The sequence below is a fragment of the Cryptomeria japonica genome, chromosome 10 (assembly GCF_030272615.1).
Source record: "Cryptomeria japonica chromosome 10, Sugi_1.0, whole genome shotgun sequence".
NCBI classification, from domain to species: domain Eukaryota; kingdom Viridiplantae; phylum Streptophyta; class Pinopsida; order Cupressales; family Cupressaceae; genus Cryptomeria; species Cryptomeria japonica.
The window spans coordinates 376,944,233-377,016,321 of record NC_081414.1 but is presented as its reverse complement, the minus strand read 5'-3'; the positions used below and the strand labels follow the sequence as shown (position 1 = coordinate 377,016,321).

General features: G+C 37.4%; 2 protein-coding genes across 5 annotated transcripts; both read right to left on the bottom strand.

Annotated features, from left to right (window-relative positions):
* Positions 1 to 34,617: 34,617 nt before the first annotated feature.
* On the bottom strand, positions 34,618 to 38,458 carry LOC131075845 (light-independent protochlorophyllide reductase iron-sulfur ATP-binding protein-like). Its single transcript, XM_059212503.1, has 2 exons — positions 38,334 to 38,458; positions 34,618 to 35,509 (listed from the first exon to the last, which is right to left on the bottom strand). Exons 1-2 carry the CDS (start codon positions 38,456 to 38,458, stop codon positions 34,618 to 34,620), a joined length of 1,017 nt encoding a protein of 338 aa, XP_059068486.1.
* Positions 38,459 to 40,056: 1,598 nt separating this feature from the next.
* LOC131075864 (uncharacterized) lies at positions 40,057 to 46,787 on the bottom strand. 4 transcript variants are annotated; one of them, XM_059212011.1, is made up of 7 exons: positions 46,509 to 46,787; positions 44,726 to 45,950; positions 42,767 to 43,292; positions 41,420 to 42,674; positions 41,213 to 41,329; positions 40,732 to 40,835; positions 40,057 to 40,512 (listed from the first exon to the last, which is right to left on the bottom strand). In XM_059212011.1, exons 2-4 carry the CDS (start codon positions 45,684 to 45,686, stop codon positions 41,441 to 41,443), a joined length of 2,721 nt encoding a protein of 906 aa, XP_059067994.1. In that variant the 5' UTR covers positions 45,687 to 45,950; positions 46,509 to 46,787; the 3' UTR covers positions 40,057 to 40,512; positions 40,732 to 40,835; positions 41,213 to 41,329; positions 41,420 to 41,440. The 4 variants fall into 4 exon arrangements, with proteins under 4 accessions (XP_059067994.1, XP_059067995.1, XP_059067993.1 ...); XM_059212012.1 differs by having other exon boundaries at positions 40,057 to 40,835; positions 44,726 to 44,872; positions 45,017 to 45,950; positions 46,509 to 46,786; XM_059212010.1 differs by having other exon boundaries at positions 40,057 to 40,835.
* Positions 46,788 to 72,089: the final 25,302 nt, after the last annotated feature.

Below are 72,089 nucleotides of genomic sequence, written 5' to 3'. Positions count from 1 at the left end.
GGTCTCTACAAATTTATTGTTGAAAGTAAGGAGGAAATGATAGAGGAATTGCCTTTAGTCTTGTTTGTCAAACTTCAGGATTCTTGGTTTGTGGATGTTGCATACTATTTGACCTATGGAGACTGTCCAATACATATTTTTTCAAAAGAAAAGCAGAACTTGAGGTTAAAGGCTGCCAAATACGTCATTTTTAATGACGTATTATATAAAAGGGGTTTGGATGGAACTTTCTTACACTGTGTAGATAAATCATTTCAGGAGTCACTGTTGAAGACCTTTCATGATGAAGCCTATCATGGCCATTTCTCATCTACAGTAACTACTTACAAAATTTTGATAAATTGCTATTATTGGCCAGGAATGTTCAAAGATTCGTATGCATGGATGGCCAAGTGTGAGAAATGTAAATTGTTCACAGGTAAGCCGCAGCTCACAGCATTACCACTCTGACCCGTGATTGTGGATGAACCATTCAAACAGTGGAGTTTGGATTTCATAGGTCCTTTGATGCCTACTTCAAGTGCAGGGCATACACATATACTGACAGCCACAGACTATTTTACCAAATGGGTTGAAGCCATCCCGATACAGAAAACGTCTTCGAAGGTTGTTTGCAACTTTCTCAAAGAGAATATCTTGGTTCAATTTGGAGTTCCACTAAAAATTGTGGCTGATAATGCCACTAATTTATCTTCTACTGAGATTTCATTATTATTCTATGATCATGGGATATCCCTCGCTCATTCTTTTGATTATTATCCTCAGGGGAATGGTCAAGCGGAATCCAGCAATAAAAATATTATGAAGAAATTGGTGAGTGAAAATTTCAAAGATTGGCATAAAAAATTGTATGAAGCTCTTTGGGCTGATCGTACATCACCAAAAAGAGCTATTGGGATGTCACCGTTTGAATTGGTCTATGGTGTAGGAGCTCAGGTAGCACTTCCTCTGGAACTTACAGCTACCAAGTTATAGACTGTCATTGAGGATGCCTATTTTCAAGGTTCTCTAGAAAAATGGATTATGCATTTGATGAGGATTGATGAGGAAAGAGACAAGTTAGTAGATCGGATAACAGAGCATCAAATGAGGGTAAAGAAGATATTTGACAAGCAATCCAAGCCACGGGAATTCATGCTAGGTGACCAGGTCTTGCTCTGGGATAGAAGAAGGGAACTAAAAGGAGCACATACAAAGTTCGAATCGCTATGGAAGGGACCATTCGTGATTCAGGAGGTAAGAGGTCCTAACTCTTTCAAAATTGCATATCAAGATGGTTCTTCTCTTCCCATGACCTATAATGGCCAGGATTTAAAATTATATCAATTGTAAATGAGAGTCCCTCGTGGTTTTGTACATAAATTTTGGCTTTTTATTTTGTAGTGTCTTTTCTGTTGTTGAGTCAGTTTTGATCTTTAAATAAAGTATATTTGTGAAACAATAGATCTTGGAGTTCATGTCTAGTTCCCTTACAGTCCTAGTCCCCAGTCAGAGCTGATGTTAGCGCCCCCCACAATTTTTCATTTAGAATGTTCAAGCTTGCGAGTTGCCTTATGGTGTCTTTACTTCTTTCGGGTCTTTTGTACCACTTCGTTTTGAACCTAAACCGTTGAACTTTAAAAATAGTTCAATAGGTTCAAGGTTCAAGACGCGTTTTAGTAAAATGTCTTTAGCGGCCTTTATATCCACTAAAGCAAGCGTGTTATCATTATGTGTTTTGAACTTTGAACCCCTGAACATTTTTGGTTCAAGGTTCAAAATATCTTTTTGTGAGTCGCGGCTATGTAATGTTTCTTAACGAGCGGGTATCAATATGTTCTTAGTCTATTTTGAACTTGAACCTTGAGCCGATTATCTCTTTGGTTCAATAGTTCAATGGTTCAAGGTTCTAAGTTCTTGCTTGTTAGTCAGGGTTATTGCTCGTTCTCGGTATTGTTTTGAGCCACTAGTTCATTGTTATTCTTCTCGGATGAACTTGAACCATTGAACTCTTTGTAAGATGGTTCAAGGTTCATAAGGTTCACTTCAAGCTGATTCTAAGACTTTGTTAACAATGAAAGCGGCGCGGCAAGAAGGAATATTCCCAAAATCTAATGGTTTCAAAATTCTAAATTTAGAAAGTAATCATCAGAATATTAACTATTTGTGCAGAAGTGATGGGCAATTCAGAAGGTGTCAGATTTTTAGTCATTTCACTGTTACTTCATGTGCTTAAGTGAATCATTATGAAGCGTGTGTGGTTTTCTCAGTTTTTTCCCATCTATTTAAAAGGATATATGAATTCATCTCCATATTTGTAAGGGTTGGAACTACTATAATTGAGAAAATTGGAGGCACTGAAGGTAAATTCATCTCTACTTTCCTAAGAAGGTTTCTAAATTCACGGTGGTAATGGGTAAGTTCAGATGATTCCCCTATGCTGTATTTCTATTCTAAGGATTTATCAATGTACGAAGAAAATCTTTAGCTTGTTGGAGTAGAATTCTACCCTATTTTAGAATTACTTGATTAAAAGTATAGATAGGCAGTATGAGGCCGGTATTATGGAATCTTGGTTGAACATCATGTTTAGTGAGCATATTACCAAAACTAGATGATACTTCCTTGGATCACGCCAATCTAGGGGATTTCTTAGAAAGAACCAAGAACCCTCAAGCTGGTTCAATAATGGAGAAAATAGTGAGAAGTGGTCTTGTTGAAGCCATTGCATTTCCACTTGTTGCACCATGTCCAGATTTGGTGATAGCTTGCATGAATAGGTATGATGAAGAGAATAGATGCATAAGAACTAGTAATGGTGAGCTGCTAGTTGGTATCAATAGGGAAATAGTAATGGCGGTGGTGCGAATCCCACACAAGGAATCATATAAGGATTGGTCTATTGGGACCTCATACGCCTTCTTCTCAAAGAAAAAAATTATGTATAGAAGTGTAATTGCAAGAAACTGGCTCCTAAGAGTTCAAAAAGGAGGGTCACGGCTACCAAAGCCCCTGACTAGAGAGCACTTCATCACAAAAGTGTGAGACATTGTTATACTACTGAATAGGCTAAAAGGGAACTCACACTCCTTTTACTAGGAAGATTGGATGTATTTTTACATTCAGGTGTTGTTATCCGGTGACAAATACCTTCATTGGGCCCAAGTAATGGCAGAGAGACTCCATGAAGGTTTGAGTAACTTTGTGGGTATGTCTTGTTTTTATATGTCCTCTTATCTTTTCTACATACTAGCTTGTACCAGAGATTTCCCTGGATTTCTCAATGAACCATGAGTTGATGGCATGAAGGTTTATGATTACTACCTTTTTTTACAGCAGCAAAAACATGTAGAACATATTGTCAATTGAAATGGTGTCTTCGCAGGGAGACTTGGTTTGAACTACAAGGCGATGTGAACAAGAGAATGTTAGTTGAAGCAATGGAGTTAATAAGTATATACGGAAGCTTCTTCATTCAAATTCCTAGCTTCACCTATCTTCAAGTAGGTGGTTTTGAAAGTGAACCATTCAAGCTACCAAGGTATGCCTTCGATAGCTATGTACTTATAGAGGTGAGCAGACAACTAGCTCATATTGATAAAAGGTTGGGGGCAAAGAGCGAATCTGGAGTTGCCTTTCCTAATTAACTTGGATACTACAGCTGTAAGTCTATATATGATGCTTTAAATTTGGAATTAGAATTTAAGAGGATGAACATGTAGCCCTATGTTTCTATATGTAGGTTTGATAGTAGAGGTTATGCCGTGGAAAATCTAAATGTGGACGACCACTTCCATCATGAATCCTAGTTAGAAGATTACTCAGAGAACTGCAGTGATGAATATGAGGTAAGAAGGAGACTGTAGTCAAGATTTACTCTGCAGTAGATAATCATGATGAAGCTTCCTATCAATGTATCCAGAGTTCAGGAGGAAATAGGGGAAGATATTCTGGATCTTGAATTCAACAAGGAAGTTCAAGGAAAGCCAGTCCCTAAGACTGACTGGAATAAAAAGGAAGATGATAATATTTGAAGCTAAAACTTTTAATGTTGTAAGGAGAACTAAGAAGTGATTGAGAGACCAAAAATTTAAGAAAGGATCGCTCATATCCTCCAATGAACTAAGAGTTGATTCACATACTGTGACTGAACTTCCTATTTCTTCCACTAATGAAATTGTTGATGTTGTAGGTGGTTCAAAGCTAATTGTTGAAAAAATCCAACCCAGAAGATCAAAAAGGTCACCATTAGGTTCTACAGCAGCCCGAGTAACTCGGTCAGGGAGCAAGAAAAAGAGTAAAAAGCCAACATTGAGCCAGATTGTTGTGGACCAAGATCCTAATGAAGAGGTAGAAGTATAATGGATCAATGGGATTTAGGTGAGCCTGCAGTGCAGGAAATAGACATAGGTAAAGAAGCAGAGAGTGAATTGGACCCCATGAATGCTCTGGTTATTGTCAATTCACCAGATACTCAAACAACTTGTCCACCCAAAGAAAGTGCAAACACACTGCAATGGTTGGAAGTTATTGGGAAGAAATGAAGTGTGGTTCCAATTACGATCCATATACAAGATATGGTCAACAAGTGTCTTGGAAAGGTAACAAAGTTGAAAAGACTCAAAACGTAGATAATGCTTGAGGTAGATGAAGCAACAGGTCATTAGACGGCCCAGATAGCCAAGCCTATTATAGATAGAGATGCAAACAAAGATACCGAGGATGACTTCACAATGGAAAAGATTGATCTAGGGGTTGCTTCACTAGCCGTTGATGTTAAACATTTGGAGTCTTCCATGAAGAGAATGATTTCTAGATCATGGAAGGATGAGAAAGATAAAAGGGAGCTAAAGTAAATCATCACTCAAATGGCTAAGTACATCAATTCCATTCATCATCCAAATCCTCAACTCTTGTCACAAGTGGCAGTATCGTTTGATCCCAAATCTCTAGCAAATCAAAAGATGTTGGATCAAGTTCAAAGAAATAGAATGGTCGTGGAAATGTTGAATAAATGGTTGGATCTTATAATACAACAAGGTTCAGACTATATTGTCAGTCTAGTGAAAGTATATGAGGATGTTGTGATTGTGAGGAAGGAATTGGAATTAGAGGTCATTGCTTGGGAGAAAGAAAGGACCAAATGGGTGGCAGTTCTTGCACAAATGAATGATATACAAAAATTTGGTGTGATGAAGTTCCTGGGTGAAAAACCTGTAGAAAGCCTGGATGACAATGTATTATATGTAGCAAGGAAAAACACAGAGTGGTGTAACTCAATTATCAAAAAGGGCCACAAAGAATCCACTAAAATGCTAAAAGGATTGACAGATTTAATTGATACAATGAAAAAGGATCTTAAATGCATTGGCATCCAGCTTATGAAAGATGATGCCCAGATAATCAAAGTCTCCATAGAGATGACCAAAATCTTCCAAGAAAGGATATGGCTCATTCGGAAGACAAAATCCTTGACTACGGATGATTTCTCAAAAGTAGCCAGGATTTAATCAATGCTCATGGTCTTCTCTGATCATCACAAAGTGCACAAGGAAAGGGTGACACAAGTAAATATGGACAAAGAGGTTTTGAAGCAACGAATTCAGCATACTGGACTCCCCTAATTTCAATTCATCCTCAACTTCTCAGTGACACATTTAGAGTGGTGTGGCGTGCGCAATTCTGCGGCAAAGAAGGATAGACCAGTGGCTTCCTCTACCACGGTGGAGTCATGATCAATTAGGGGATGAGCTGTCAGCCTTTCTATGGCTATTATTTTAGTTTCTCTTGTTTTTAGTAAATGGTTTCAACCTCTGGTTAAAGTGAATTTATAATGATTATGTAACAAACTATGAGCCTAGAGGCTATTTAAGCTAAGAAGTAACTTTATGTTGAGGCCTGAAAAACTGTGATTTGTCAAGGAACAAACAATAACTGTTTTCTATGAATTTCTTAAAACTATAATGAGTGGTTTAGCAATGAAATGTTATGGTGTGCAGTCTTTAAATCTATGTGTTTAAGGATTGGCAATCTTTCTTGAGAAATCAGCTAATGTGCATGATATCATTTTGTTATCAGTTATTCCTATGTTTTCTAAATTCATTTTACCATTATTTACAAGTAAATTTATTTAGGATTGAGTTGTGTTGATCCCCCTTGTCTTATGAGACATGAGAGAGAATCGATCAGAGTTTATATTGCTATGCATTTGCTTTTGCTCTGTGAACATGTGTGAAAATCGAAGTCTGTGAGCTCTTATTTGATCTTTAGAATATTCTTTCTGTTTTATTTTAAAAGCATTCCTTTGTGTTGATAGATGAATGCTAAATCCTTTCCACACTTTCTGGTTAAAAGTGTCTTCATTTCAAAGTTTTCTGCATAAAATTCATTGCAAATCATACAAGGAGATGCCCTCTAATGCAGAGGATGGATTTTTAATTGGTTCATCAAATTGCTGGTTTATTTGTTTCCTTTCATAAAGGGGTGTACAAGAGTTATATTATTATTCAAAGAAAGCAAACATTATAATCTGAAGAAAGGGATAAATATGTTAACAAACAACATCTTAATCCAAAGAAATGTGTCTTTGGAGTAACCTCCGAGAAGCTCTTAGGATACATTGTCTCAAGCAAAGGCATTAAAGTAGATCTGGTGAAAGTCAAAGCAATCATGGACATGCCACTTCCCAAGAACATCAGTCAGTTAAGGACACTACAAGGGCAGCTACAATCAATTCAAAGATTCATTGTGCAACTCGCTGATGAGTGTCATCCCTTTCACGCATCTGTTACACAATAATTGTTAGGATTCCCACAGATACTGAGAGGGGGGGTGAATCAGTATCTGACTGGTATATTAAATTTCTTAACTTAGACCATGCAGAACATATTAATATTGTGTACTAGGAAGCAGAAAGTAATGCAAAAAACAGAGATAAAAACAACCACATGAAAAACGCACCATAACACAAGGATTTAATGAGGAAACCCGGTGTGGGAAAAACCTCGATGGGATTTGTGACCCACAATATTCACTTACTGGCCAATAAGAGAATATCACTGCTACAAGAGGGGCCTGCACATGCAGGAAGGCCAACTACCTAGAGCTCACTGCTCAAATACAAAATAGGAAGTCTCACTGACTTACAAAAATGGATTGTATAAATCCAGTGTCTTGTACTGCTTCAAAATAGCATCTATAATGCCAGATCAAGTACTAGTTTCTGCTCTGCTTCTTACATTAACCCTTAACCTATAATTCGCATAATAGGTCTGCCTTATTTCACCTAATTACATTCCCCTTACTTACTGACAAATATTCTACAATGATCTCTCTTATATAAGAGTCATTTTACAACTTGCAAAGTCGGCTTACAATGATTTTAAAAATAATAAACAAAATATATTACAACAAAAATCATGTCGGCTTTGTGTCAGTATGCTACCTTTCACTGCCGGTGTCGGTGACCTGTGTGCCAGTGTAGAGTCGGATCTTGCTAGTGCCGGTGGAATGCCTTGCTGGTGTCATAAGATTGTAAGGTTGCCATAAATGACAAAACCTTCAATCACCTACAATGTCTCATTAGAGTGTGCATATGCCAACAATCTCCCCCTTTGGCATTGATGGCAACACTCATGAGAAAATTTCAAAAGTGTATCCAAAACTTGTAAAATATATGAGCTCCCCCTAAGTACATAAGTCTTTTGCAGATTATTTTCTCATACTACTACTCCCCCTTTGGTATCAATGACAAAGGTTGTCAAAGTGTCAATAGAGTTGTAGTTTTTCTATCTCAACCTTGTAACTGGGTGGTCACAATTTGAAAGAGATCTGCCAAAACCAAATTTATGCTTTCCATAAACTTCTTACTATCTTTTATTGTTGCCTCTATTATTTGAATTGTATCGGTGAGGTGTTGCATATGCTCTGCAGGTGTTTTCTGTCCTTGTACTAATGCCTCAGATATTTCCTTTCTCAAGGATGCTAGATAGTCCAGTCTTGGACTTAGTCTTAGTCTCAGATTTTTAGCCTTGTTTATTATTCTCTCCTTTTCTCTCTCTAGCTTCAGTAGTTCTGCCTCAAAAATAGTTACCTTTTGCTCAAAAACCGATAATGTATCAGGTGAATTAACAAAATTGTCAGCAAGTTTATTAATTTCTTCTTGTGCCTTGCTCATTTTCTTATCTATGTCAACTATTAGAAAGTTTGTCTTGCAAGTATCTATGTTTGTGTCTCTGTCTTCCCATCTGTAGGTTTACCTTCAGTGTTATCAGTGTTGTCAGCACCGGTGGCTCATTAGCCATGTCAGTTTTACCAGTTGTGTCCTTGTCTATCACAATGTTAACCTTTTGAGTATCAACATCCACTGTGTATAGTACCTTGGGATTAGGATTAGTATCCTCTTGTGATACATCCATACTTTCATCTGTCGGTTGGTTTGTTGTTGTTACCGATGGAGTAATCAAAGGCAGTGGGGATAAGTTATCTTTTATTTTGATACTAGGAGGTCCACCAACCTTTCCTTTACCCTTATCTTTGTCTTTCTGATAGACTTTGATAGGCTTGGGGTTCCTGTATTCTTCCTGCTTTTCTTTCTCCACAAGGAATATATCCCATCCCTTTTTTGTTTCTTCTGTTACCTCATTTACTCTTCCTACCATTAGTGCAATATGTCGGTGTGCAATAGAGAATACGGATCGGTTGGCCTTTGCAATCGGATCATTGATTTCTTTTGGAGAGTTGACTGGGTAGATAGCAAGTAATTTTTCAATTTTGATTTTCTTGTCAAGTTCTACAAAAAATTGTCTTCTTGCTTCCAGTCTCTTGAATAATTCATCTAGTAGTTCATCTACAACTTGCATCAAAAATTTCTTATAGATATCCTGGTGTAAAATGACATTGTTTTCAACTTGTTCTTTCTCATCTGTTGATAGTGTATCATATAATTTTTCTATGTTCTTGAGATTTCCTTCTTTTGTGATTTCATCCAATAGTTTGTCAATTGGAGAAATATTTTGTTGAGTCCTTTTCTTCTTAGGTGTTATCTTTTTCTTTGGGGTTCTCTTCTTCTTTACCGGAGACCTCACTGCCTGTTGTTTTTGTCTAGTTCTTCTAGGCGAGGGTGTGGATCCCGGTGAAGGTTGTCTTTTCCTTACAACTCTTTTAAATTCGGCTGGCTTGTCACTCTTTGAAGAATTTGCTACCAGTGACAAGTGAGTTTCTGGTTGTTGTTCCTGTAACTCATCTTTAGTGATACTGGTTTGTTTCAGTACATCTTCTTTTATAGCCTTAGCCTGCCTTGAACCTCTTCTCACAATTGTTTCTACTTTCTTTACTCTCTTCTTAGATTGAATTTGGCTTTCAATGGTCTCAGCACTACCAAATACTTCTTCCTTAGTTTCATTTGGTGCTTCCAGAAGAGCTTTTGCATATGTTTCAATGATGTGGGCATCAGTCTCATAGCCCATTTCAGTAACCCAAATTGTTCTTGGGATAACTGCTTCCATCTAGATCTCATCCTTTTTAATCACAAAACATATATCATCCTTGTATTTGTTAACAATTTCTTGTGATAGTCTGATTCTTTTGTTCATTCTAGCCTTTAGTGCTTGAAAATACTCATTGATTTTCTTTTCCTTGTTTTCACCCATGTTAAATAGGTCTAATAATTGTTTTCCTACCAGTATGTCAAATCCAAGATTCTTGTTGCCTATACCGGGCACCTATTTGGTTATATGTAGCATTAAGCATACAAGTAAATTACCAAATCTAAAAGTTCCTTTCTTATCCTTCTTGATCTTCCCTAAATTGTCAATCAATTCATCCTTTAGCCATTCACATACATCAATTTTCACATTTTCTTTTACCATATCATGTGCACTTTTTATGCATAAACTGGAAACTGAGTTAAGTTTGTTTGCATGTGTTGCTTTGTATCCTAAAATCATGCTAACAAATCTCACATTTATATCAGTCACATTATTAACCCTTAGAGACCTTCTGTCGGATGTTGCACCAGTTAGGTTCATTACCAGGTCATTTGAGACCTTCTTTGTTTTGTCTGGTCGGCTACTGGTGGAGGGTAACCCTGTTACAACTTTCACCACTTCCTTGTTAATTTTATGGATTGAATCTAACCAAAAGAATGCACCATGTACTATGCTCAATACTATCCTAATAACTTCCTTGGGGAAATCCAGAATGTTGAGAATTTCTATGAATCCTAGGGTTTCAATAATTTGGTGTTCAAGTTTTATTCTACCGGAATCATCACAGATAACAGATTTGTACATGTCCTTGATTTCTTCATCTCCCAATTCTTCTATATGGCAATGGATATAGATTATAGGGTCTTCTGCATAAACAAATCCTTTGGGAATTTGGAAAAAAGCACCTACATTGTCATCCTTTCTAGCTATCTCGAGAACTAGCTGAAATACGGGCCTAGGTTGTTTGATTACCTCGACTACAATAGGGTTTGCTATGAATTCAGGTACAGAGGAGGATGCCATGATTATAAATACCTTTTTTTGCCTTACAAAGGATTGATTGTTGAAATGTCTTGCCTCTTTGCTTGAAATGCCTTAGCTCTGGAGATTTTCGCGCTCTTTGAATGTTTGAATGCTCGGTGAAGCCAAAAACATTAATTTATAATGTCAATTTTGCCAATTACCACATTTAATGCTTGTCGGTTAAGTAGTCACTTAACTTTGTCTATCGGTATAGAAGTTATTTCAACTTCTCACCATCAACCAAGGGAATAATAGCATATGTCTCATTTATTGCCAAACCCTCAAGGAGATTTCTTCAATTTGATGAAGAGACTCTTGCCGGTGGAGTGCTACTTTGTTCTACCAGTGGATTGTTGCTTGGTTCTACCGGTGGAGTAGTATTCCTATCCACATTCAGTTCCGATTTCCTGATCCATTGTTTTGAAAATTCTTCCTTAACTTCTTCAACCTTTTCTTTTCCTTTCAAATTAGGATCTTTGTTGTTTGTCGGTGATCCTTTACTTCTACAAAATTTAGCAATATGCCCAATTTTGTTACATGTATAGCAAGTCACATTGTTCTTCTGAATAGCTTTCCCATAATCTATGTCGGTTTGTGTTCTGCATTGATTAGATAGGTGTCCAAATCTTCCACAAACATAACATCTCACATTCATTCTGCAATTCTCAGAGTTATGACCAACTTTGTTGCATTTTGAACATTGACTGGTGGGGGTGTTGAATTTTTGATAATTTCTAGATCTATATTGATTTTCTCTATGACCATACTTGTTACAGTTAAAGCATTTTCCATTAAATTTATAAGTAGTAGGTTGTCTTACCAGTTTTCTATGATCCTGTGTGTTTGCAGTACCAGAGCTTTCACCAACTTCAAAGCCAATTCCACAAGCATCACCTTTAGGTTTTTGATTCTTCAACAAGTTACCAAGTTTTTCTGAGCTTTTCTTGAATTTATCTTTATGTTGATTTGCAGTATCTAGTTCTCTTTCTAAGACTTATTTCTGCCTCATTGGTTCATTGGAGTCATTTTGAGTGTGCATTAGATCTGTCTTCAATAAATCATTTTCATAACTGAGTCTTGTGTTTTCATTTGCAGCATCACGTAGTCTTCTAGTCAAATCTTCTTCATTCTTGTTTCTATCTTCAATTTCTTTACAGAATCTCATAGTCATATCTTGCATCTCATTCTTTGTTGTCATGTTCTCTTGTTTCAGCTTGTTTATCATATCATTAAGAGTTTCTTTTTCATCATTCTCATTTTGCATCTTTTCACAAAGTTCTCTTCTCTTGTTTCTTGAAATAGTAAGATTTTCTTGAAGTGCTTGAATAATATCCAGAGCAGCCTTTAGATCATCTTCAAGTTTGATATTTTTCAATTTTTCTGTATCATAGTTTGAGAGAGCTCCTTCAAGTTGCTTCATCAAATTTTCCATCTCTACCGGTGTCAAGATCTTCCTCAAGTTGTTAGGCTTTTGAAAATAGAGGACCAAGCTCTGATACCAATTGTTAGGATTCCCACAGATACTGAGAGAGGGGGGTGAATCAGTATCTGATCGGCATATTAAATTTTTTAACTTAGAACATGCAAAACATATTAATATTGTATACCGGTAAGCAAAAAGTAATGCAATAAACAGAGATAAAAACAACCACATGAAAAACGCACCATAACACAAGGATTTAACGAGGAAACCCGGTGTGGGAAAAACCTCGGTGGGATTTGTGACCCACAATATTCATTTACTGGCCAATAAGAGAATATTACTGCTACAAGAGGGGCCTGCACATGCAGGAAGGCCAACTACCTAGAGCTCACTGCTCAAATGCAAAATAGGAAGTCTCACTGACTTACAAAAATGGATTGTATAAATCTAGTGTCTTGTACTACTTCAAAATAGCATCTATAATGCCAGATCCAGTACCGGTTTCTGCTCTGCTTCTTGCATAAACCCTTAACCTATAATTTGCATAATAGGTCTGCCTTATTTTGCCTAATTACATTCCCCTTTCTTACTTACAAATGTTCTACAATGATCTCTCTTATATAAGAGTCATTTTACAACTTGCAAATTCAGCTTACAATGATTTTACAAATAATAAACAAAATATATTACAACAAAAATATTGTCGGCCTCTGTGTCGGTATGCTACCTTTCACTATCGATGCCAGTGACCTCTATTTGTGTAGAGTCTGATCTTGCTAGTGCCGGTGGAATTCCTTGCCGGTGTCATAGGATTGTAAGGTTGTCATCAATGACAAAACCTTCAATCACCTACAATGTCTCATTGGAGTGTGCATATGCCAATAATAATATCGGCTTTCAATGGGATACAAAGTGCCAACAAGCATTCCAAATGATTAAAGACTACCTATTACATACACTATTGTTGATCCCACTAGATCCAAGCAGACCTCTATTGCTATACATTTCAGCTACAAATACATCATTAGGAGTACTACTGGCACAACACAATGCAGAAGGAAAAGAATGTTTTGTCTACTATATCTCTCGCACATTGGTAGGCTATGAAATCAATTACACGCCTATTGAGCGGTCTTGCCTAGCAGTTATCTTGGCAGCCACCAAACTAAGGCACTACATGTTGATAGACAAGGTACAACTCATTGCTAAAATCGATCCACTCAAATACCTACTCAGCAAGGTAGCATTGACATGCCACTTGGCCAAATGGGTTATGATTCTGAGTGAATTTGACATTGAGTATGTGGACCGCAAGGCTATGAAGGGGCAAGTTATTGCAGATCAGTTGGCTGATGCACCCCTTGCAGGTGACCATCCTCTTGTTTCCAATTTTCCAAATGAAGAGATCTTCATGATCACAATAGCTCAACCATGGAAGCTCTACTTTGATGGCTCATATACTAGACATGGCTCAGGGGCAGGTATTCTTTTCATCACACCTCAAGGTGATAGCATCTTGAACTCATACAGGATTACCTTTCATGCACAAATAATATCAATGAATATGAGGCCTTAATCACAGGACTTAGATTGGCTATACAATGGCATCTAAAAGAGCTACAATTATATGGAGATTCTAAGCTAGTCATCTGAAAAGTCACTGATGAATACCAGCCAAAGGATGATAAACTAATGTCGTATAAAAGGATGGTGGATAGTTTCAAAGACTCATTTACAACTATCACATTTGAGCAAGTACCCAAAGATCAGAATCGAGTTGCCGACGCAATGGATACGATTGCCTCTCTCCTGGATCTTCCGCAAAATTCAACACTCTATGAGTTCTTGGTAGAACCACTTTGGATCCCCGCTTATGATATCCCTGAAACTGAAATGATATGTCACCTTGTTAGTTTTGACTCCCCATATAGTGAATTATTCACTTACCTACGTGACCACACACTTCCCCCTGACCAATCAAATAACCAATGCAAAACCTTTTATCCACCAAACCACTCGATACACCATCATTGTCGAAACCCTATATCGACAAAGTCTTGATGGTACTCTCCTTTGATGTCTGGAACAAGATGAGATAACAAAGGCCTTAGAAGACGTACATGAATGAATTTGTGGGGCTCACTCAAGCGATCCTTCACTCACAAAGAAAATCATGCGTGTTGGATACTATTGGCCCTCCATGAAAAAAAAGACTCAGTACTATTTTGTCACAAAATGCAAGAATTGTCAAATTCATGGAGACCTGATACACGCACCAGCATAGGAATTACAACCAATCACAACACCATGGCCCTTTTTTCAATGGGGACTTGACCTTGTGGGTAAAATCCATCCATCTTCATCCAACGGTCATAAATTTATCATTATTGCCACAAAATACTTGACAAAGTGGATTGAACTTGTTCCACTTACCCAAGTCACCGGCAAGAAGATTGTCTCATTCATCCTTAATTACATCATCTGTCGGTATGGTGTACCCATGTCCATCATCACAGATAATGGGCTTCCTTTCAAAAATTAGGATGTTTGTGAGCTTTGTTCAAAGTTTCACATCCAACACCGCTTTTCCACTCCCTACTACCCACAAGGCAATGGTCAGGCTAAAGCATCAAACAAGAACATATTGAGGATCCTCAAAAATATAGTCAATGATTCTGGCAGTGATTGGCACATTCAATTAAATCTAGCACTATGGGCGTATCAAAATAGCATTCCAACCCCTACAGGCGCAACTCCCTGCTCACTGGTCTATGGCGCAGAAGTCATCCTTCCTATTGAGGTTGAGATACCATCTCTATGGGTTTCCTTGCATAATCTGATAGATGATGAAGCTGTTGGCATATGTGCAGAGTTTGATGACATGATATTGTATGTTGTCATTGATGTCAATATGTTGAAGTTGTGAACTGGTATATTGAAGTAAGAAACTTGCAAGAGAACCGGTATGGTATGAAGTTGTGAACCGGTATATGTGAAAAAGTGAAGTTGTATATTTGTCCAAGTGAACCGGTATGTTGGAATATGAACCGGTATATGGAATGTTTTGTATCAAGGTCTCATATGGTATGACTACTGGTTGGTAGTCTTAGCTTTAGGGTTTCCGGTTGAACTGTTCTATGCCTATGTGATTCAACCGATGGCATTGTGTGATGAGTTAGCATTATAATGAAGAACAGATTGTGTTGCCACATCAACCTTGTGCGCGTGAAGGATCTTGCATGAAGGAGATTGATCCTATCTACCTCAGGAATGTGCGAAGTCTCTGTAAACAGTGGAGAACGCATGATGGGTTATCAGTTTCCTGAAGCGGCAAAGAATGAATGATGGAGAGCATCTTGAGATTAATTAAAGACTATTGTATTCAATACAGTATGTTCTATAGTCACGATTGAACCGAATGAATTGCTTGACCTAAATGTTTAGGGTTTAAGGTTTATGCTACCAACCTATCTGTTTCCTATAAGGTCGATGTTGTTTTTCATGATGAAGTTGTTGAAAAATGTTGTGTGTGTATCTAAGTGCGGAGATATGTGATTCTTGCCAGACCAGATAAGAGAATAGATACCTATAGAGTGTGATTACAGAAGGAAGGAACTAAAGCAGATCTGCATTGGCATTGGAGTGTTGTTACCAAATCATTGTAATACCCGTTGACCTCTAACCACTTCAACAGTTGGAAAATCCCTTAACAGGGTAGCTTTAACCGGCTTGCTGTAAATCCTTTAACATGGTGACTCAAAATCATTGAGTTCTTAAAATCCTCTAACAAGGTAACCTTTAACAGGGTTTAACCCTTAACCAAGTATTTTAGTCATCCCTTAACCGGGTGATCCCTAGCAGGATCGATTCCTAACAGAACCTATTGTAAAGTCTTTAACCAGACTAGGCTCCTAATAGAGTGGACTTCAAAAGGGTTCAAAAACAGCTTGTGGGTATTCATCCCCACCGTGGTTTTTCCCAGTTGGGTTTCCACGTGAAAAATATGTGTGTTATGTGTGATGTTTTTCATGTGATGCTTTGTTATTCTCTATCAAGCGATAAAGCATGTTGAACCAGTAAGTCTTTACATTTATGTTGATGTATTACTAGTATATGCATATGGGTGAAATGGAAATAAAATGTTAGATTGTGTGGAAATCTAAGAGTTACCGGTTTACGTCAGTCACATTCTTATTGTGTTTAACTGGTGGTAATCTGGTTTGGACTGGTGATATTGCTTGCCAGTCAAGTGTAGTGTTCTCAGTCAAACCGGTTCAAGGAAAAGTGTTTTTGCCAGTACTGATTCACCCCCCCCCCTCTCTTAGTACCGGTTTGGTACTAATGGATCATCATTGATTCATCAGAAGCATACTGAGTCTCACATCTTCAAGACTTGGAACTACTTGATGAAAGGCGACAAGCTGCATACAACCACCTCAAGGCCTATCAGCAGCAAATGAGCAGAAGCTATAATCATTGGGCTAAACCTTGTACATTTGAGGTAGGTGATCTTGTTCTCGGATAAAATCCTCATAACCAACCACACAGAGAACGTCAGGGAAAATTTGAATCAAATTGGTTGGGTCCATATGTTATCACTGTTGTATTTGAGTCTGGGGCATATTAGTTGGCAACTTCAAAAGGAGAACTGCTAGCAAATCCGATCGACAGCATGCACCTCAAACAGTTTCATACACAAGTTGTACAGAGCATCAGGCTCCATCCCATATCCGAAAAACCACAAAAACATTCAAAAAAATCTCTTGAAGAAAATATAAAATTAAAATTAAAAATTAAAAAATCATGCATCCAAATGGTGAAAACCACTCCGGTGGCACCTTGGGTAAGTACGATGGTGAAAACTTGGGAAACAAGCACCATTCGTAAAGGCTATGGCTCCATTGTCTTTTAGACTTGTTGCGATCACATCCATTCATATGTTATTTAAACCATGGCTTGTCATTGATTTGCAATCAGGGTTAGTACTTCATGTGTCTTGCATCCCACTTTCATAGCGACATCTAAACTGGGGGAAATGCTCTTAACCTACTGATGGAAGTGGATTCTACATTACTTATGATTCATTGAGTTCTTCATTCAAAACTATCTGGAAATAATACCAAAAACATTCGCAAAAACTCAGAAAATACCAAAAACATTCAAAAACACTTACAAATCAAAAAACATGATAAAACATCAAAACTCAATCAAAAACATGGCAACGTATACACATCGCAATAGACACCAAACAAACATTTTGAGCTACACACATAATGATCACTTATCAAATCAACCAATCAATCAAAACAGATATACACAACTGTCTTAACAAGGATGCGTCCTTCCTTACAAAACCAAGACATGGTAACATTTTCTTTGACAAGAAAATTTTGATTAAGCTATCAAATACTTGATTGGTTTGTTAGTTATTTATTCATTTATATATCAAGTTCCTATGTTGCTTTGGGATATCCACAAGTGATTAGAGTAGTCGGGATGGTTCCTAAGTATCTTTGTTTGTTGTCTATGGATTGTTCCAATGAAGTTCTGGGGCATGTACTAATGGTGTCTACGTGGGAAGTTCACTAAGCTACGTGATCATATGCAAAATCTAGTCATGGATCACTATGGCTTATTGGCTACAGCATATACATCGACCATCTGCACATGAATCAAAATGGAGGGTCACTTTTCCTTGTCTATAAATGCTTGCTTACAGGTACAATGCTCCAACTTGGTTCCTACTACCTCAACCAAGAACGATACTACCATGCTCGATGAGGAAAATAAAGCACTATGAATACTCTATGGAACGTCATTTCATCTCATTTGTATATATTGCATTATGTTGCATATCACCCATCCATTTGCTCATACATTTTCATATCTATTGTTCATATGCAAGTAATGCAAGCTTTTATGAGAAAGAACCTAATATAGTTTGTCTTGGGTACAACATCATGATGGAGTTCTCTGATACATCATCTCAGATTTGCATTCCACATCTGCAAAAACTCACCAACTTGCATTCATATATCATTATGGTATGGCATTATCATTTAGTTACATTACATGCATTAAATTAAAAATCATTTACTTGCATTTAGATTCATTTCGATATTTCTTTAAGTGCATTAATTTGTTCATCCCATTGAGGCATTTAACACATTAGGTGCATTTATTATCATTCACTTGCATTTCATTTAAGTGCATTTTGTTATCAAGAAAATTCATTCATCCATATAGTGCATTCATTTTAACAACATTCATTATGCATTCCTTTCATTATCCTTTAATTGTATTAAGGTACAGTTATTCATTATCCTTTTAATTGCATTAAGGTGTAGTTATTCATTATCATGTTAATTGCATTAAGGTGCAGTTGTTCATTATCATTTTTAATTGCATTAAGGTGTAGATATTCTTTATCCTGTAGTTACAATTATTTGCATAGTCATTTCACTTTCATTTATCACTTAGCTATGTTTTGAATCATTTAAGTCATTTTAGATTCATTTTTATACATCTCACAAAACATCACATCATAGATACATTTATCTAAGTACATTCATTTAGATTCATCCATAAACATTTGTCTCAACATTTGTTTATCCATTTTAAAATGCATTCATTTAGATTCATTCATAAACAGTTGTATCAACATTTGTTTATCCGTTTATAATTCATTCATTCATTCATCTTAAACAACATACATCATTTACTCATATCATCATATCATCAACGTAAACAAGTATTATCTATCCCATAATCATCATCATTCACTCATCATTACGCATACATCATCATCATGGCATTACATTCATAAAACATTACAACAAAGCATCATACATCTACCAACCTGCATCTACATGTTAGCACCACATCCATAACATGCATATAGAAGTCATATCATCATCATGAACATATAGAAAGAACATCACCCATAGCATAAACCTAAGCATCAATCATAATCAGCATCCTGCATAAAACAATATATATCATCATATATATGCATATCATCAAAGCATGGAATCTCCTCATATATCACATCATATATCACATCAAAAAAGCATACATGTATCAAAGTACAATGATGTCAAAAATATATCGGCTACCAAGAGCCATCCAAAGTATAGTCCAAAATAACAATGTAACAAATGCATAAACAACTCTCAAATGGCACTCTGGCTAGATGTTGTACCACCACTACCCCCTACTCCACCCGCATTATCTCACCACGGAGGACCCATAACACCCCCACTACTTTGTACCTTATGTGACTGCTCTGACCTCACCCTCTACATCTACGAGTAGCTCATAGCTTACTAGCTAACTGGCATAGCCTGCTCATAGAAACCTTGCTAGTAGTGAATCTCTCCCCCTGCCCGCTACATCGCACTCAATACCACCTCCATCAGACCCTGTGCATGTGCTCCCTCCAAAACCCAAACTCTATCCTGCAACTGGATCACCCTATCAACCGCATCATCTCGCTCTTGCCTCACTACTGTCAACTCTGACTCCCATGCAAACAGTTGAATGTCCCTAGCTGCAATCTCTACATCCCTATCCTCTAGTTGTACCTCGGTTGTTGTAATTCGAGTTTGCAAATATACTATAATGTGCTCCCATAGGTATCTCCCTCCTCCACCTGTGGCTCCCTCTTCCATCTCCATAGGCTCCTCTCCTCCACCTGCGAATCCCTCTCCCATCTCCCTCGCCTTCGCTCCCTCACCAACATCCCCCCATCCTACTCTAGTAGCACCCTGTATCAAAGGACCTTGTGACAGTCGCAACAGTTGCCCCCCCTCTACCTCTCCATTGTAATCTACCCCCTCCACCTCCTCCACCTCCAAATCCACCTCCACCCCCAAATCCCCCACCCCCACCACCTCCCTCTCCCCCATCTCCTCCTCCTCCACCAGAACAGCCTCCTCCTCCACCCCTACCTCCTCTCCTCCCCTGTCACCGCCTCCTCTCATCCTCAAAAGTTGGTATCGGCTCGGTTGGATCTTAAATTTGTGCAATTGGATGTGCGGTACAATACTGTGTGTACTCCTCCGTCACCCCTGCATCCACAATCTCAGGCCTCATATGCCATGGTCTCACCTGTAAAGTTTGGAACTTGGCCAAGGCCTGATCATATGGTAACATAGTTGGTCCCACTGAAATCTCTCTCGTACAGCCCGTGCATACTCACATGACCCCCTCGACAATCCCTGTCTTCGTCCAAACTGTCTCAGCACCCTCCCTGGCACCCGTCTCTCTACAAGGTAGGATGTGCGACTAATCAAAAACCGTGTCATAAATACATATGGAAGGGCCTCTACATCATCATCCTAGGGCTCACACTCAATATATGGCCTCCAAATCACTGTAACTAAACCATCTAAAGCCCAGCGCCAAAACTCTAACTTCCTTAGGTGGGGCTGGCTCATCATCCCTCCATACATGCATACGTACAGTTGGTCTATCGCCCTGAATCTCAAGTAGCCTGGTCGAGTGACGGGCAAGTTCTCCCAAGCCTAGATGTGTAGTAATGTGATCCCTTCTGCTAGTGATCTCGTCTCTCGGTACACTACCTCGTGTAGCTCCCTGTAAAGATGTGCTAGCACACATGGTCCCGAGGCATAGCAGGTCCCCTCAGTCATCATCTACTCAATCACCTGGCCCCAACCAACGGCCAATCCATGTGAACATCGACCAGGGCATAGTAAACCTCTGACGATCCCCTGATAACACTACTGTTAAAGGCTCATATAGTGCTGCTATGTCCTCCCAGGCTATCGAACCATCCTCAACATATACATCATCCACAAAAATCCTCTACACCTCTACTGTCCCTAGTCCTCAATCATAGGTCACCAGCTCCCCTCAAATCGGGATATGCAGTATCCACCACACATCCTCTAGGGTAATCATCACCTCTCCCATCGCCAGGTGGAAGGTGCATGTCTCGTTGTGTCACCGCTTGGCTAGTGTTGTCATCAGTCCATGATTCATCTGAATCATGGGCAAATACATCATACCAAACAACCCAGTCGCTACAACACAATCTATCTTGGCCTCCGTCAACTGCTCTCACAACTGCTATGTGGTAGGATGTCGCTCCTGCATCTGTAAAACGAGCAGGTCCTCCTACACACATCAACATCACCAACAGTTGTTTTGTTTCAAACTTTCTTAAGTTTCAACCTAGACTATCAACAAATACTTTGATCAAGTATCTTGAGATAACAGGTAAGCAATCATGGCAAACCTAGACTACAATAGGCATTCATCATAATGACCTAGTCTCAACGGGGCTGCTATGATTCAAAACAACTCATACATCCATCCACCCAACACAGCCATCGGGAGATATTTTTTCCTAACACTGGGGCATCTTTTTCTGACAATCGCATTATTTTGTTGACAAAAGCGCTTAAACAACTACACAATCACGCTAAAACTCAAAAGCGCTAAAACCACTACACAACAGTGCTAGAACACACACACAATCGCGCTAAAATTGCCATAGTGCTATTACTACTACACAAATGTGCTAAACCTGGCCATAGCACTAAAACTACTAGACAATAGCACCATTGTAGCACAATAGCACTATTTTAGGTGATAAAAGCACTAAAACTACTAGACAAAAGCGCTATTGTCTAGTAGTTTTAGTGCTATGGCCAGGTTTAGGGCATTTGTGTAGTAGTAATAGCACTATTTTAGGTGACAAAAGTGCTAAAACATAGTTTTAGCACTATTGTCTTGATTGGACTTTGACGCTTGAAAAAACATGCTAAAAATTCACAAAACACAAAATTCAAATTTGTGTACCGCTGGTCCATAGTCATCCGGCTGCTGCAATCGACGGATCCACTCTATTCGGTGATCTACTATAGGCACAGGCATGATGATCGTTGATCACTCCTTCACCAAAAGTCACTATCAGACCTCCAAACTGTCAGGGAGATAGATGCAAATGAGCCTATTTTTACCCCTTCCCCCCCATATATACCCTCCAGCCCTAACCCTAATTCACCCCACTCATTGTCATGGTCCCTATAAACTTCCAACGCCTCTCATTTTTTCGTGTTAACTTTGATTTCTTCCATTTTTTCACCATTATTGCTAATTTCTTCTATTTTGCCTCCCCTCCACTTCTCGTCCTTTTTCGAGAGATCGCCCAATTTTTCAAAAAAAATCGGCCCATCTCTCGAGGGGGCATACCACCCATTGAATTAACATTTATGGGGCATATTTCTTCATGCCTATTTTACTTTCTTTGAAACGACGCGATAAACCACACCATCTCAAAGAGGGGCAAATGTAGTCACATAAATTTGTCCACTTAATTAAATGAATATTTATTATTTATTTGATTATTTAACCCTCAATAATCAATTAATTAAATTAATATTTAATTCATTCATTCTCAACCCCTTCTCCTATTAATTAAATAAATTGTTCAATTTATTTAAATTATTTCATCAAGCCACACTCTAAATCAATTAAATGAATAGAACATATTTATTTAATTTAACCCCCTTTCCCCTTTTAAATAGATAATAAAACATTTATTTAAATCTCTAAACTACCCCCCCCCCCACCCTCGACTTGCATTCTCCTACAAATGAAAGTTGCAACCACAATTGAAATTAATTAATTTTATTTTAATTAAAATCCTATTTTCCCTCACCCACAAAATCCACTTGCATGCCTAAATCCCTTCTAGATTCTTCTAACTCCTTCTAATTAGCCTATACTATCCTAATCATTGTCACATTCCTAAATAAAAGGAAGTCACTTCTCAAAAGCCTCCAAAGTCTTCAATAACCATTCAAGGCTTTATGTCTTCAAATGGTTAACCTCTAAAGTCTTCCAAACCATTAAAGGCTCTTACATAACCATTTATGGTTAACTAACCTTTTACCTTTTGTTAGAGACTTTCCTCTAACTTAACCATCCTTTTGACTCATGGGTCTCTTCAAAGCATTCATTTCTTTGACTAAGGTAACCATTTAACCCTTGCACATTCATTTATCCCTTGGATAAAAGGAATATCCATTAACCTAACCCTAACCAACCCCCTAGGGTAACCATCATGTCCCCTCAAGCATTTAATACTCTTTATCTCTCCTCTCAAGCCTCCTCATGGTGACACTTGTCAACTTGGGATTGGGTTGAAAGTCACATATGGATTGAATATCTTTCACTCCTAACCCTTTTTAAGATTGCTCAATCGTAACCCTTCATTTCCCCACTTCTTCTATAAATAGAACCCTTATCCTCAAGCAAAGGAGGAAGCATTAGAGTATTGTTACTATACTAGTATTAGCATAGAGCTTTCTCATAGCATCACTATCTACACTTTCATAGCATTTGTTTATCATATCCAACCATCTTGAATCTCCATATGGCATCCATGGCTAGTGCTAAAAGCTGAGAGCTACACTCATTTGGGACTTGGAGAGGGGAGAAACAAGGGAGAAACATCAAAAGGCATCATGGAAGCATCTTAGGGAGGCTCTTCTCCTTTGTTTTGTTTTGTTAAACTTATTTCATGCTTTTTGAAATCTCTTTTGATATGTTTGGAATGGTTTTTAATTCTTTGTTTTGGTTTTATGGTTGAAACTAACTTATTAACATTGAACTTTGTTGTTTCCTTGTCCCCATTTCCATGACATCAGTCAGTATATTGAGCTAATTATTAGGAATGGAATGAGTTATATTGGTTTAGATTTTTGGATTAATGGAATCAATGTTGATTTGGAACTATTTGATATATGAGTGTTATTATAGTATCCTTAGTAAATTTTGATTGGACTCTTTTATCTTTGGCATAATGAGACCTTTCTTTTGCTATTGGATCGTGTCTATCATTGTGGGGGTACTCAGATGTGTTATTTTTATGTAATTAGATTCCAAAGGCTAGGACAATGTTATAAATCCTAATTGTGCATGGTTGCTCTTTGGCATTAAATGAAATGTGATTGGTGTCCTATATGACCTCTATTGTAGTCAATCTTTCCTTGTAGCATTGAACCTCCTTGTTTGTAAATTTGTTCTAGTAAGTCAGTCATCCTTTCTATGGTAGAGAGGTCTAGACTCTTAGTTTTTTTGGGTGTGGTAGACCTTGTGTAGAATTTTCGATTCCTAGGTGCAAGTTAATGGGGAGTGGCTTTCATTGGGGGTCGGGACCCAAAGTGGTCACTAGGGTAACTCAATGAGAGTTTGTAATTGTAGTGTCAAAAATTGCATACCCCTTTGTAATTTGACCTACATATTTTGTAACCACTTTGGTTTCCATTCCCCTAGCCCCTAAGTAGGCTCACTTTAGCCCTTGCATCAACCTTTTCCCTCCCAGGATGCTCAAGACCCCCTTTTCAGCAGCTCCCTCATGGTGTCAGTCTTGTTAGCCATGTGTCTCCCTTGTCTCCTGTTGTTTTTTAGCGTGTTTCATTTGGACACTAGCACATCGCACGGATATCCACTCATCGTGCATTAGTCTTGTGACATCTTAACATTTGAATGTCGGTTCTAAGTGCGTCTTTCCACTTGTCACCTGCATATGTCGGTGGAAACGGCTCCGAACCTTTCAAAAGGCTCGCTAGCCCTCTTTTCCCTCCTCTTCTCTCATTTTTAATCTATCTTTTCTCTCCATTCAAGCTCTCTAGTTCCTCCATACAATTTCTCTGATTCTGTTGGCTCTTATAGCTCTCTCCTACTCCTGCTCTTGCTACAACAGTCTCTAGTTTGCTACAGCACTTTCAAGCTCTCATAATATCTCTTGCAACGCTCTTGGCTTTCTCAAGCCTCTTTGGTAATATCTTTCTATCATTCTATATATCTCGTCTTTGAGCATCTTGGGATTTATCACATCCCTCTTTTATCGTTTATCATATTTCATTTATTTTATCTTGCATTTATCTTTTATTCTATCAATCTATCTGGGCTATCCATGGAGGTGGAAACACCAAAACGGGGGTCTGACTGAGGCACACTCCAAAACATAACCCCCAACATTTTTCTTCTTGCTTCTGTGCAGGTTTATAATCATAAGAAGAAGATCATTTAGATGGAGGCTTCATATCAAGGACGGTTGTGAGCTTCCTTCTTTTCCCTCTTCTCAAGTCATTCTAATATTTCCCATTATGCGTTATTAATCTATCTTGTTGTTTTTATTATAACTGTATCTTCTACCCTTGTACGGTTTTCTGTGTTCTATTTGTACTAGATGACAGCATGTCACGTTGGTGTCCCAGCTCCACACAGTCATCCCGAGGACAGAGACTCAACAGAGTCATCTGAGAGTCTCGTCTGTAGTCTATTAAAAAAACTCTATTATTTTTATCCTATGGCTCACCTTAGCACCAGTTTGAGTGAGGTAGTGGCGGATCGATTTGTCCTTTGAGATTCATCATCTTGGAGGTGACAAATCCCCTCTACATTTTGGTGAACCTGATGTGAAGACTTCTTCTATAATATTTTTAAAGCATTCTTTATCATTCCTTTCATCATTCAATGTCCCCCAAAAAAAATTAAAAAAAAAATAAAAAACAGACAATTCTAAATCTTTCCCCTTCTTCCAAAAAAAAAAATGAATGGTTCATTGGCCTTCAGCCGACAAATTTATGCATTCTTTCTTCAGTTTCAGTTTATTAATTGCAAAATGCACATGTTATCTTATTTTCTTAACTTAGTTTATATCTTTATTGAAAGTGCTAATGATGTTTATTTGCATGCTTGTGATGGTGACTTAGCTTTTCTTATGTCACTCTATGCCTTTGATCTTTGTCGCCCCTAAAAGGCCTAAGAGACCAATCATTCATGCGACTACATCTAGCCCTTATCCAAAGAAGGTAAAATCTATTCATGGTGTTCCTTTTGAAAATGACCCACCAAATATTTTTACAAGATATAAACAGTCTAAGGCTCCTTCTTATAGAATGGTAGCCCATACTTATAATACTCGTAGAAATAAGCAACATCTTGATCATCTGCAACCTTCTTTACCACCTTCTCAACTAGATCTCCCTCAAGCACCTAAGCCTTCAATTAAGTAATTTGGTTATTATGATCTTATTGAGCAACTTCGAGTTACTCCTGCTAAGATCTCACTATGGGATTTTCTTCATATTGCTTCGGTTTATCAAGGTATGTTATAGGAAGATCTACAAAATATCTTATTACCTTCTTCTACTAGGTCGATAGATGTAAATGTGTTGATGGATCATATTCGTGCAGACTTGCCGAATATTTCTATCCCCATGAACTTCCACCTCCAGAAGTGAGGAACTTGGTTGATCCACTAATGATAATCATTCATGTTAATGACATTGGAATTAAATGAACTCTTGTTGATACATGTTCCGCACTTAATGTATGCAGTGTGAATTTATTACCAAATATTAAGGTTGATCTGAACTCCCTAGCAACATCTTCTTTGTTTATTTGTGGTTTTGATAACAGTGGAAAAAGTGCTTTGGGAATGGTTATCTTGGCTTTGAAGGTTGGGCCTAGCACTATTCTGACTCTGGTATATGTAATGTCAGGTCCTCTATCTTATAATCTCCTCTTGGGTAGACCATGGCTTCATGCTTTAGGAGTTGTTTCTTCTACGCTTCATGGCTCAGTGAAGTTTGTAGAAAATAATCAAGTGGTTACAATCAAGGTTGACCCTGATGTTGTGCACCTATGTCAAGTAGCGGCACTAGGTCAAATATCAATTACACCTTCATTTCAAAATTATGTTCCAACATTGTCCTCCACAGTGATGAATTTTGCCTCTGTCGTGTCCCCTAAAAAGGAAAGTCATAAGGGTGAAAAAGTCCTGAAGAAGGAATCACTTGAGAAATAAGATTTTCCCAAAGTGGATCCTTCTAAGGCAAATCTCCTGAAAGCACAAATCTCTAAGTCCACTCATGATAAGACATCCTCTATTGAACTATCTTCTTCATCTAAAGTGAATGCATGTTTAGGTGATGATTGGAGCTCCATGGATTTCACTGATTCTCATGTTGGAAAATACAAGGTCGACCCTATCCACCTTAAACTTCCAAAAACATCTTTCACACCTGCTTCCAAAGATTATTATTCTTTTCTATCGCAAGATCATGTCAACACCAGTGGCTACACCATTAAAGGTGATCCTCCCTCTTTGGAGGAGTTGCAATAAGATTATGGTCCAGGATTTAATATCACTTCCAAGTATGGATATAAAGGAAATGGTCTCAGGCGCCTGGGTCAAGGTGTTAAGGTGCCTTTGGAGTTGAAATTGTGTTTGTTTATGATGGGTTTAGGTTACAAGCCTAATCCATCTTCATCTTGTCCTCCATCATCTATTATCTTTGGATCTCCTTCTTGTGAGCGGTCAAGACCTTCTCCATAAGAGAAAGGGGTACCTCCTGCCCCTCATCCTTTATCTGATCAAGAGCTTACCTTTTTATGTCTTCTAAAATATTGCTTGATTACTCTCCCTCCTCCTACATGTAAGAAGTTTCATAAGGATAATAAAGAAAACTATTCTTTCTATGGATATCATCAAGTGCTTGGCCATTCCACTAGTAAATGTAAGGCCTTGAAAGACAAGATCCAACAACTTTTTCAATCGAGTGTCATTAATTCTCTATCTATTGATACACCTTCTTATTTGCACAACAAGTGATATTGAGGCTTACCTCTATCATGTTCTTTTACACATTCTATTCTTATCCCATCCTTGTCTTCATGTGCTCTTCTTCAGATCCGAGAAATTTGGTGCTATGAGGATACGCCCATCTCATAGTGATACTATATATCCTCTTGACATTGCTATGGGTTCTGATGCCAAATTATCGGATCCCCCTGTACTCCTGCGTTGCATCTTTTGATGTTGTGGATATCTATGTGCCACTGGCTCTTGGTGGCATTCCATGGAAACATACCACTATGTTGGTGTGCCACAATCGCTCTTCTCCTTAGAAGAACATGTCTTCCACACGTCATTCTAAAGGGGGGCCATCATAGCTGCATTTTATCTTTTAGCTCTTGCATTTGTTTCATTTGCTAATTTCTTTTTCATGTTCACCTAGGTGGGGGCCAAACCACTCGATTTTTTTCTTTTCCAAGATCGCCTAGGTGAGGGGAAAAGCCACTTGATATGTTCCAAAGATCACCTACATGGGGGCCAAACCATTCTTAATTTATCTTTCATGTTTGCCTTGGTATGGGCCAATCTACTACTTACCAAATTCATTTTCCCTATCACATATCTAGTGTATCGCTAACCATGCCGACAAATCTATCTTTGATCACCCAATCGCATGGCTATCTAGCATGTCGCTACCCATGCTGGCAAAATCTATCTATCTAATCGCCCTATCGTATGGCTATCTAGCATGTTGCTACCCATGCTAGCAAAATCTATCTATCTAATCGCCCTATCATATGGCTATCTAGAATAATGCACTTTGCTATCCATACTAGCGTATCTCATACCAACAACAGCCACTTATCTTGTATCTTTTTGTAACAAGGGGCTTTCCTCCAAAGCGGGCCTTGTTTCTATTACTTTGTCTTATTTATCATTTGTATTTATCTTATCATCTGACATGTTAGTCTGCAGGTAGTGTGTTTTCTATGTATCGAGTAACAATATCTATTCAAAGTCTCAGCTTCATCTCGTTGGGGGCAACCTCATCTAATCAACAAAAATCTGTCTCCCTATCGCCACTATCTTCTTAATCTTGTCTTTTGCTAGTGGCCTTCCTTGAGGGCGAGGTTGGTGCTACCTACCTTTGATCATCTGGCATAAGATAACTTGCTAGATCTATCTTTTTTATCATTATCATATCATCATGACCACTAGTGATGCATCAAGCTAGTGTCTAGGTCATGTATTATCTCTTCGACATTGATTGCTTCTCAGAGTTCTAGGTGCATTCCTCCTTGAAGTGATTAATCCTTACTTTCTTCTCTTCGTTTTAGAATTCCTCTATTTGTTGCTTCTTGTTATTTTGGGGACGACACATGGTACTGAGACAAACCTTTACATCGAGGTCTCTTTTACTTTGCTGACTCAATATCATAGTTTCTTTGTTGTGTGCCTTCGTGTTCATGTTATCTTTTTCTTTATCATGTTCTAACCCTGTTGTCTTGGGATTCTCTTATTCTCTAACCCTATTCTCTCGTGCAAGTTTTTCCTATCTAATGCATATGTTTTGTAGGTCTTTGGCTTGGGACATGCTTCCTTGGCTTGGAGATTTATTTGCATCCTCCACAGTATCCTTTTGGTATCATGATGTTATTTCTTGTTCAGTAGATTTCCTTTAGCATGCATATTCATGTTCATTCATAAGCCCGCTAAAGTGGGGGCAAAATGTAGTGTTGAAAATTGCATACCCCTTTGTAATTTGACCTACATATTTTGTAACCACTTTGGTGTCCATTCCCCTAGCACCTGAGTAGGCTCACTTCAGCCCTTGCATCAGCCTTTTCCCTCTTAGGATGCTCAAGACCCCCTTTTCAGCAGCTCCCTCGTGGTGTCAGTCTTGTTAGCCATGTGGCTCCCTTGTCTCCTATTGTTTTTGAGCATGATTCATTTAGACACTAGCGTGTCGCATGAACGTTTGCATGTCGCGCATTAGTCCCGCAACATCTTAACATTCGAATGTCAGTTCTAAGTGCGCCTTCCACTTGTCACCTACATATGTCCGTGGAAACGGCTCTGAACCTTTCAAACGGCTCACTAGCCCTCTTTTCCCTCTTCTTCTCTCATTTTTAATCTATCTTTTCTCTCCATTCAAGCTCTCTAGTTCCTCCATATAATTTCTCTGATTCTCTTGGCTCTCACAGCTCTCTCTTGCTCATGTTCTTGATAAAGCAGTCTCTAGTTTTCTACAGCACTCTCAAGCTCTCATAATATCTCTTGCAACTCTCTTGGCTTTCTCAAGCCTCTTTGGTAATATCTTTCTATCATTCTATATATCTCATCTTTGAGCATCTTGGGATTTATCACATCCCTCTTCTATCATTTATCATCTATCATTTATTTTAATTTACATTTATCTTTTATTTTGTCAATCTATTTGGGTTGTCCCTAGAGGTGGAAACACCAAAACAGGGGTCTGATTGAGGCAGACTCCAAAACACAACCCCCAACATTTTCCTTCTTGCTTGTGTGCGAGTTTATAATCATAGGAAGAAGATCATTTAGCTGGAGGCTTCATATCATGGACCGGTTGTGAGCTTCCTTCTTTTCCCTCTTCTCAAGTCATTCTAATATTTCTCATTCTACGTTATTAGTCTATCTTGTTATTTTTCTACGTTCATTTAATATTATAATTGTATCTGCTACCCCCGTACGGTCTTCTGTGTTCTGTCTGTACTGGATGACAGCACATCGCATTGGTGTCCCAGCTCTGCGCAGTCATCCCGAGGATAGAGACTCAACAGAGTTGTCTGAGAGTCTCGTCTATAGTCTATTAACTTAACTTTGTTATTTTAATCCCCTGGCTCACCTTAGCACCAATTTGAGTGAGGTAGTAGCGGATTGATTTGTCCTCTAAGATTCATCATCTTGGAGGTCACAAATCCCCTCCTCTACAGTAATCAAGTGAAAATTTAAAATAAGGAATTGGGGTGGGTAGCTAGCTCACATTAATAAAGATTAATTTTGTTTCCTCTCTTACTTCTGAATGCTTGTATAGGTTCAGGGTAAGTTGAAAAGGCCTGGAATGGCATCCACCAATCTTGTCCCTATGAAAGGTTGATGTGGTCCACTAGAGTTTGTAATGGGGTCAGGGGTTGGTAGAGGTCACCAAGGTAACCCAGGAAGGGGGTCGAGACCTAGTGAAGACACATCAAGGTAACTCATGATAGCCTAGTGATGACACTCTTCCCTATTGCATGCCTCTCTTGGTTTTGTCCTTTTTATGGATTTCTTGGGCCTCTGGAAGTTGGTTGTTTTTCCTTTGAGTTCCTGTGATTTTAGCCTTGTGGGTCTCTTGTGATTGTAGTCTTGTGAGCCTCGTGAAAGTCTTTTGTTTCATCTTGTACTTCCTACCGTCTCTTGGGTCTGGTTGATACCTCCTAGCATGGGGGGTGGACCTAATCATACCACATGGTTGGGTGTTCTATTCGCACCCATTGGGTTTTGGTTCATCTTGCATCCTGATCGTGATGGCTCGTGAGGAGATTGAAGACCTTCATTTTGTGCCAGATTTATGTATTCACTTCAATGTTGTACTCATGGAGATTATATCCTTATGGAGACCTTGTAATGTTAACGATGATCATATGTATATTCTCATGGCAATGTATTATGTATCATGGTCCATGTAAAGAACAATATTATCTTATTATAGAAGTTCATTTTGTGTTGTATGTTGGGTTAATGATGTACATGAGTAACATCATTGTGGGGCCTTGAGGACTATTGCTAGATTCTATAAGTTTATTTTATCTTTATCTTGTAACGTCATGTTACTCTTGCATTTGTAAGATTTAATTTATTCATAAAAAAAAATTATTTGCATTTTTCCATTGTTTTATTTGTTTAAGTCCTTTGGGCCTCATAGCAGGGCGTTACACCTAGTGCATTATGTGGGGAGATAATGAATCCCTGACTATATTTTTGGTGTGTGGATGATTTTTGGGTCTCCACTCTGAGTCAAAAGGTTGAGGTGGATATGTGCATTTGTCTTGACAGTATAGTTTTGAATGTTATTCTTGCTTGTATGCTTATGGTAGGCTAATGTTCTACTTTCCTTAGGGGAGTTTTTGTTGTCCTCCCCCCTATCATCCTTGGCTATTGTTGCTAGTGAGATGCCCAATACTGCTTTGGCAGTTGTCCCTCTTCAAGCTCATCCTTCCTCCCTCTATGATCAATATTGGGAGGATGATGATTTGATTGTATGTGATTACCAAAGTAGTGCTTCTCTTATCTTTAGATTAAAGTGTGTTTGTTGTTTTGTGTTCCCTTGTACTTGCCTTTATATGTTGGTGCTCTCTGAGGGACCCAAGTTACTCCATAGGAATTGGATATAGGGTATAATATTTAATTCATCATTCCTCTTATTTTTGTGTATTGTTTTTTGATATTCAGGGATGATGCATAGAATTGGGGGCATTTAGGCCTTATTCCATGTTGACCAAATTTTTATTTTATCTTTTTCTTCGTGTGATCTTATTCATATAATTTGAAAACTTCGGGGATATGATGTGTAATTCATATACATCCATATATATACTCTTTTTTTATTGTTATGAATTTTACTGACCCCAAATAATCAAAACCCCCTATCTCTTTATGTTGATGTTGTGGGCATCATGTTCTATCTATTGCAAGGTGGCATTCCATGGAGACATCTCATTACATTGACAAGACAGGACATTTCTTCTCCTTAGAATGACTCATGTTCCTCTCTATTTAATATATCTCATTCTAAATGGGGTTATGATATTCGATTCATATCATATTTATGTGATATCTTTTATCACATTTATTTTTTATATGCCTATATCCAACTATCTCATTTATTGCCTTGTGTGGGGGCCAAACCACTACACTTTTATCCAAATTTGTCTTTGTATTTTTATGTGACTATCCTCCAATACAATTTGTAGCAATCACATTTCAATTGATCATATGGTTATCTAGCCTAAAACAACTTGCTACCCATACCAGTTTTATCTAAATGATCTTATATCTTAATGATCGTTATCTTATGATCTATGTCTAATCACTGATCATTTTTATGTTTATTGATCTTTTTTTGTGTGTCTAAACTTTCACTTTTCATCTAACATGTTTGTCTACAACGAACATGTTTGTGATGATACAACTCAACACTATCTTACAAAGGCTTAACTTAGGTCTCTATCCTAGGGGCAACTCTATACAAACAAGACTTTTCTTCCCCTTCACATCTCGAGTATAACTCTCACAACCCTTCTCTCTCTCTAATTTAGCTGACATCTATTTTTGATATGCTCGCTAGAGTAGGCTAAAAATGTAACGTGGTAAATTGCACCTTGTGCAACTTCACATTATATAGGCCTTCACTTTAGCTAAATTGAAGACAATATTCAAGCTTCCAACTCTCAGCTTGCTCATCTTGCCTTGTCATATGTCATACTTTTTTTCCCAACCATTTGGTATACATTTCTCACGGACACGTGTGCCTTAGAGATATCTGCACACCGTGTATTTTTCCACTAATATCCACGACTAAAGGTGGTTTTTGATATGTTACACTTTCCAATTTTTGTTGTGTAACACCTCTTTTGGGCTTGCACCAATGTCGAGATGACTCCTAGTCCCTTTAACTTGTCATTTTTACTTCATTTGCCTCTCTCTTGCATTCTCTTTGGAATTCTATATATTTTTCTTGAACTCTCATGCTCTCTATCTCTCACAACTTCTTGTATTTCCACATGTTTCTCAACTCCATTGTTACACACAATGAATCTCTATCAACTTGAGTAAGTCTGCGCTCTTCTTCACTCCAGCAAGCTCGTAGTTTTGGTTTTGGAGGGAAGTGCTTCTTTCCTAGGTTATCTTGTTTTTATTATTCAACATATTCATTGTTCTTATATTCTTGTTAATCTCTATTTGTATTGATTTAATTCTTTTATCACAAATTATCCATCTAGCTGTTTGTGGAGGTGGAAACACTAAAATGGGGGTTTGACTGTGATAAACCTCTAATCATAGTAACCCTAACTTTTTGTCCTCAATTGTATGTATGCAGGTATAACGACGAAGATTGTGGAACATGTTAGAAGCTTCATCGTTGGACCTTTTATGTGCTTCTCTTTATTCTTCATATATTTTTTATCAATTTGTTTCAACTTGTTAAGTCTCTTGTTTAGTATTTTCATCACATTTAGAACAAAGCGTGATATACTTGTCATTTTGTACCTCATCCATGTAGGATGTTTGTGCATCACATTTTAATCCCTAACCCATGTGCATTTTGTATACGAAGTTTTCCACATGGTCTTGATAACATGTACTTTCAGTCTCTACGATTAAAATATTTTTACTTGTTAGCATATTGAAGTCACACACACTTTTATCTTCTAAGTGAGAAAACACAAAGGTCGTAGTAACCTAAAGGTTTTCTTGGAGTGGAGAGAAGGATATTGAGTCCTCATGGGATCTGACTGCCCTTCATGATGGTTCATTTTTTCTCCTCTACAGTTCACATGCCTAATGTATTCAATAAAAGGAGTTTACTTAACTATAAGCCCATCAATATATCTTGTTCAAGTGTGATGTGTAATTCATGTTGAAAAAACTATCTATTTCTTTATCAACCAAGGTCACTCATAATGTGTAAGGGCAAAGTATATGCAACATACACATTCAAAATTGGGGTATGAGGTGAGTCACTTCTAGAGGTTGACTACTTACCAATGCATTACAATCAAGAACACTCAAAAGGTTTTAATATAGGCTATACAAGGCTTCTAGGAAATTCATGAGATACCATGATGGTATATAAGATTTAATTCATGAAAATGAAAGTGAAAGACATGTCTATTTACTAGGGACTTTAGCTTGAATGACAAAATTTAACTTCTAAGAAGTGTATCTTTCGATTGACCCCACAATTTACACTCCATAAATTTACACAACTAATTGGACAAAAAGTATGATAATTACATGTCTTACATTTGACAATGAGTTTCATCAATTTTCACTGACATAAATGATTATAACTATGTTGATTAAATGGTTGTAAATCCAAGTAAATTTTCCTTATTATTTTGATTTTTCCCCTCATCAATAGGATTGAGATAAAGGTCAAAGAGAAAACTGAATAATTCCTGATTTGGAATCTCCTTTGGCACAATACCTTCTGGTTGGGATAATATTTGATCCACTATGTCTAAATAATATTCACATACATAGTTAATAAATGGTTCAGATCCAACCATTTCAAATAAAGTTTTTCCCTTGATTCTCGGAACTTGAATATGTTCAATAAGAGGTAACACTTCTATTACGGGCATTGGACAAGCTTCTACATATTTATTGATAAGCTCTCTTTTAGATGTATGATTTCCAACCAAACCTACTAATCTCAATGGATGTGTATGAGCTTTTTCCCTGATAGAAGCAATAATACGTTTAGCTGCAAATAATGCATCAAATTCATTATCTGCAATAATGACACAATAATTTTCATAGTTCAGTGAAGTAGCAAAACCTCCACAAACCACATCGCCCAACATATCAAATAATATTATATCATATTCGTAAAATGCATTTAATTCTTTTAACAATTTTGCAATCTCTCCTACTACATATCCCACATATCCAGCTCCTATAGGTGGTCCCCTAGCTTCCACACAATCTACCCCTCTATAACCTTTATGAATGACATCTTTGGACCAAATATCTTCATAATGATAATCTTTGGGCTGCAAAGTATCTATAATTATAGGTATCAAAAATATTGCCAGAGTAAAAGTGCTATCATGTTTGGGATCACATCCAATCTGTAACACTTTTTCACAACGTCTAGTTAAGGCAATTGAAATATTACAACTAGTGGTTGATTTACCAATTCTACCTTTTCCATAAACTGCTATTTCATCTTTTGATCTCCTTTTATTTCTTTTTCATCTTTCGAACTTATGATTTGTTTGATCTAATTTTGAGTTGAACTCCGCCTTATTTATATAATTGTAGCATGTTACATTGTTTGACAGTGTTTTTTTTTTAGCTCCCTCACATCTTAAACCTCATTCTCTCTTGAGTAAATGGAGGAAGCCAAGCCAAAAACCCTTCCTCCATTCCCAAATAAATGCAATTTTATTCATTAATTTGAAGCGGATGGAACTCCCCGCTAAGTAAGACTTAGTTCATTCTATTCAAATAATAGAATCAAAAAACCAATTGACTACATGGCATATAATAAGAGGAGACGATAGATTTGGGATTTGATTTTGTTACTACCTATAAATGAATGATTTTGTTATGTTATATGCGATGTCTTGTATGGCTATTTCATTGAATCAATTGAAAACCAAGGAAAAGGTTTTAGAAAGATCCCAATCTTCCCATCGATTTTGTTTGTTTGTTTTTTACTGGGCAAACAACGGGGATCGAACCCATGCGTGGTGGATTCACAATCAAGAAGAATGGTTCTAATTACTGAAAATGAACTAATAATGAAACTAATATATTATTAGTCAGTTATTAACTCTTCAATTCTGTTGGCAAGCTCTAACCTAACATCAAAGTGATGCATTGCAAGATAAATAGCCTCATATGAAACTCTCGAACAAGTTTGTTACATTTCTTTATTTGTTTATTGAAAATACTAGTTTGGGTATCCAATTTAAGATCTGAGCTGATACTTATTATTATGCATCCATTGCTTAATAGTTAAAGCACCCAACTCATAATTGGGAAGTTGTGGGTTCAATTCCTGTTGGATGCACAATAAACAGTTATTTTGCTCTACTTTTAGTTTTATGATGGAAAAAACAGTACCAAGCCTTTTTGGTTTTGGTACTGCTTTCTTTTTTGCTTTTCAAGGATTGAAAGACACTAAGAAGTCATCGGATTGAGTAATTAGCCATCTATAGAATTAGTTTCAACAACAGCTAGATCTAGAGGGAAGTTGTTAGCGTTACGCTCGAGCATCACTTCTATGCCAAGGTTAGCACGATTACTGATATCGGCCCAAGTGTTAATTACGCAACCTTGACTATCAACAATAGATTGGTTGAAATTGAATCCATTTAAGTTAAGTGTGTTTTATTTTCAAAATTATGCAAACATGCGAGAGAAAGGCATACACACTCCACTTCGAAATTAAACTACATTTCATTTTTTTTAGCCCAAATCAAAGTATTTAATAAATTTTAACTGGGACTGCAATAATTATTACAAAGTACAAAAGAAGAGAAAGCACATAGAAATAAAAATTATCAATAATCAAGTCTTCCATAAAATGTTATGCAAGACCATAATGTTAAGAATTTGTTTGCAAGTGTCCTGGACCAACATTTTGCATGAAAATGTGATTAACAATTGAAAAAAATAAATCTCCACATAGAATAGATTAGCAAAAGACAAAATATCCTACGAAATGAAAAAATCAATTCTAATAAAAAATAAATGTTAGAGAAATCAAAATTACATTATATAAGTATGTAGTACTAAAAACTAGCTTTAGAAAACTGCCTAATTTCGACTCTATTTGTGAAAGTTAAAGACTTCAAAGATCTGAAAACAATGATTACATAATAATAGATGGGGAAAAATGTGAAGTTGAAAAATATATGAATCCTATAAAAAAAAAATAACATTACTACAAAGAAGTGAAATTCTAGCCTATGTTGAAAAAATATTGGTTGAAACAATATCTCTATATGATCATTTTAGTATTGTTACTTCCTGCGAAGGAAGGATGCTATTGCATTCATTCAATCTTATCATTTAATTAGTTTAACCAATCAAGATAAAGAATTAATACTTTTGGACAAAAAAAATCTCTAATTAATATTTAAATTTTATTTTATATAATTAATTTATGTCATTTTTCTTTATTTCTATTGATTTGAACTACTTTAGGGTTTCAACTACTTTCGCAGAACATGAAATTCATTGTGAATTCGGTAAGGTAAATGTTAAAAAATTAAAAAAATGTTGTGTTATGTGTTATGGTTTAAACTATTTTCACACAACTTGAGTGTTACTCGAAAAGATTTCGCACAACTTGAGTAATACTCGTGTTATCTGTTAGGGTTTGAACTTACCGTTGTCACCAAACCCAAATCGCCGATCTCGACAACTCCTACCCAAACCTGCGCTACAACACCTCCTCCTTACACATGAAAAACATGTGTGTTAGCAAGTGATAACAATAATCGCATACAACTCGCCTTATTGTTGTGGCCGACTTTGTCCTCACCTTCGCAAATACCTCCACTGGATACGCAGGTCCCTCGCTCCGTAATTCAACGACTTCCTGATTCAATCAAGGACATTTAACCTGAACGATCGAGATGATCTTGGAATCCCTTGCGACACAGCGTTCGCGTCACACCTGCAACATGCGTACGAAAAAAATCCAAAAATTTCAAATGACTGTATTATTGACTCTTTCTACCGGTTGGACATTATAATTTTTCAGCATACGCGACGCAACGCCCGTAACCGCGAGAGCGGCGAGGTTTAAATTTTAGTTGCGTGCCTATAACCACGAGAAGGGGTACCCACGTGGAAGCTTTTCCGTCAAAACAAAAACAGCAACGTCATCCACGTCATGGGACCCCAAGTTTCATCCACGTCAACGATGGGTCTCGAGTACAGGGCTTATGAGATTCTGTTTGAACGGCTGCGATGTATTGTATTTCAAATGACCATGTTATTGACTCTTTCTACCGATTGGACATTATATTTTTTTAAATATAATTTTTCAGCATACATGACACAACGCCTGTAAGCGCGAGAGCGGCGAGGTTTAAATTTTAGCTGTGTACCTATAACCGTGAGAAGGGCCAACGAAAACGGCAACATCATCCACATCATGGGACCCCAAGTTCCGTCCATGTCAACGATGGGTCCCGAGTACTAGGCTTATGAGATTCTGTCCGGACGGTTGCGATGTACTATTGTATCATGCAGGGGCATAACGTTTTGGAGCCCGAATAGCCCCAATTTTGTGCACTAAGATCAACATTCTTCTCTAAGCCCACACAATATATTTTTTAAAAATTTAAAAATCCTTAATTTATTATTTTTCTTTTCTAGATACCTATTTGATATGTTTTGATCCAAAATTTATAAGCAGTATAGATAAATAGTCAAAAATTAAAAACATTAAGATATAAAAAGCATCATATATATCATAGATATGTTCACCTGACTCGGATGTGGGTTCTGGATTTCCATCCTAGGCAGCAAGCAAGAATATCACTCTCCCTTTATATGAGAGCCCTTGCCAATAGTTTGGATAGGACCCCATAAATGACCCCTATCCACTTTGTGTAGTTCACGCCTTGTCAATTCTTTCTATTCAACAAATGAACTACTTCCTATCACATCTGATATATCTCTTTTCCCCTTCTACTTTATAAAATTGAGTAGTTGAAATCACTAAATTTGAAGTTCTTTGTCAAATAAAGGTAGTAAAACATTTGAGCTGCCAGAGTCCTGCAATAGATGATTTTACTGTGCTCTTGTGGTCATTTGTTCATTATTGAATTGAATAGAAGACTTTCAACATCCACAGAGCCAAAATAAGGCCTATAAAACGATAGACCCTGTTATATTTGCATTGTGAAATACTGATCTGCAGTTTAGCTTGATAATGAGCCTCCCATTATGATAAAGCCAGAAGAACACACAAAGTCTAATGAGAGTAAATTAATATGTATAACTTTAAGTTACAAAAGAACTAGAAATCGTGGCCATTGTAATGTCAGGGCTAAACGTTACCCAGGTTGTATCTTCACCTAACTTAAATAAGTTTCTTCGTTGGACACGGAAAGTGCCCAAAACAGATATCTTGTGCAATCTTATTAATATCAGAAACACACACGGTCACACCATTAAAACTTTGAGTAAAATACAGTCACCATGCAAACAATATAGTTCTAAAAAGAAAAATTTTAACATCCACATAGCTAAAAATTAGCCTATATACCCACACAAGCACCTATCTCAGTTGACAATATGTAAACATGATAATAGTCGTGCCTTTGTTCAGTCTCCCATACCCTAATTTGAAATGTTGCTCCCATCTCCATATAAGCTTCTAGTTCTTCACGTCTACAAAAAATCCAGGTTCTTAGAATCGATTAAACTAACACCAAATTCATCTTGTATTCATTGCACTATTTAGGCAAACCTCACTGCTACAACGTGTTAATGCAAATTGAACTATAGTTACTGTTAAAATGACTCGTTAAAATTTCATCGCTAAACGTCCATTCAAGAATATGTTACTATTTGGTTATTCTTGACATTTCTATCTTCTAAATTGGGTACAAAAGATATAAATTTTAATTGTTTTGAAATAACTTATAGCACACCATTGTTTATTATACTCCAATCACCTTAATTTATTAGGGGTTATATTTTATTTTCTACACAAACCACATTTGAACATCTTTGTTTGAAATTTATATTTTGAAAGGAAACTTGAATGCCAAACTAACATATAAATTTAGTCTTCAAAAAAATTGTACATAAAATATCTTCGTCATTCACTCTAAACTTTAATTTCCACTGTAAAAATGTATTTGCCTAGGAGACAAAATATTGCTTTTCTATAATGGATTCGTCAAAATTCATATAAAATTTGAAAGAGGCCATTTCATTCGAACAATATTAGCTTTTGGATTTTCCTTGCTCCAGTCCCTACTGTTTCAAAACCACCTGCACAGGCAGAGTAAGGGAACCATTTTCCCATAACATCTATTATATTTTAACACAACATGACTGATTTGCTAAAAATAGTATTACAACAATTACGCTTTAAATGCTAACAGTTCCAGATATGTACACTTCCTTTCCATCCCTGTGGATCTGAGACTGGGAAAACATACAGAAACTTTACATCCACATCTTCTTACTTGAAACCTTCTTCATAAAGTTATAATCTGTCAATGGCAATCAAGGTCAGATACAAACATGGACATTCTGCAGTTATTCTTAACTGTTCTATCCCTGCCACTTCAAACAAAAAGAGCAACTAATTTTTGAAAAATAACAGTATATTTTATCAAGAGCAGAAACCTTAAAGCTAGAAATCGGCACTGGGAAGAAAATCATAAATTCTTGAAAGGAAGCAAACAAATTAATCACTTGAGCAAAAATACCAGTTGGCCGATAATAATAATAATATAATATATTTATGGGAGGTAGCAGGCAAGAATGCTTTACGGCCTTTTGTATTTGTCCAAAAAATTGCGAAATAGGAAACCTGAGACATTACAACTACCACTGATCAGCAATTCAGAAGAACTTGCTTACATACAAATGCATACCAAACAAACATTATGTTTATTTGCTACCCTGTACATGAATATACATATAGATCAAAGTTTATTGACATATCTAAAGTGCCTAACTTGAAATAGTACCATGCAACTCAAAAAAATGCACAAATGTTAAATGAGCCTATCACAAATGCAAAATATCATTGTAATTTGTTAGTTGTTACACAAAAGTTAAAAGGAAATGATTCAGAGTCCAGCTATCAAAGATCAACTGGAATAGAATCAGTTACTGATTAATTATCCTTCTGTCATACAAATTAGCCACACACAAGATTTCATTAAACAAATTCCAAATGCCAACCTCAGCCCCAATCAAACCCAATCCCTAGGATGCTTTCATGCAAATGAATCACCCTATCAAGGAGCTTCTGCAGTATGCACATCAGTAAATCCAGTTCTACACCGAGTTTGCAGATACCTGCATATGTGAAAATAGAATAACATGTGACTGGCCAGATGTAAAATAAATTGAGTGAATTAAGGATGGCAATATTTCCATTGAACTCACCCAAAAAGGTCGGAATTCTAGCTAGCCTTCCTTATCAGTCCTCAAATGGCTGGGAGAAACAGACATAAAAAGTCTTCGGTCTTCTCTACAGGAGATTTTTTTCCATGAGCTAGTGTCTCTGTCAACATACTCCAATAGAGAATCTTTCGATGAATCAGAAGGGGATCTTTGCCTGTGTTTATTTTTTTTCATCCTTTTATCAATGTTTTCATCTTCCTCTTTCAAACCGTGATTTTTATATTGTTTTGATGCATCAAATAACTCAGATCCTAATTCATTTCCCTTTCTCCGATGCTTCTTTTCTTTTGACTCATAGTTATCATCCAGTGCCTTCTTTTCCCTCTTTTGTAATTTGCTTTCTTCCAGTTCATAGTCTGCAATAAATGTCCTCTTTTCCTTTCTATGCAATTTCCATTTAGTAAAGTCATCATCATCATCCATTATTCTTTCCTTTGTGTGCTGTTTCTTCTCTTTAGTGTCCCCTTCACTGTCATAAACTGACTTCCTACCCTTCAGTATGTCATTGGATCTTGTGCACACTCTCATATTGTTAGTATAGTTGTCATTAACTGCCAATCTGGACTTCTTCCTCCCATCCATGTGTTTGTCATTGTCTTTGCTCATTCCTTCATCGGCTTTTGTTAGATTTTTCCTCCTACTATCTTGTTTGGTGAGGTCCTTACTTGACTTATCTTTCTTGACTTCTGAATCCTGGTGTACATCACTATCAGCAAGCTTTGCCAAGGACTTCTCAACCTTATTTTCTGGTTTTCCTGAATATGCCCCATGATGCTTTGAAATGTCTTCATTATCCTTAAAATCTCGCTTTGGCTCCTTGGACATGGATCTTGATCTCCTAGAGCGATAAGCAGATTTATGCTCTTCTTTAGGCAATTTAGGAGATCCCCTCTTTTCCTTATAATGCCTAGGTGGGTTGGACTGAGCCTGAGGTGATTTCCTGGTCCTACTTTGGCTCCTACTCCTCCTCCACACATTTCGAGTGTACCGATCTCGTGGTCTTCCCCTGTCCCGTCTGCCATGATACTTTTGGTAATTATCTCTACCATCTCTGTAATGACAGGTCTGATCCACACTACGACTTCTGTTACGATGGCGAGGTCTTAATGGTGATCTGGAATGACGGTCTCGCTGATAACGAATCATAGGAGAGCGAGATCTAGAATGCCGATCCCGCTGATACCTTATTGGTGATCTTGATCTAGACGGAGATTTTGCATGTGTTTTAGATGGAGAACTGCAAAAGGAAAAATTACCTTTGCAATTAAAGAATGGATGAATAAAAACGGAATAAGGATCAAATGTACTCAATGATAACTGCATACAAACCTTGATTTTTGATTTGGGGTCTTATCATCATTGCCATCTCCATCTATTTTCAAACACTTACTAATTTCAGCAGCCCTTGCAGAAGCCATCTCAGTAGCAGACTTCATTGATGCAGCCCGGCTGGCAGCCTGCTGGGAAGCCATTGACTGCTGCATAACCAATGCCTGCTGAAACTGCAACTGCTGCATTGCAACTGCTTGTTGCATCATCAGAGGCAAAGGTAGATGCTGAGAAGAATTTGCAGTCAGCTTCTTCAAAGGAAGAGATTTGGCCATTTCAACACCCAACGACCTGTTACTAACTTCCAGGTTGTTTAGTGCTAAAGCAGCTCTGGCTTCATCTGGTTTGGAGTATTCTATATATGCCAATTGTTTTGAATCGTCTATATCACAGTTAGTAACAGTTCCACAGCAACCGAAGAGTTCCTGTACTTGTTCTGATGTTAGAAGTTGACCAAGATTGCTGACTTCAACAGTTCTTGAAATAACGTCACTGTAATCTTGGTCTTTTTGTGCAGGATTGCCACCTGTATAATTAGAAAATAATGGTATCATGATGAAGATTGTGGGCAAAACAAGAAGCTATAGGATGAAAAAAAAAATCAGAACATGAAGATGGTGAAATTCCATGTTAAGCATTTGAAATATAATTAAATAAAAATATGATGTAACTTGAAGATATCATGAAGAAACTTTTGAAAAACTGGAATTGTTGAAGAAGCTGAAAATAATAAACGAGTACACATGAACAAATTAAAATTATTAAAACAATTCACATAGAGAGAATCAAACTCAGACCCTCATAATTTCAAATAAACATCTTACTATGAACTACGACAACAAATCTAGATCAAAGATATATTATGAGTTGCCCCAATACTTTTGTGTGTTAAAACTCAATGCCATGAATACATAAAGTTACAACTTCCACAAACTGAAAGCATCTGCAGCAAGTCACCACAGAGTGCCAGCTGACCCAAAAGAATTAAAAAAAACGTGTTTTACACGTATAAAATAACACTGGATTCTTTTACTATAGAAATGCTCTACATTAGTCACGTTTGCCAAAAACATGCATACCTTACACAATGTACAAAATCATTTAATTAAAAAAAACCATACTACAAAGGAAACAAAGGAAATGCTGGTGCAAACGTTTGTCAGCAAAAACGGATCTAGCATCAAAGTCACACTTGGAATTTGCTTGGTATCAAGCAGGATTTTTTTTATAATCGGATTATACACATTGAAAGTAAATGTCCCCAATTACTTTTTGCAAAACAACAATTTTTGCAACTTACCTGTGAACTGACTCAGATGCAAGCATATTCAAATGAAAAATAATGTCTTGGTCTGCAGAAATGCAATGGTAAAAACTTCAAAAATAAGATCTCGCATAACACTGCAGAGAAAAGTAAAATTCTGAGATAAGCATAACAGGGCAACACGTGGTACCATTATAAAGGTATGGATTCATGAACATAGCTTATGTGATATTTTATATTACAATCACAATGCTTCACATTAGATGTTGCCTTCAATGGGAATGGAAGAGATGGAACATGCTATAACTTCACCTGTTTAGCTTTTCATCAGTGTACTGACTTCAGAAGTTATAAACGTAGATATTTGATAACATTTCTGATTGGGGAAACCTTTCAAATTTGTCGCCATTGTGAATACACAGACCATTTCTGATCTCCTGTGAACGTTAAAAATGACTTCAATTACATTTCTAGCTAACTAGCTAAATACTAGAGATAAATCTTTCTACAAAATAAGCAGTGAATTGCAATGAGAATTCAAGCATGATCATAAGAGCACTCAAGATATATCATGACTAAAGAGAAAATTAATTATGGCAACGAGATCAAAAGGAGAGAGCTTCAAATTCATACATTGACATGGTTAAGAGGAATACACAGAAACAGAATGGAAGAACCCAAGAGGGTGAAAATACCAGCCAATTCCATTGCAGACTGAGCCTGAGCTTGAGCTTGGGCAGCATGAGCTTGAAGTGCTTGTGCAGCAACAATAGTCTGTGCAGCTGCCATGGCAGCTGCAGAAGGTGCCATAGGCATCTGGCTTAGGCCTCCCATGGTGCTTCCTGCAGCCAAAGCAGCAATCAATTGATTGTAGGGGGGGTGATTAAATTTGCAATCATTTCTCCCACACTGCCCATTAAGATAATCTCGACAAACTTCCCCAAATGATGCTCCCAAGCCAGGCAGGACAGCTCCACCAGACGCACCTGGAAGAATACCAGAAATCATCCCAAGCATGCCTGAGAATGATCCTGAGGTTGTCCCTGGATAATTAGGCATGCTTTGAATCGGATAAGAAGAATTCAATGTGTTTCCAGACACATTAAACGAACTACCATTTGCAAGGCTGCCTGAACTGAAGAAAACTGGGAAAGGGCTGCCCATAATTGGTCGACCATTACACTCAACATGTACCATATAATTGCCCCTTTTCCCAACAATATAAGTCGCTGCATATGTCCCATCCGCATTATCTTTAACCATTGCTTCGTGTTCATTGCCTACAACTCCGAGGCCAGGTTTAATTTTAACACGAATTTGGGCACCACCATAGGGCATTTTCCTTCCATCGGAATCCTTAGTAACAACAACAAATGATGCAGCAGTACACGCAGCTCCACCGCCAATCCCAGTTCCAGCAGCTACACATTTTGAAGGATCAATAGGTCCAACTGGTTTGCTGGCCATCCTATCAGACTCGTCAGGTTCACTATCAGTCAAATCATTTTCTTTGTTGCCAGATTTAAGAACGTCCTTGAATGTAGCATCAAAGGCAGCCCGGGCTGCTGCAGCTTTTTGTTCTTCATCCTTCACCCTGGCTTCCTCTGCCTGTTTCATCCAAATGGGCCGAACAACAATTGCTCCTCTCTCAGCCATAGTCTTATCCGAGAGTACAATCAGTCCAGTGGGAACCTTGCTGCACGCTCACTGATGAAATTAAAGGTCTGTATGCCCCTGCCCAAACCTTACTGTAAGTGGGTTACCTCTTTTGTCTTGAACTAAGTAGCTTTGGGCATACAGCGTAATTCCCAAAAGCTATACAAAACTATTAAATACGGTTCTTTGCACTGCTCCAGAACCCAAATCCCTATCCCCTATTGATGACTCGTGAAAAGATTGTCTTTATCTGATAAACAAACCCTGATAAATCCAAACAAACTGAATATTCTCAGACAATTTTTATAAAATAATACGTTACAAATATCCCAGATCCGTAAAATTACATACTCCAAAACTCATTAAAATAAGCGATTCCCTTGTGATGCCCCGAAACAGAAAATCCTTGAAGATTTGGGAGAAAAATTAGCTTACAAAACAATGAACCCATCACAAAATTACAAACCCTTTTTCTCATTGAATTACTTAACCATGTTAAGAAAACAAAATTTTGCACTCCGTGCGTTGAACATCAAAAGGCCTGGAAATCAACACTTCAAACAAAACCTTCATTCATGGTAAACAGGGGATTCATCGAAAAACAATTAACAAATTAAAAAAGTCAAAAAAAAAACAGATTTCCAATCACAATATTCTAAAGAAGAAAAAGTTCAACCCCATAAAGAGCAAAACCCATACCCTCTTTCAAACCACGTATTTATCCAGAAAAAGACAAGATTTTGTCGGGGAAAACACTGCAACTCCGCATTCAAACGTAAAATCAATGAGTAAGCGAAAAATATTTACGGAAAAATTGCATACCTTTTAATTTGAGGTGTTGAGATAATCCAGGTGAAAATCGTGTCCAAACACGCTGAGAATCGGAAGATAGAAAAGCCCAAAGGGGGCATAATTTTTTTGAAAAGATGGTACTGTTGTTGAGGTCTGGGCATCGAGCTTCAGGGCCGCCTCTCGCTTCCGCTTTTTCTGCCGTCAATTTTTTACAGGCGAATAAAATTAATTCTCAAATCATCAGAGGTCAGTTAATGAACGACCAAGTATGAGGCTTTGGACGGTTCCGATTGTGCCCACTGCAAAGGGATTTTGAAAGACTGACAAAGGCGACAGATGCTTGTGTCAATTGCAATTTGGACGTATGCTCATTTGCATCATTACTAGCAACCGTACGATTGTGTGCAATGGATACGCTGAAGAGGTTCCTAAGGTTAATTAGGATTAAAATATATATTTTGTTTTTATTATTATTATTTTTAGAATACATAAGTGTAGTATATAAATTGGTCTATTTTTTGCATACATCCATGTAGCATATGAGATCAACTAGTAGACCATTTAACAAATGATGTTGTTTGTGAAAAAAAGGTATCAATGGAGAAGTGATAGCTTCAAATGAACCATGCATCCACGGATACAAACACAATTGAAACAAAAATTTTGAATTAGGAAGATAATTAGGCGTCATTACCAATAGGTTTTTGTTATGTTTGCTAAAAGGAGAGAGAGATGGTGGAGGGCGGGGGCGAAGGGAAGAGATAAGGGATAGTTATAGAGAGGAAGATAGAGATGGAGATATGGAGAAAAAGGGAGCTAGAGATAAAAATAATAAAAATAAAAGATATGGAAGAGGATAAATAGAGATGGAAAAGATAATATATAAAGGAGTGAGATGGGTAAAATAAGATAGGTGGAGATAGAAAGGTAAAGATAGAGGTAGGAGGTGTTATATAAAGAGGGAGAAATATAGGGGTAGAGAGATATTGAGAGATAACAAGATAGAGATAGAGGCAGAGCTGGAATAAGAAATATGGAGGGATGGAGATAAAGAGGTGAGATTGATACATAGAGAGGGAGACATGTTCAGAGATAGAGGGGAGAGAGGAAAATAAAGGCAGAGAGAGAGGGGGGGGAGATATAGAGAAATATAGATTGTGAGATCGAGTTATAGAGAGAGATATAAGGAGATGAAGAGATGGGAAGAGGGAGGTAGAGATAGAGAGATGAGCAAACAAAGAGAAGAAGATATAGACAAACATAGATAGAGAGAGGGAGAGAAATAGATATATGGGAAGAGAAAGAGAAAGATATAGAAGAGAAAGGGAGAGATAGAAATAGAGATGAATGGGTGGATAAAGGAGGGAGGAAAAAAGATAGAGAGGAGTGAGAGGGAGATAGAGAGAAATAGAGAGATAGAGAGACAAATACGTAGAGTATGAGAGGTAGAGTGAATAGAATAAATATAGAGGTAAAGAGGGAGAGGGAAATAGAGATGGGAATAGAGAGATGGAGATATAGAGTAGGAGAGATATAGTGAATAAGAGAGAGATTGAGATAAAGAGATACAAATTAAGAGGAGGGGGAGAGATTGAGAGATAGAGATAGAGGGGGAAAGAGTCAAAGAAAAAAGGTGATATAGATGATAGATGGAGAGAGATAATGAGGGGTAAGAAATAGAGATAGAGATAGAGATAGGGAAGAGAAACAAGGAGTGTCTATGTATATGAGTGAGAAAGAGATATGGATAGAGATAGAGGTAGAGTTAAGAAGAGAGAAACAAGGCAAGTGTGTGTGTGTGTGTGTGTGTGTGTGTGTGTGTGTGACATATATATAAAGATAGAGATAGAGGGGGAGAAATAGGAGAGTTTGTGTGTGTGTGTGTGAGAGAGAGAGAGAGATATAGACATACAGAAGGGAAAATAGGGTGTGTGTGTGTGTGTGTGTGAGAGAGAGAGAGAGAGAGGTGTAGAAATAGTTATGTTAAGGATGAATAAATTGAGTAAAAAAATCTTGTATAACTTGAATGTTAGAATCAAAACATTAAATGTAGATGTGAAAATAATATTTTGTTTGTAGAATGAATATAACATTTAAACTTTGATGAATTATTCTCCCATTATAAATAGATGGCACGTGACACCTCTTCAAAAGAATAAGTTGGATCCACTTTAGTGACCATTTCTTGCTTCATATTTGTAATACAATATTGAACCCATTATGTAGTGATATTTGACTGTAAACTGTGTTATTAAGTTTGAATAATATGGCCATATATTATATAGTACTAATTTTCATGCAATCTAGGTTTTATACCAATTATGGGTTACAATTGATTGTGAGCCATGATTACAAATCTTAGGAATGTAGGAAAAGTTGTAGTGTATCAACTATAGAATATATTTTATCATATTATCCACTCTTACAAATTTTAAGATAATGGAGCATAGTGTGTGGTACCTGTTGGAATCAATGAACACTAAGAGGGGGGGTGAATCAGTGTTCTGCAATTTATAACTTTCTTTAACTGATTCTTAAATCATCAAGTGCAAATGAATAAAAGCAAAGTGCAGAAACTCAACACACACAAGCGTAAAACCATAACACCAGAATTTTATGTGGAAACCCGGAAAGGGAAAAACCACGGTGGGAATGAGACCCACAATATTATAATACTGTGATTAGGAGTGTAATAATATTACAAGAGGAATGCACATGCATTGAGGCACACTGCCTAGAGCTCACTTCTCAATTACAAAAGAGAGAGTTGCAACCCCCGGAGGACTCACTATCCTACAAATGATTACAAATGATAACAAATGATAATTGATTGTTTGAACTGATGAATAGCATTTACAAATGCCAAAATGCAGTTTCGGTTAAGCACAAAAGTCTTCTTCCACTCTTCTGCCACACAACTCATACACCGAAGCATAAATCCAAAGATAACGCACGTGAAAATGTGCACAGGCACTTATACAATCTTCGCACACCACTATCAAATACCAAAATGCTCATATAGATCGGTCTTATATATCTACATCACTTGATCAAGTCACTAACATGTTGGCTCCAAAAACATTTACAAAACATGAAACGTGTAACAAGAAGTCGGCTCAATCCGATTGCAAATGCACAAGCAAACCAAAACAAATTGATAATACACTTCAAACAAGTCGGCACAACAACCTCGAACACGGCACCAATCAACGAAATCATCCCAAAGATTCTACATATCACGCTACACAACACTAACCTTGTTTTCCCTGAAATATTGGATACCAAATCACTAATCTCGCACGAGAATCAACACTGAAAGCTAGGATTGCGGACTAAGAAATTCCAACCAACAAATCAACTACCTCTTCCACCGCAAACAAAAATGTGCACCCAAAATTGAGTTATACTCAATGTACTCATACTATGTCGAACATTGTGTCCCACCTTCCAGACTTAAGCAAAACTTCTGGTAGGATGAATTTGTATATACCAGATGACGCTTCTAATCTGATTTGCCATCAACGATAACCCCTAAACAATCCTCAAATACTAATTTATTCTAGAACAATGTCTCTTGCCAACAATCTCCCCCTTTGGCATTGATGGCAACACTTAGTGAAAAATGACTAAATCTTAAACCAAAAATGTCAAACACTGCAAAATTTCAAAACTTTGATTCTAACAGGCTCCCCCTGAGAATATACATCATTTTTCAGTCCTCTCTCCCTGTTTGACATCAATGGAAAAGGTAGGTATCCACTCAAAATTCTATGTACAAGGGTATACACAACAACTTACAAAAATTTGAAGATGTCTGCAAAAATAGTCCTCAATGACTACAAGTGATCATCCCAACCTTTCTTCGTGTTCTCCAAAATGTTTATCAGAGCACTAAAAAGATAGGCATGCATTTTTGCTCCTCTGCAGTCTGAAGGAACATGATTATTCAATGCATTCATTGCATCCTACGGACTGCTCGATAGAGTATCCAACTGGGGAGTGATTAGGTTTCTCAACTCTCCCACTCTACCAAGTATTCTATCATTTTCTTGATTCGGGCTCTTGATTTTATCTAGTAAAGACGTCACTTGAGCTTCATAATTACTTGCAAAAATGACCTAGGGGGCATAGGACTGAGATATACTAGCCAATAGTCCTTCACACTATTTGATTTTCTTATCAAGCTCAATAGTGAACTTCGGAAATGGAAGACATGACTTGTACATTTTTCCGCCTTCATTCAATGCCTCCTGAATGCCCTTCACAATGGTGTATACACCTAAAAATGGTCTGAAGATAATTAATTAAATAAGCAATTATGAAATTAATCCTCCTTCCCAATTTAACTGAATTCATTAAACAATTTGATTAAATTCTTCCACTCATCTACTTATTAATAAATCCTTAGATTTATTTAATAGGTTCATTTCAATAGTCCCCTTTGATTAATTAATTCAAATTAATTAATCCTCCCCCCAATCTTCAACCATTTCTTCTAATCTTCTAATTAATTAAAACAAATCAATTTATGAGTTGTTGAAAGTTAATTAGTCTTTTCCTTTTATTTGAATTTTTAAATTCAAATTTCCCACATGCCTCCTAACTTCTAACCACATAACCTAACCACTTCTAAACCTAACCAATTCCATCTAACCCTGGGTTTAATAAAACCTATCTTAGTTTGTGCATCCTAACCTCCTTATCCTAACCTCCTATGGTGTGAATACTCTTCCCTTGAGACACATGGCATTATTGGGCCACATGTCCCCTTTCCTTAGACACTTGCCCTCTCATGAGCAAAGCTTCTTGACACTTGTCACCATAGAGATGGCAAATGTTCCCTTTCCTCCAACCTCTTTTCCAACCTCCTCCAATTTCACCATTGATATCTTCAGACTCAATCTTGATTGTTGATTCCTACCACCTCACCCTTGGCCTTGGAAATCCTATAAATATCCCCCATTTTGGAGCAATAATCATCCCATCTCATTTGCATCTTATGCATTGTTACTATAGGCATATATCTCTTAGCATATCATTTGAGCATTGTTATTATAGGCAATTGCATCTTAGATCTAGCTTAATTTGATCATTTTCTAGCATAATTGTTGAATCATGTAGCTTAATCATTCTCTTTTCTAGCTTAATTTTATCATTATCATTTCAAATCCTCCATCTAGGTGTAGTCAAGTCATTGGAATTTGCTTATCCAGATCTGAGAGCAAATCCACACTCGCATCTCTTAGGAGGCGATAGATCGCTTTGCTATGGTTTTATCTTTCTTTGTTTTAAATTTGCTAACCATGCTTGTAATGATCTATTGAGTGTTTTATGTTGTAGCTGCAAGTATCACACTTCACAAGCACGACATTTTGGCGCCCACCGTGGGATCAGAAATCTAATTTTCGGCCTCTCAAACATCATCAAATCTACATTTATGGTCGGGTTGGAATCAGAATCTCGTATGAGTTCCTTTTCTGGCTCGTATGAGCTCCTTTGTGAACTAAAACGACAATCCATCTTGACTCGTACGAGCTTCTGATTTGTCGTACGAGCCTGCTTCTGCACTCGTATGATCTCAGAAAGATTCTCGTATGAATAGGTAAATCGTGTCGTACGACATTCTACTTCTATGTTTTTTAAAATAGACTGCATTTTTTGGGTTTCATGCTTTGATTCGATTATTACTAATGCTAACCCTGGTCTGTTTGTGAGTTTTTTTGGTAACCTAACTAGTTTTTGCAGGACGATTGTCGAAGATTAGGCTCGTCAAAGCTTCATTTCAACAAAACACATCATGACTACTAATGCATTTATTTTGCAGGTTGCCTAGGAGGACTCAACTAAACTCTATGTCTTCTTTAATCTTTCTAGGCACACTTGATTTTGCTAATGGAAATGAACAATCATGTTTTTGTGTTTTGATGATAGGTGAGTATGCTCTCACCTTTCTTAGGTGATCAGAAAGCTAGACTCATCCTTTGCTTTCATTAGTGCATTTCTTTAGTGGGCCTGCCCTCCCGAGGAGCTAATAACTCTTAGCCATTAAGGTCGGTGAGAGGGGAATGACCTAAGTGGGAACGGCTAACACCAAGTAATCCAACCTATTATAAAATAAATATGATTTGATGAAAATCAAGTCAACGGCAGTGCTCGGGAATAGCTCTCCTTCATACCTTCGGGTATATCAAACCTTGTTTTCAAGGTTGGGAGACCTCTTAATTGAGTATTATACCCCGACGCGTCGAACGGATCCCTTACTAGTTCCGATTAAATTAGAAGCTACCTGATTCACCTCCGAAAGGGTGATAATCTTTGTGCAAGAGAGATAGTAACTCTCCCAGGACACTTGCCATATCGTGCCACCATTAGCGTTTGGAGTCAAATAATACGACATTGAGAATCCTGTTGGCATATGCACACTCCAATGAGACATTGTAGGTGATTGAAAGTTTTTTCATTGATGGCAATCTTGCAATCCTATGGCACCGGCAAGGCATTACACCGACAAGATAGTGCACCGGCATCAACAGATCACACTCAGGACACCGGCACCGACACAAAGAAAGGAAGTATATCGGCATAGAGGCCGACAGGATTTTGTTATATTATATTTTGTTTATTATTGTAAAAACTTTGTAAGCCGACTTGGCAAAATTGTAAAATGACTCTTATATATAAAAGAGATCATTGTAGACATTTTGTAAGCAAAGAAAAAAAAGAAAAAAATATAAGGCAGACCTATTATGCGAAACATAGGCTAAAAGGTTTATGTAAGAAGCAGAGTAGCAACTGGTACTGGATCTGGCATTATAGATGCTATTGTAAAGCAGTACAAGATATTGGATTTGTATAATCCACATTGTAAGTCGGTGAGACTTCCCATTGAGCAGTGAGCTCTAGGCAGTTGGCCTTCCTGCATGTGCAAGCCCCTATTGTAAGTAATATTCTCTTATTGGCCAGTGAGTGAATATTGTGGGTCACAAATCCTACCAAGGTTTTTCCCACACCGGGTTTCCTCGTTAAATCCTTGTGTTATGGTGTGCTTTTCATGTGGATGTTCTTGATTCTTGTTTATTGCATTATTTCTTGCATACCAGTACTTTGTTATAATATGTTCTGCATGTTTTAAGTTAAGAAATTTTAATTACCGGTTAGATACTGATTCACCCCCCCTCTCAGTATCAGTGGGATTCCTAACAAATCCATTGTGTGAGACTCAGCGGTCGTATTCTGATTAGCTATTGGGTGTGTACCTAAGTTTGCAAGCAAAGGTTTTCTCTCTCAGCCAACTTCCTTAGGTAGTGTAATGTGCTTGAAGGTCACTAATCATATCACGTGTTTGTTGTGTATTCGTCCCTAAATCTTAAAATCAGACATTTGAAACTGGAAAACATAAGCAAAAAATCAAAATTCACTAATCAAAATTCTACCAAACAAGAATATTTTTCTTTGTTCAGTTCTCTGTCGTACGAGGTATCTACTTTGTCCTATGGTCTGGTGGGAATTTTCGTATGAGCCTATTAGCATAAAATATTTTATCGTATGGCTTATTAAGTTTTGTCGCATGAGGCCTTTTGTTTTTTATTAAGTAAAAACTAGTTTTAAAGGACCCAAAACCTGATTACATTCAAAAGATATTCAAGAAGGAAACAAAACAAGACAGCTGCAAAAGACCAGCAAAAAAACCAGCAGCAGAGAAAAGGACAGCAAGAGGCCAGCAAGAAATTGACCCCAAGCCCAGCATTACAAGATAACAAAAAACTCTTCATAGTTTCCTCAACATTTTGTACCAAGAGCATCATCGCCTTGGCCGCTTCCCTCAGGTCGTTGTTTTCCTATCCAATCTGACTCTCTTTCATTTTGGTGTCCTTTTCAATAGTGGTTTGCCTAGTTCTGCGCCTAGGGTTCTGGCGGGTAGGGCTGGAGGTTGGAGCATCTTCTATAATTACCAGGTTCTTATCCTAATTTTTCTTTTCCAAATGATCCACCAGCGCATTCATATTCTAGGAAGAAACTTTAAGGACCTGGAGGTTGTGGTTCATAAGGCTTTTCAAAGCCATCTCATTACGAGCAATCCAGGTGTTCACATTGTCTTTGTCCTCCTCCACCTGCTCTTTCATAGTTCTAATAACATCCTCCAAATGTTTCAGGTCCCCTTTAATCAGATCTTTCTCCAACCAGTCCTCCATCTCCATTTCCTCCTCCGCTTCACTGTTTTCCGTATCCTCATTCGGTTTCCTAGAATCAGACCTCTTAATTAGCTTATTAATCTTATCTTCCAGCTCCCTTTGCTTACCATGCATACTGGCGATGTTTTCAACAACCCATTTCTGGAAATTGAAGAATTCAAGAGTGCAGTTGCGGGCAGTGTCCAAGATGGTGTCCTCTGAGTCCTTGCCCTATTCGGTCTCCTCAACGTTAGGGTTGTCATACTCCTTAGGATTCAAAGCCTCATTCTCGCTTTCTGAACCCTTAGGGTTAGAGTGAGGGTTTTCAGAATTACCCGCTTCCTCCCCTTCACCGTAGTTCTCATCCTTATTTAGCTCCATTTCAATATCAGTGTCCTTATCCTTTTCCTCTTCTTCATCACAATGCACCTCCTTTTCTTCATGCTCTGTTTTAACTTTCCTTTTTTGATGGGTAGGGGTGCTGGGTTGATCCCCCTTTGAGTCAGAGTCTTTGCAACTCTCAGATATATGAGCGTTAATGATCAAAGGATCATCCTTGGTTGCCCTAGCCTTATCCTTAATATGTTCATATATTAGTAGAATGAGCCCCTGGTGGGCTAAAGGGTAAGAATTAGGCTTTTTAGCATGGTCTGCAAGGCTCTCGTTTAGAGAGGAGGCTAAATAGAAAGGCATGGATATTTTAGCCCCATGATGGAAATGGTTCAGGATAGCGAAATGATAGTTACAATTTTTTGTAAATCTGCCATCCACAGTCAAATATTCCATTAAAGCCCTACGAACTTTTTGCCAGAAAGGCTTTACCTGCTGGGGAGTGTAGTAGGAGATGTTGTCCTTCTTCGCAAGCTTGCCCTTCTCATCCTTTGACTTCAGGAAATTTTTGAAAGCTTCAGCTGCATACTTCCGATCCCTATAGAATTTAGTCCCCTCCGTCTTGAGCCCCGTGACCTCTGCAATCAAGTTTTCATCGATTTTTGTTTATCATTTGGATTAGGGGGAATTGTCATACGAGCCTGTGCTTTATCATATGAAATTTCTGGTTTGTCATATGAGCTATATGAATTGTCATTCGGGGCTGTGTAAACTGTCATACGAATTTATGTCTCCGTTGGTCCAGAGTTGTCTTCTTGCACATCTTTTTCAAATCGGTCATATTTGCTCGGTCAAGTTATCATCTATCAAAATCAGACTTTAGAACATAAACACCTCAAGATTTTCAAGTGCTCACATTCAACAAGTTCAAGATCTAAACATCTCGAAGTGCATTATCAACCTATTTGATAAACAGGTCACCCAAAACATAGTTTCTCATCAGGATCTATCATCCTTTATCACAAAACTACAATGCTTGGTCAGAATAATCTTGTCCCACATTGTAGGATATATCGTTCCTATTAGACTTGATTTTTATCAAATCATCACCATTGCACTCCAAAACCGAAGATTGAAAAACTTGCAAAAATTTTAAACACTTGAATCACCTTTTCATGTCATATCGCGCTATCACATTTACATTGACAGTTGATCACTTATCAAAACAATTTTTTGGACAATTGAATCCTAGCAAAATATCTAACACGTGTGTATGCCTGTTCTAACTAGAGCTCAGAGACGAAGAATCGCAGAGATGAAAATCAAAACATTGGAAATAAATGAAGAACATAGAACCATGGAACATGAAGATGAAATACAAGTTGAAGGAGAAATAAAAGAACAAAATATCAAAGACATCAAAAAAGATCCTCAATTCGATAAATTTATGCAGAAATTATTGGAGAGAAAAAGAAAAATATTTCCTAATGTTAGCAAAATTTGGTGCTACACTTCCCCAAGATTTTGATGTGAACAAATTGACACAAAAGAAAAGTGATCCTCCTCCTAGTAATGAACAATATGAGGATATTTTTGATCTCAAAATGAATGACACATCAATTCCTAGTAACACCAGAACCAATGAAGAAAATTACATTCCCAAAAGAGATGAAGTAGAAATTTTGAATAACATTCAGTTCAATGAAGATACAAGAAGGACTAGAGATGAAACAAGAAGAGATCCAGATCCTCCTAGAATGCAAAATCATGATTATGCAAGAACAAATCATGTTGATAATCCTATCACAACTCTCACACAACAACTACAAACACTGCAAACACAAATTCAAGATATGCAGAGAGGAAATGTTAGAAGATACTCACTTCAAGAAATTTGTCCTTATCCATTCGACAGAAATCTAAACATGATACCATTTCCTATAGGTTGTGAAACTCCTAGATACGAAAAATATGATGGAAGCACTAGCCCTCAAGACCATATACGAGAATTTTGCACAATGAGTATGGAGTTTGCACATGAGGATACCTACTTGATGAGATTATTTCCAAAAAGCTTAACTGGACTAGCTATGGAATGGTTCTCCAAACTTCCATCTGGAATCAGATCATTCTTAGAATTGGTGGATAAGTTTGTTTCACAATACTCTACAACATACAACATGAAGTAACAATGCTAGACCTATGTAATGCCAAACAAAAAAGTGGAGAACCTTTCATGACATTTTTACAATGATGGAGACAATTAGCTTTGCAGTATCCTCATACAGTGCTAGAGTATGAAAAAATGGACATATTCATCGACAACCTAAAAGATCAAATGAGTTATTATTTAAAAATGAAAGGAAATAAAGTTTCAGAAAAATGATTGATAATGGAATCAGAATGGAGGAAGTCATGATAAAGAAAGGTGAGTTGAAAATATAGAAAGAAGGAGTTCATCCTCCTAACAACACTAATGACAACAACCACAATGATAAGCCAAAGTTTTGGAATAGAAATTGTAATGTCGTCAACAATGGAATAGTGGATAACAACAATGTGAAACCAAAGCAACCGGTTTTTTATTTATCCACTCACTTAGCCGCGGCTCATCAAAACAACCATCACCAAAAAGCAACTATTAAAAATTTCTTTTGAAGGCAATTCACAAACATTGGTGAACCCCTTGGGTCAGCACTATAGACACTTCTCGCAAGCAAATTGATCACTTTTCCAGAAGAAAGGAACTACAAACCTCAAATAAAACCACCTTGGTGGAATGATAACCATTACTGCGATTTCCATCGAAACAAGGGACATCACACAGATAATTGTCAGCGGTTGAAACATGTCATCCAAGATTTGATCGATAATGGAGTAATAACTGTGGATGGACATACAACAAATGAATCTCATACAACTTTTAAAACTCCACTTCCAAACTATGAGAAAGGTGAATCATCAACAACAAATAATGGTAAGGGTAAAGAGAAGGTAAACTACACTCATACATATGATAATGTGGTAAACGTGATTGTAGTTAAAGAAAAGCAAAATCAAGAACTTGCTCATGCTATCACAAGAAGCAAAGCCAAAGTTGTTTTACCGGGTCCTACGACAAACACATCATCCACTACCAAACAATACAATCTAGTGGATCAATTGCAAAAAACACCTGCACAAATATCCATCTTAGAACTTTTAAAGCTTTCACCTACACACAAAGAAATTCTTGAACGAGCATTAGTAGATACAACAGTGTCCAAAGATCTTGATATCGATCAATTCCAAACCATGGTGGGACACCTCACAACCCCTCACTACTTATCATTCACTGAAGAAGATGACATGTCCCTACAATATCCCCATAATGCTCCCTTTCATATCGAAGTCATCATTCATAAGATGCGAGTTAAATGTGTCCTAATAGATGGAGGAGCTGGCTTAAACATTTTCTCTTTGAGTCTTGTCCATGCTCTAGGTTATTCAGAAGATGCAGTTGATCCTCGGAAAAACATCACCATTAAAGCCTATGATGAAGAATAGCGTTCCTCTAAAGGAATTGTGATGTTACCCATCAGAGTGGGACCGTTATAGAAAGACACAACATGCCAAGTTCTAGACTTAGATTTATCATACAACATACTCTTGGGAAGACCCTGGATACATGACATACAATTTGTTCCATCAACATACCATCAATGCTTAAAGTTTCCCTACAGTGGGTAGGAAATCACGATCTCAGTAGATTCAAATCCATTTAAGTATTGTAGTAATCTTAAACCAGTTCAAGAAGTCATTGTTCCTCATAATAGGGAGGCATCATCTTCGAACACACAATCCAAGGAACAATCATTTGCCTCTATCTTGTCAAGTATGGAAAAACAAATGCAGCTAAGAGATCGAGAGAACAAAGAATATTCAATATCACAATTACCACTTTCTCCTAAATCCTTTGGAAAACCATCAAACTCTAAACAACAACCAATTGTAAAACATCTTCCGATATTTGATGGAGCATATGTTAGTGCTGGAACCTTATCAGAGGAAACAAAAGACAAAGATGTGCTACAGTGGCTATACAAGGATGAAGAATTTCAACAAAAGATCAACAATGTCCGCATACCTACAGAAAAGTATGGAAAATGATTTAACATTCTCAGAAAAATGGGATACACTAGAACAGGTTCTATAGGAAAAAGAAAAGAAGGTATCTCAGAACCTATCCAACCTTACACTCAGCAGGCTACAGACAAAACAAGCTTAGGATATGGACAAGTTACTTTACTAGAAGACACATCTTTTAGTCAACAATAAGAGGAATATGAAAACAGACAAGAACAACTAGCAATTGAAAGAGAAGAAACATTAGCTAAGCAAAAAACACAAGCAAACATGAAATGGGAAAAGAAGCAAGCTTCAAATCAATAGGAAAAACAAACTAAAAGCACCTCTCAAGCAACATTAAATCTCAATCAAAACAAGAAAGAAGCTAATATAAGTCAAGGAGAGCTCATAGTAAGGTTGACATAACTTAATCTCAGTCTTGAAGAAGTTAAATATGAAAGAAGAAAAGATATAACAAGAAAAGCTAAAGAAACAAATCAAATACTATATGAACAAATTTGTAGATTCCAGGCTACAAGTGATATAGATTCTAATGAATGGGAATGGGATTCCTATCACTCTGAAGAATTAGCAGAAGAAAATTGCTTTGAAGGAGATGTAGGAGTTGATGTAGTTCACATGTATGCAGGGCAAACGTTAGGAACTAGTTCACTTGAATTAGAATCACATTCGGCTAACTTGGACTTAACTGAGGACGATTAGGAGTTTCTTATGCGAGGTCATTCTGATGAGGGTACCGTTCTAGACATCGACATACATATTGAAAACTTTGATACATCTATCATGACCATTGATACCCTCGAAACATCCCAACCTGAAGAGCCCCTACCTCTAATCCACCCTGAGAAAATGAAGGACATACCGCCATTGATACCATTCCAAATGACCATGCCATATCTGTATATCTTAATGCAATCGAACCCACAACAACTCTCACTAGGAATTTCAGCAACGCATCTTCCAGTCAAGTGGGTTCCAAATCTCCTAGTCGCAAAAGTGAAAATAATGAAAAGAGTATCAGGTCTAATGTTGAAAACCATTTCTTGGCAACATTAGATCGGGAAAAAGTAAAAAGAAAGGATGCATCTAATGGTGAAAACCTCCTCGAGGCGCCGGAAGATGGGAGATTTAACTTTACCTAAGCACTATCAAGAAAAGTCATCCATTTTGATCGAACCAACAGAGGTAGTTAACATTGGCACAACAAAGCAACCAAAGATTCTTCATCCAACGACTTCTCTATCTGAGCAAGAAATGCAACAATATATGGAATTCTTCAAATGACAACAAATCAATTTCGCCTGGTCCTATGCAGATATGCCAGGGTTGGATCCAGAGCCTATTATGCATCACTTAAATGTTAGTCCAGGAGCCAAACTAGTCAAACATAAGTTAAGGAAAATGCATCTACATATCGCTATCCTAGTCAAAGTAGAACTAAAAAAATTATTGGATGTCGGATTCATCAGACCTGTAGCATATCCTCAATGAGTATCCAACATCGCTCCTATTTCAAAACTAGATAAAAGGATCGGAATATGCATAGACTTCAAAGATCTTAATAATGCATGTCCAAAAGATGATTTTTCTTTGCCTAACATCGACATCATTGTAGATTTAACTATTGGACACTCAATGTTTTCTTCAATGGATGGTTTCTCTAGATACGATCAAATCAAAATTGCACTTGAAGATCAAGAAAAGACAGCTTTCACATGTCCATGGGGTACTTTATGCTGGAACGTCATGCCTTTTGGATTAAAGAACGCAGGTGCTACATATCAAAGAGCTATGCCAACTATATTTCATGACATGATGCATACATTCATGGAAGACTATGTGGATGACATCTTAGCAAAATCATACAACAGAGAAGACCATATAGGGATACTAGAAAAGATCTTTGACAAGTTAGAACAATACAAGCTACAACTAAACCCTAAGAAATGTGCCTTTGGTGTCACTTTAGGAAAGCTATTGGGATACATTGTTTTAGCTAGAGGCATCAAAATGGATCCATCTAAGGTCAAAGCAATCATGGAAATGGCATCTCCCAAGAATATAAGTCAACTAAGATCACTCCAAGGAAGACTCCAGTCAATCAGAAGATTTGTTGCTCAACTAGCAGATAAATGTCAACCATTTACTCATCTATTGCATAAAAATGTTCATTTCAAGTGGGATCACCAATGTGAGGATGCATTCAACAAGATCAAGGCCTATATCATGCAACCACCCGTCCTAATGTCACCAATTCTAGGAAACCATTGTTACTTTATGTATCGACCACCGAAGCATCATTAGGAGTTTTTCTCGCACAACAGGATAATGAAGGAAAAGAATGAGCCATCTACTACATTAGCAGAACACTAGTAGGATAAGAGATCAACTATTCACCAACATAAAAAGCATGCTTGGCAGTAGTTTTTGCTTCTCAAAAATTACGACACTATCTACTATCTCACTCCATCAAGTTAATAGCTAAAATCAATCCTTTGAAATATTTACTCAGCAAGACAACATTAACAGGACGACTAGCAAAATGGATCATGATCTTGAGTGAGTTTGATATTGAGTATGTTGATAGAAAAGCTATAAAAGGACAAGTCATTGCAGACCAACTAGCAGAGGCACCACTTCAAGATGATCATCCTTTACAGATTGAGTTTCCTAGTGTTGATATCCTAACAGTCACCACAAAAACATGGCAGTTATACTTTGATGGTTCATATACACAACATGGATCAGGAGCAGGCATTCTATTCATCACACCACAAGGTCATACAATTCCAAAAGCATACAAATTAAACTTTCCATGCACCAACAACACAACATAGTATGAAGCTTTGGTAACAGGTATCAAAATGGCTATAGAATGGAACATTACACAACTTCAAGTATTTGGAGACTCTCAGCTCGTCATCAATCAAATTAATGATGATTATCAAACAAAGGATGAAAAGTTGATGCCTTATAAAAAAGATGGTTGATGATATCAAGAAATACTTTGTAGAAATAACTTTTCAGCAGATTCCAAGAAATGACAACAAAGCAGCAGATGCCATGGCTACACTTGCTTCTCTCTTTCAGACATAGGAAAATCAACAGTGCTATGAATTCCTGGTGGAAGAGTTGTTTTACCCTGCTCATAATTGTCCTGATTCCCAAACTATGTCACCTCTTGGGGCATGATTCCTCCCGTTACGACCAAACTTACACATACCTGAAAGATAATACCTTACCTCCTGACTTATTGAAAAATCAAAAGAGAAACTTTATTCGCCAATCCTCCCATTTTACTCTTGTCGCGAATACCCTGTTTAAACGAGGTCTAGACGGTGCTCTTTTAAGATGTCTCGAACAAGAAGAATCTGAGAAGGGTTTACATGAAGTCCATAATGACATTTGTGGCACTCATTCAAGTGGTTTTACCCTTTCAAAAAAACTCATACGCTTGGGCTATTATTGGTCGACTATGGAACAAGATTCTTTTTAGATAGCTAGAACATGCAAACAATGTCAGATCCATGGGAATTTTATTCATGCACCAACACAAGAACTTCATGCTTTGGCAACATCTTGGCCTTTCTGCCAATGGGGTCTTGATCTAGTAGGAAAGATAAATCCTTATTCATCTAATGGTCACAAATTCATCCTTGTAGCTACAAAATATTTCAGAAAATGGATTGAGGCAGTACCTCTCACAAATAATAAATTGTTGCATTTATCTTGAACTACATCATCTGTCGCTATAGAATACAAATGACCATTATCACTGATAATGGGCGACCGTTCAAGAATCAAGATGTACAAGAACTATGTGAGAAATTCAAGATCCAACACAGATTCTCCACACCCTACTATCCACAAGGAAATGGGCAAGCAAAAGCATCAAACAAAACTATTTTGAAAATCCTTAAAAAGACAGTGAATGATGCTGGAGGAGATTGGCATATTCAATTAAACCCTACTCTATGGGCCTACCGTACCAGTATCCGCACACCAACAGGTGCCACACCTTTCTCTATTGTTTATGGATCAGAAGCAATACTGCCAATAGAAGTAGAGATACCTTCTCTATGAGTATCATTAAAAGGTCGTATCCCAGATGAAGAACAACGAGTATCTAGACTGCAAGAGTTAGAATTAATCCATGAACGAAGACAAAATGTCTTTGATCATTTAAAGGTATATCAGCAAAGAATGTGTCAGAGTTATAATCACAGGGTCAAACCACGAGTCTTTCAAGTTGGGGAAGTAGTACTAAAAGAAAATCCACGCAACCAGGCAAATCGAGAAAAGAAAGGGAAGTTTGAACCAAACTGGTTAGGTCTGTTTGTGGTCACAACAATATTTGGATCAGGAGCATATCAACTATCAACACAAGACGAGGATCAGCTCGACGAACCCATCAATAGCATGCATCTAAAGAAATTTTATGTCTGAAAAAGCAGAAAAATCAAAAATAGTGAAAAAGCAAAAAAATAAAAAACAGTGAAAAAACAGAAAAATAAAAAAAAAGTGAAAAAGCAAAAAAATAAAAAACAGTTAAAAAGCAAAAAATCAAAAAAAAAAATCAAATATGAGAAAAAGTGCAATAAAAACATATGGTGAGAACCTAGAAAACGTGCACTATCTGTTTGCTAGCTCTTCCATCTATTAGTTCATGCATCTTTCCACTTGCATTCATTTTCCATCGACGTTGTCCATATCCATCATGAAGCCTTTGTACATACGCAAGCATCCCGGGTGGCTTCTCGCCATGGTTTGGATCATTGAGTATATCATAATGACTTTGTTTCTAGGCTTGGGGAAAAATCCTGCACTTAGCTAGGGGCAAAATTCTTGATCATTTTGAGCTTAATCAAACAGGTAGAACAATAGTTAAACAACCCTTATCAAGCGAAAACTGTGACACATCCAACGTTGAACATGAGATCAAATTATCAACCATCAAAAACTATCACAAAGTCAGTATAAGCACATATGCACACTTTTCTATGGATGATATCTTTTGGGTAATGATTTTAACATGATTGTTCAACTTTTCTATATTGATTTTTGCTATCATGATTTCTGAGTGACTCAAGGATGTCTTTGACTAGAGAAACAAGGAAGGAACATGATATTTTTCTTGTCTACTGTCTGTAAATTAATCGTTAATATGTGCAAATTTGTCTCGGGACATGATCATCAGAGTATCATTGAAGACATTTCTGATTTGCATATTAAAATGGTTAATACTACCTGTTTTACGCAAGCAACACTCAGGTCATCTTAGTTCAATTATACCTTGATGCTTGTGCTAACTTGCCATATGAAAAGCCAGGAAAGTAGTGCTCAGGTCATCATGGTTTAATTATACCATCGATGTTTGCACTCACTTCCCACATTTCAAAAGCTCAATGATGACAAAAATGCAATAATCCAGTGACTGGTCTGGTCGTAGCTTTGCATTTCATTTGCATTGGCATTTGCATTTAAACTTGCATTTCATTCTTGCATGGGATCTCGCATGCTCATTTTATCCAAGGTTTAATCTATCACAAGAATCATCAAAGCATCATCATAAGTATATACACAATCAAAGAAATGACTCATCTCTCTCCAAATATTATCGACCCAGCGAAAATCTTATATTACTCCCCTCAACAGAACCAACATCAGCACATCTAAATTTTCCTACAACTTGATATCAACAAACTGTCAGTTCTTTATCCAATCACCCTTATCAATTCTATCATTCAATCTCATCTAAATCAATCCTATCTTTGTCTTATACAAGATGTATCTTTCCTGAAACCAGACGTTCTGATCATGTCTTATACAGGATGTATCTTTCCTGAAACCAAACGCTTTGATCATCTTTGTCTTATACAAGAGGTGTCATTCCTGAAACCATGACATTTTTATGCTCCGGTCTAGGTACCAAAGACCATGTACCATTCTTTTCTATCTGATCAAGTTCCTCTTCCATTGCCTTGATCCAGTCTTCATCTTTATGTGCCAATTTGAATGATTTAGGCTCAAATTCAGAGATCATACATGAGTTTTCTCTTACCTTTCTTCTTGTAAGAATTCCTGCATCTTTGTCTCCTATGATCTGCTTTGGATCATGATTGAGTTTTACATACCTAGGTATATTCTTAACAGATTCCTCTTTCTTTTCTTCTTCATCCTCATCTTCATCAGCATCAGCATCCATCGATGTAGGAGCACAATTACTGGTACTGGGCTGATTTGCAACCAGTTCCCAGAAGGTTACTATCGGTTCATCTCCTACATGCTCTCTGCCAGTTTCCTTAGGTTTCTTAGAGTTTTCATCAACCCTAACATTGATACTTTCAACAATTCTTTGAGTCCTATTGTTAAAACATTTGAGAGCTTCACTCTTGGTGGAATATCCTAAGAATATTCCCTCATCACATTTTACATCGAATTTGCTCTGATGTTCACTCCTCTTGATATAACATTTGCTACCAAACACTCCGAAGTAGCTTACTACTGGTGTCTTACCGGTCCAGTACTCATAAGGAGTCTTATCCTTTCCTTTCTTGATGAGTACCCGATTCATTGTGTAGACTGTAGTGCTCACCGCTTCTCTCCAAAAGGTGTGAGCAACCTTTCCTTGGATCAACATAGTTCTAGCCACTTCAACCACAGTCTGGTTGTTTCTTTCTACTAGGCCATGCTATTGTGGAGTCTGGGGGGTAGATAGTTGCCTCTTGATGCCATTCTCTTCACATTATTTGTTGAATTCACTGGAAGTGAATTCTCCTCCTTGATCAGTTCTAAGGCATTTGATTCTTCCACTGCTTTCATTTTCTACTAGTGCTTTGAAATCTTTGAACTTTCCAAAGGCTTCAGACTTGTCCTTCAAGAATGTGACCCACATCATTCTTGAGAAATCATCTATAAGAATCATAAAATACCTATCTCCCTACACACTCCTAGTTTTCATAGGACCACACAAATCAGTATGCACAAGATCAAGTAAATTGTTTGCAGTGAAAGATTTACCTTTGAAAGTTGAGGAAGACATTTTCCCCAGTTGTCAATCTTTGCACAAAGGATTTTCCGGTTTGCTCAACATAGGCAATCCTCTAACTACCTTGATCTTATTGGCCTTCACAATATTGTCAAAGTTTACATGACAGAGTCTCCTATGCCATAACCAGCCATCCTCAAACTCAGCCATAAGACATGTACTAACATTAGCATTTAGTTGAAATAGGTTACCTTTGGTCTGCATACCGGTAGCCATCAGTTAACCACTCTTTCCTTTGATTTTGCACACTCCATTTTTGAATTCCAAAGAGTCCATTATTATTCAGTTGAGCAACACTCAAAAGGTTGTGCCTTAGACCTTCTACCCAATACACATTGTCAACAATGCTTCTTCCATTCAGAGAGATGGACCCTCTGCCTTTTACCATACATGGTGCATCATTACCAAAATTAACCACACCACCATCATACTCTTCCAGGGATAGAAACTTACTCCAGTCACCATTCATATGGTGAGAACAACCACTGTCAATAATCCACTCATTGGAATTGTCAAAGTGGGAGACAAGAGCCTTCTTGTCTAACACATCTTCCTTGACTGCTACAAACACAATATCTTCATTTTATTCATCTTTTGATTCCTCATTAGTGACACCTTCATCAACTGCTACAAAACAGTTTCTCCGGTTTCCTCCTTTGAACTTCTTGAACTTTTCCATGTTGTCCTTGCTATCACCATTAGGACAGTTTACAACAATGTGTCCTATCCGGTTACAAGAAAAGCATTTCGAAGGGAGCTTACCTCTGTATTTACTAGTTCCCTTAGGAAGTCTCTTGGCAAGAAGAGCTTCAAATTCCATTAGGATCTCCTCATCATCCATTTCTTTGTTCTGTCTTGGTTCACCACTGGTACTACTTCTTTGCCTTTTCTGGATGGTGCTGTAGATGGTCTGAAGGCTGATTCAGTCTTCTGAATACTGTCATCATAATTATTTAGCTCATAAGCTATTAGCTTTGTAATGATGGAGTCTAGGGATACCTTTGTCTTGTCTACAGACCTCAACTCTTGAATAGCTGCAACCCTTATTGCATAGACCGGTAATAAGGATCTCAAAACTTTGCTAGCAATAATGAAATCTTCCATTTTACCACCTGTACTCTTGATATCTCCAACAATAGTTTTGATCTTCTTATTCCATATTTTTGAATGGTCTCTCCTTCAACCATCCGCATGTCTTCAAACTTTCCCCTAAGGCTTTCTTCCTTAGCTTGTTTCACATGCTCATCACCACCATAGATATTCTCAAGGGCATCCCATACTTCTTTGGGATTCTCTTTGTCCTAAACATCAATAAACTCAATGTCAAATAAACTACTAATTAGGGCTTCCATGACTTTCCCATTCTCCTGAATCTCTCTCTTTTGGTCATCGGTGAGAGTACCGGTAGGGATAACATAAGTATTCTCAACATAGCTCCAATGTTGAGCACCCATGCTTCTGATGTATATCTTCATTCTGTCCTTTCATATTTTAAAGTTGTCTATGTTGAACTTTGGACCTTCCCTCTTCATCATTACAATAGGACCTTTCCCTCAAGTGGTTAAGCTTTCAACATAGAGGACCTGGAGGATGCTCTAATACCAATTGATAACTCAATGATGAATAGTGAGTACCAAACCGGTACTGAGAGGGGGGGGGAGTGAATTAGTACAGACACAAAAACTTTTCCTGAATCAGTTTGACTGCAAACAGTGCACTTGACAGACAAACACAAATTCCGGTCTAACCTTGATTACTACCGGTTAAACATAATGAGACTGTGAAAGACATAAACCAGCAACACTTAGATTTCCATACAATCTACTTCCTCATTTCCACTTTATCCTTATGCATAAATAGATAATCTATCATCAAAGATACAATAACTTACTAGAACAACATGATTCACTGCTAAATAGGAAATAACAAAACATCACATGAAAGACGCATCACACATGACACACATATTTTTCATGGGGAAACCCAACTGGGAAAAACCTCGGTGGGGATGAATACCCACAAGCTATTTTTGAACTCTTTAGAAGTCCGCTCTGTTAGGAGCCTAGTCCGGTTAAAGACTATTACAACAGGTTCTGTTAGGAACCGATCCTATTAGGGATCACCTAGTTAAGGGATAGCTAGAATACCCTGTTAAGGGTTAAACCCTGTTAAAGGTTACCTTGTTAGAGGATTTTATGAACTCAATGGATTTGAGTCACCCTATTAAAGGATTTACATCAAGCTGGTTAAAGCTACCCTGTTAAGGGATTTTCCAATTGTTGAAGTGATTAGAGATCAATAGGTATTACAATGATTTGGTAATAGCACTCAATGCCAATGCAGATCCATTTTAGTTCCTTCCTTCTGCACACACACTTTGCAGGTATCAATTCTCTTATTTGGTCTGGCAAGAATCACGTATCTCTGTACTTAGATACATACTCAACATTTGCCAACAAACTCAACATGAAACACAACATCGACCTTATAGGAAACAGATAGGTCGGTAGCATAAACCCTAAACCCTAAACATTTAGGCTGAGCAATTCAGTTAGTTCAATCCTGACCATTGAACACTTTGCATTTGAATACAACGGTCTTGAACAGATCTCAAGACATTCTCCATCGTTCGTTCTTCACTGCTTCTTGGAGGCGATAACCCATCACGCGTTCATCACTGTTTGTAGGGACTTTGCACATTCCTGAGGTAGATAGGATCACTCCCCTTCATGCAAGATCCTTCATGCGCACGAGGCTGACGTGGCAACACGATCCGATCTCCATTATAATGCTAACTCATCACACAATACCATCGGTTGAATCACATAGGCTCGAAACACTTCAACCAGAAACCCTGAGGCTAGGACTACCAACTAGTAGTCATACCATATTAAACCTTGATAGAAAACATTCCATATACCGATTCACTTGGACAAATGTACCGCTTCACCTTTTGCACATATACCGATTCACTTTGCCAGTTGCTTAACTTCAATAAACCAGTTCATCTTCAACATATTACCGGTTCACTCTTCAACATATTGACATCAATGACAACACAATATCATCATGTCAACATACTCTATTGATATGCCAACACTTTCATCAACCACAGTTGCAGAAATCAAATCATTTTTAATCAGGATATCAATTTCGTAAAAATTCGCAAAACTCCTAAGGTCAATTATCTCAATTGATCTCCCGAGGGGGCATCATCATACCGCAATTTATCAATCAATAGCTGGAGCATCCTATCAAACCAATATCATCGTCAAAATGAAATTATTCTTTGAATCAACGCATCATCACACCTCGCTTCAAAGAGGGGCAAAATGTATACACCTAAAAATGGTCTGAAGATAGTTAATTACATAAGCAATTATTTAATTAATCCTCGTTCCCAATTTAATTAAATTCATTAAACAATTTGATTAAATTCTTCCACTCATCTACTTATTAATAAATCCTTAGATTTATTTAATAGGTTCATTTCAATAGTCCCCTTTGATTAATTAATTCAAATTAATTAATCCCCCCCCCATCTTCAATCATTTCTTCTAATCTTCTAATTAATTAAAAAAAATCAATTTATGAGTTGTTGAAAGTTAATTAGTCTTTTCCTATTATTTTAAATTTTAAATTCAAATTACCCACATGCCTCCTAACTTCTAACCACCTAACCTAACCACTTCTAAACCTAACCCATTCCATCTAACCCTGGGTTTAATTAAACCTATCTTAGCTTGCACATCCTAACCTCTTTATCCTAACCTCCTATGGTGTGGATACTCTTCCCTTGAGACACATGGCATTCTTGGGCCACATGTCCCCTTTCCTTAGACACTTGCCCTCTCATGAGCAAAGCTTCTTGACACTTGTCATCATAGAGATGGCAAATGTTCTCTTTCCTCCAACCTCCTCCAATTTCACCATATCTTCAGACTCAATCTTGACCGTTGATTCCTGCCACCTCACCCCTGGCCTTGGAAATCCTATAAATATCCCCCATTTTGGAGCAATAATCATCCCATCTCATTTGCATCTTATGCATTGTTACTATAGGCATATATCTCTTAGCATATCATTTGAGCATTGTTATTATAGGCAATTGCATCTTAGATCTAGCTTAATTTGATAATTTTCTAGCATAATTGTTGAATCATGTAGCTTAATCATTCTCTTTTCTAGCTTAATTGCATAATTATCATTTCAAATCCTCCATCTAGGTGTAGTCAAGTCACTGGAATTTTCTTATCCAGATCTGAGAGAAAATCCACACTCGCATCTCTTAGGAGGTGATAGATCGCTTTGCTATGGTTTTATCTTTCTTTGTTTTAAATTTGCTAACCATGCTTGTAATGATCTATTGAGTTCTTTGTGTTGCAGCTGCAGGTATTACACTTCACAGGCATGACAACTGGTTGTCAGACTAACCCTATCACCTTTAACCATTCTCAAAACTGTCCTTAACCTCGTAGGATTAAAATGGTTCAAAATTTTTACATCTGCAGCTTTCTCAAGAGATTCAAAATGAGAATCTACTGCCTTAAGCATACTTTGCAGCTTATCGAAGGGCAAGTCAAGTGTGTCTTGCTTGAATGACGAAATTTTTTTCTCAAGAACACTTTTAGCCAAAGTTTTAAGTTCTTTGTCCTCAGTGGGACTTCAACAAATCTTCACTGTCTTTTGCTTGAGATAAGGCTGCAAACTTTAGTGCTTGCACAAGAGATAAGGAATTAAGATTGATAGGCCCTTGAATGAGATCTATGTCACTAATAATTTGCTTGCCCTTGTCAGATTCTACAATGTCTCTTGCCACCAGAACCTATTCAATCTTGCCTTCATCCTTCTCCTTCTTTTCCATTTCTGCATCCTCTGCCTTCTCATTAACAACCTCCTTAACAACCTCCTCATCATTCTTCTTTGAATCAACAGTTATTACTGGAGGATCCTAATTTGCTTCACTAGAGTCTGCAATCTACTGACTGTTATCAATATCATTTGTTGCAGCAATAGGTTCAATTGCATGTTCATCCAGTTTTGCACTCTTCGGTTAATCTCCTAAAGATGGCATCCCAAGGACTTCTAGAACAGATTTTTGAACACTTTCTTGATACCTTTCAGGAACTACATCATACTCATACTTCTTTATTATTTCCCTCAAAATTTCTCGTGTCTCCTGTTGACTCTTAATTTTGCCTTAAATGCTAACAGCCTTATGAGAAATTTAGTGATGGGGGACCTTTTGTGCCAAACTCACTAAATGACCTCCAGGTTTAAGAAGTCGACTCTTCATATAATTGGGGGAGAAAAGGGGAAGAAGAAAAATTAAAACAAATTATCTACACTACTTAGGCGATACACCAAAATATTTTGGAAAAGCATTAACAACATATAAAACCCAGAGACATGTGACTTTAAAGCTCATTCAATAGTCTACAAGCTCAGAATCATTCGAGAGAGTAACTCAACTCATTCAACATAAAATGACATTAACCATTCATCCAACAGATAACACGTCTTAGAACATAGTTTAATCCACAGAGTCTCACAACAAATATCATAGAAGTTATTGAACTTGAAAACAACTTAGAAGTCAATATATTAAGCTTCAAATAAAACAATCACAAAGGCCATAGGCACAATCTGACATGTCTATCATTCACCAAATTAAATCAACATAAAGGCCTCTTTAATGAGCCAAATTCTAAAATCTCTCTAAAAGTATGAACCCTTCAAAGCAAGGAAAAGAAAGCATAAATAGAGCCCTCGACTCCTAACTAATAGCTTGCAGCATCAACAACATCCTAGCAACTGCTTCTAACAAGAAAACCTGGCATGGCACACCGCAAGATGCTACCCAACAAAACAACCTTCGAAGTTGTTATCTCAACCGCATCATGGCGATCCCTGCACTTGCCCAACAAGAAAATC

Excerpts from the sequence above, each read along its gene's own strand:
- LOC131075845 (XM_059212503.1), bottom strand. The coding sequence starts at position 38,458 with ATGGACGGAACTTGGGGTCCCATGATGTGGATGATGTTGCCGTTTTCG. Across the intron at positions 35,510-38,333 it reads GCTTACAGGCGTTGTGTCAT|AAATAAAAGGAGATCAAAAG; the intron begins GTATGCTGAAAA and ends AAGATGAAAAAG.
- LOC131075864 (XM_059212010.1), bottom strand. The coding sequence starts at position 45,686 with ATGGCTGAGAGAGGAGCAATTGTTGTTCGGCCCATTTGGATGAAACAG. Across the intron at positions 43,293-44,725 it reads GTCTGCAATGGAATTGGCTG|GTGGCAATCCTGCACAAAAA; the intron begins GTATTTTCACCC and ends CTAATTATACAG. Across the intron at positions 42,675-42,766 it reads ACCCCAAATCAAAAATCAAG|TTCTCCATCTAAAACACATG; the intron begins GTTTGTATGCAG and ends TTCCTTTTGCAG.